Raw genomic sequence first — 71630 nt, 5'->3', positions numbered from 1 at the left:
GTTCTTTATATATTTTGGATGTTAACCCCTTGTGAGATATATTGTTTACAAATATATTCTCCCATATTGTTAGAATGCCTTTTTGTACTACTGATGGTGTCCTTTGCTGTACAAAAGCTTTTTAGTTTGATGTAGTCCCATTTGTTCATTTTTTATTTTGTTTCCCTTGCCTGAGGAGATGCATTCAGGAAAAAGTTGCTCAAGTTTATATTCAAGAGATTTTTGGCTATGTTTTCTTCTAAGAGTTTTATGGTTTCATGACTTACATTCAAGTCATTTAGAGTTTACTTTTGTGTATGGGTTAAAACAATAATCGAGTTTCATTCTCTTGCATGTAGCTGTGCAGTTTTGCCAACACCAATTGTTGAAGAGGCTGTCATTTCCCCATTGTATATTGATGGCTTCTTTATCATTAATTAATTGACCATACATGGTTGGGTTAATATCTGGACTCTCTATTCTGTTCCATTCATCTATGGGTCTGGTCTTGTGCCAGTACCAAATTATCTTGATTACTGTGGCTTTGTAGTAGAGCTTGAAGTTGGGAAGCAAGATCCCCCTGCTTTATTTTTCCTTCTCAGGATTGCTTTGGCTATTCAGGATCTTTTGTGGTTCCATATGAATTTTAAAACTATTTGTTCTAGTCCGTTGAAGAATGCTGTTGGTATTTTGATAGGAATCGCATTGAATCTGTAGATTGCTTTAGGGAGGTTGGCCATTTTGACAATATTCATTCTTCCTACCCATGAGCATGGGATGTGTTTCCATTTATTGGTATCTTCTTTAATCTCTCTCATGAGTGTCTTGTAGTATTCAGGGTATAGGTCTTTCACTTCCTTGGTTAGGTTTATTCCTAGGTATTTTATTCTTTTTGATGCAACTGTGAATGGAATTGTTTTCCTGATTTCTCTCTCTGCTAGTTCATTGTTAGTGTATAGGAATGCAACAGATTTCTGTGTATTAATTTTGTATCCTGCAACCTTGCTGAATTCAGATATTAGATCTCCTAGTTTTGGAGTGGATTATTTAGGGTTTTTTTCTGTACAATATCATGTCATCTGCATACAGTGACAGTTTGACTTCTTCCTTACCAATCTGGATGCCTTTTATTTCTTTGTGTTGTCTAATTGCTGTGGCTAGGACCTCCAGTAATATGTTCAATAGAAGTGGGGAGAGTGGGCATCCTTGTCTTGTTCCTGATCTTCAGTGAAAAGATTTCAGCTTCTCACTGTTAAGTATGATGTTGGCTGTCGGTTTGTCATATATGGCCTTTATTATGTTCAGGTACTTGCCCTCCGTACGCATTTTGTTGAGAGTTTTTATCATGAATGGATGTTGAATTTTGTCAAATGCTTTTTCAGCATCTATGGAGATGATCATATGGTTTTTGTCCTTCTTTTTGTTGATGTGGAGTATGATGTTGATGGATTTTCGAATGTTGTATCATCCTTGCTTCCCTGGACTAAATCCTACTTGATTATGATCAATGATCTTTTTGATGTATTTTTGAATTCGGTTTGCTAATATTTTGTTGAGTATTTTGTATCTATGTTTACCAGGGATATGGGTCTGCAATTTTCCTTTTTTGTGATGTCTTTGCCTGGCTTTAGTATTAGAGTGATGCTGGCCTCATGGAATGAGTTTGGAAGTATTCCCTCCTTTTCTACTTTTTGTAAAACTTTAAGGGCATTAGGTCTACCCACAGCTGCCTATTTTAAATCTGCTGTTTGAGAACCTAAGATGTAGTCACTTTAACTTGATACAGAGTCTAAATCATGTTCTTGTCACCCCTGAGAGTTTGCACTGTGGAAAGAGCCAGACACTACACTGGGGCAGATGTGCTGGAATCATGGCTATCGAGAGAGAGCTGGGTGACCTTGGCCAAGCCCCACAGCCTTCCCCTTTTGGATTCACAGGCTTGTTGTGGAGGTTAATAACTACATGCAAATGCCTGGAGATCAGAGGCCACTCAGCACAATCAATAATTTTGAACCCCGTCACTTACTTCCTGTGAAGTCCATTGACCTCAGCTCTAAGAAAGATTAGATTCCTCTCTTGGAGGGCTTCTCTGAGTGGCTACTAAATGCAATTGTCAACAGCCTCCCCATCCCAGCAGGGCAGCTGGAGCCTCTCTCAACTCTTTCCAGTTTAGCACCAACAGACAGCTGAAACGTGCTGTGAAATGTTGGCTAGCAGGGCCTGTATTGATTTTGCTCCTGAAGCCTTTCGAGTGGCCACTGCTCCTATGATCTCCCTATAGTGCCCAGTTACAAAACCTGGTGACTTTCCTGAACAGCTGCTGGAGACTCCTGTCTTTCTGGAAAGACACCCAGACCCTTGGGCCACTAGGGTCAGCCTGGTGTTTACCTGGAACCCCCGAGGTCCAGAGCTCAGCACCTTTCACCAGGTTATTTAACTACACAGTTAATGGCTAAGGGACAGGTTAAGGATGTGTGCCTCGCCTCTGCCTTCCTTTCCACCATCAGTTAATATCGATGGTGCCCGGCTACACGCAGGTGGGGAACAGACCCTGCACAGTGCTCGCCAGACTGCACTGCTTGCTGCATAGGTCAGTGGCAGTCGACAGGAAGACAACCTAAGCTGACCTAGCATCTTCTTGCCAGCTTTAAACCAGGTTGATTCTTCTGGTCTAGTGCACCATTTAACCTTGTGGTAGCTGAACTGGTTGCTGGTCCTGGTGGCTCTGTGAGGGATCAGGAGGGCAGGAGGTTCCGGAGAGAAACCCAGACCCCTGGTCACTAGGGTCAGCTTTGTGTTTACCTTGGAACACTAAGGTCTCAGAGCTCAGAACTAAACACACGGAGTGAGGCAAGACACATGGCCCAACTGTACCCACAGGAGTCTCAGCCTGTTCCCGCCCCTACTCACCGCTAACCAGGGTGTAGCCAGAATTCAGGGTCAAGTCCCACTCCAGCAGGACGGGAGAAATGAGCAGATTAGAAAGTGAAGGTAGGATCCCCAGTCTAAGTGATGGTGACTGAGACTGGATAGGCCTTTTCTGGCTAACTTAACTAAGTGCAGGATGCTGGCACTAGCAGACGCTGGAGGTGGGGCAGGATGGCCCGAGAGGCCGGGGTTGGCTGGGACCAGAGGAGGGGGCCTGTGACTTCAGCTCTGGGGAAGAGAGAGATGAGGGGGGTAATGACCCAAGTAGGGCTGCTGGTTTCCAGCTAGTCCTTAAAACCAACCACAGCTCAGAGCTGGCGCTGGTCTCAGGTTAGAATCTCCTTAACCACATCCTGGGGGGGTGAGGCTGCGGGAGCAAACTGAGATCTCCAGAGGGGCTGAGTCTGTGTAATTGGGAAATAAGACATGTATCTATTGTTTTCATAACACAACAGGTGGAAATTAAATCTCAGTCTAATCTTCTGTTTGGTGGGATATTGTTTAAAAAGTATGGCGAAACTTGATATAGACTTAGTTTCTCCAAGTTCTCTCTGGTTTCTGATAGGTACCCAGATGGTGCTGCATAGCTTACATTGTAAAATGCTTTCTCAAAACACATTCAGGGCTCTTAGCATGTTTTAGTATCTCAGCAACCCTGTGAGGTGGGCAGTCTGTCCTGGGCTTCTCCTCATCCCGATGTTCCAGTTAGAGTCCAAAGGCACAAAAAGACCAATATCCAGCTCAATCAGACACACAGGAGGAATTCTCTCTTACTGGTGGGAGGGTCAGCCTTTTTTTTCTGTTCAGGTACTGAGCTGATGACGAGGCCCAGCCATGCTGGGGAGGGCAATCGGCCTTACTCAGTCAACCAACCCAAATGTCAATCCCCTCTAAAAAGACCATAACAGACACACCCGGATGTTTAACCAAACATCAGGGCACCATATGGCCCAGTCAAGTTGACATGTAAACTAATTGTCACAGCACCTCATGGGCTGGCGGTGGGCAACTGAATGCTCCACCATTCCCATCAGTCAAAAATCCAGGCCTAATCCTTGCTCTTTCTCTGAGCACACAGAGCCATCACCCCCCACACTCCCCACCATCCATTCAGTTACTAAGATGTGTCAGTTCCTTCTGTCCTCTCTCCAACTCTAATGCCACCACCCTGGCCCAGGCCACCCTCATCTCTCGCCTGTGACAATGGGGAACACTGGTTCCCATCCTCATGCTTCTAAGACTAACACCTGTGGCCTCTTTATTTACCCTCCCCTTGGGTGACAAGTGTCCACATTTCCACTGGGTGGAGTTAAACAAGGAAAAGACCATAGTAAGTGCTGGGGATTCAGCCTCTCCTTTCCTTCCTCACCTTGGCCCAGAGACAGTAGTGATTCTGCAGAAGAGCCCCCAGCTGCACTCAGGTGGGCTGCCTCAGGGCCAGACTGGAAGGAGCAGTTGGGCAGGGAGTGCCAGGAAACCCATCTGGCTCTCAGACCAAGGCACATTCTCCAGCAGCTTCATCAAGAATGAAGGTGCTGTCTGACCACCAGGACGCCTCCTGTATCTGTTTCTCAAAATGTTTCAAAACAAGGATGGAAGACAAAAGGGCATTATGCTTTGCCCCCCTAAATCCCAACAGCCTAGAGAACTGCTCTAGACTTCTAACAAGGTTTTGATTTCCATTTTCTCTGTTGTGGCCAAAGTGATTCTTTTGATGTGCAAATCCAGTCATTCTCCACCCCCTGCACAAACCTGTGCTGTGGCATCCTGCTGTGTCAGAGCAAAGTCCAACTCTTTGACAGGGTCCCCAGGACCATCCTGCTTGGCTGCAGACTCACCTCCCTGTTGGGCGGTCATGGAATTGTGCCTCTGAGATCTGCTGCCACAGGGAGCAGAGCTGACTGACAGCCTCAGCTTCCATCCTTCTGGACCCTTCAGTGCATTCACTCCAAGGCTGCATGCCCCCAAGCTGCTCCTCGCCAAGGACTGGATTTAGCAGGGTTTTACGTCAAACCCACTCATCCCTGTGGGAGAGTCCTCCGAGGGACAACTTTGACTCAGGGACTCCCCACTGGCCTGGCTGAAACTTTCCTAAAGTGTACTGCAGTCTGAAATTATTCCCCCAAATCCTCCTTCCTTCCCCAGATTCTTTTATGGGTCAGACCCACATCATGGTTAGAAGTACCCCCGACCCACATCTCCTGTTACTCCATTTTTATCCTCTCAGGAATTTTCTCCCAATAAGTCCTTGCATGTCTGATGCCTTCTTGGATTCTGCTGCTCAGAGGACCCAAACTGACACACTTACCATATTGCATAACTTGCTGTAATGCTCTGCTCTCCCACCCTGGCCTGTGCACGTGCTGTTGCCTCTATCTGAAGGGTCTTCTCTTCTCTCCCTACACTTTCCTTGGCCAACTTCTATTAATCCTTCAGAATTCAGCGTAGAGCTCACTTCATTCATCAGAGACATTTATCAGTGGCTCACTGTGGCCCAGGCATCATTTTACACACCGGGGATATGTAAGGAATCAAGAATGGATAAGCCAAGCCCCTGATCTCATCAAGCTCACTTTATAGTAGGTAAACGGTCAATAATCATATTTTCCAAAACAGGTGCATAGTAGAATCCATAGTGGTATAAATACTATAAAGAAAATAAAGCAAGATGAGGTATAGGATAATGAAGGGGGTGGGTAGGGGGTGGGAGTTATTTTAGACAAGAAGATCCATGGAGGTTCCTTGGGAGGAGGTGACATTTGAGCAGAGTCCTGAATAATACAAGGGAGTGAGTCATACAGATATCTGGGGTAAGACTTTTCCAGGCAAGGAGAAAGGATTTTGGACAGCAAGAGGGGGGCTGTGGGGGCTAAGAGCCCCAGTTCTGTATGTGCTCCTGCAGCACTCCCTGCATGCCTAGAGATCACTGTACTAGTTCATGGGTACTTGTTAACCTGTCTGCCTCCCCTCCAGACAGTAAGTCTGAGGCAGGGACCCCCTTGCTGGATGAATAGGTCGGCACTCTGTCCTTTGAGTCTGGCATGCACTGGCACTCAATAAGGACTGACAGCCAATGCATAATTGTGGGAACAGCTATCAGTTAACCGAGCACTTTCAGTGGGCCTGGCTCTGTGCTAAATGTTTTACTGGTATTATCTCACTTAATATTCCTAAGAATGAAGTAGGCAGCATCACCATCCCCTTGTATGGGGCCACAATGGGCCCCATCATGCTTTCTCAGCAGGCATGAGGAAACTGAGGCACAGAGATACGTGGTAAGTTTAAGCCACTTGCCATGACTGGTAAGTGAAATATAAGTTTCACATACAGCTAAAAACATATAAAAAGTATACAGAAAGGGGTTAGGTTTTGAACACAGCCAAGATGAGTGCTTAACCATTGTACCCAATGGTGTCTCTCATTTCTAACATGAGGCAGTACCAGAAAAGCCCAGCCAGGCACTCGGCTCTGCGGCAGGGAGCACCTTCACTCCATGTTATTCCCAAGGCTAGGTTCTCACCAGAGGTTCCTAGAACAGCAAGGGCAGGAGGCACTTCCAGAAGAGCCACCCATCCCTTGCACACCAGGAGCCCGAGCTGGAGAGCTGCGGTGACTTCGGGGCTGTCTTGCTGTTTGCTCTTTGGTGCTCCCTAGCCAAGTTTAAACTTGACAGTGAGGATTGCAGAAATCATTTGGCCAGAGTCCTGGCACAGCACCACTGAGCAAACATGTTGCTGTGAAGACAGTTAGGTCAAGAGAGGATGTGGTTCACGGCCCGGCAATGCCCACACCTGGCTGGAGCCCTGCCGTGGTCACTCTGGTGTACTGGCCACACTGGCAAGCCCTGGCAGCACGTACCCGCCCCTTGCCTCGGCATTGCCGCTCTACTGGCTGTGGTGCCTGCACGCTGGCGCCCTGCCACTTGGCAGTTCCCCCGATGCCCTTGGTGGTGCTGGGCACCAGGCTGTGGCCCTTAGGCCTAGAGTCGTTGCAGCGGGGCAGCTGTAACCAACCCCATCATTTTACAGAAGTGGAAACTGATGAGAGATGCTGGGACTTGCCCAAGGCCTGAAAGCTAGTTGGTGGCAGAGCCTGAGCAAGACATCCCATCCACGGTCTCTTCCTCCTTGTCTGACTGTTGCTGCCTCCCTGGCTCCCTTCTCTGTGCTGCTTCCCTCTCAAGACTTGGGAGCCATTCCCCCATTCTCGCCTGGAGTCCCCGCACCAGCCCCACTCTCCATGGCTCCTGCCCATCTGCAGCAGTGACTGTCCCTCAGCCTACACTCTTGAGCTTTTCCACCCCATTCTCCATCCTGAAGCTACAGTGACCTTCCCCAGAACTGAGTCAGGCTGTGCCACTGCCCTACCAAGTGCCTTTGAAAATTCTGTTACCCCACGGATGGAGCCTTAACGTGGCCTCGGGTCCTCTCCACCCCAGTCCTGACCCCCTGACCAGGTCCGTTGCAGTGCATCCCTTATGCTCACCTGGCATTTCAGCCACACAGTGCACCTGACTCAAAGCTGCTGAGAGAAGCAAACACCAACTGTGCACAGCACCTGGGGTATAGTGAGAGCTCGGCAAACATTAGCCACCCTGAGGGCTGGGCTCTTCCTACCAGGCTGGCTTCTAGAGGCCACCTGTGCTGGCTAGTGGGTGATTTCTGCTCTGCTCTCCAAACCAGGAGACATGCCCTTAGTTATGACTGCAGCCAGGTTCTCAGTGCCCCAGATCCAGGTGATGCACCTCACTGCCTGCTATTTCTCAGATAATTTTTCAGAGAAAAAAAGTTGACGTAGTGAATATGCAACGGTCACGCAATTTATTATTATTTCTCATTCCCTGAAGTCAGGCAAGTCACTGACCCATTGGGTGCCTACGGCCATAGCTGCTGTTTCCAAATCAGGACTGGGGAAGGATACCGGGAACACTCACCCTGGGGCGCACTGGAGATAGTTGGCTGTAGGTGCTTTTACCACACGTAGGTACTTTTGGTTTGACAGGCAAAAGCACAAGGGGCCTGGCTTCATGAAAGCATTGTGTTATACCCCCAGGGGAGCAGAGAACAGTCCCACAGCTGCAGGGGATGGCCCATGAGTGTCCATGAGGAAGGCAGATTCTAACGTGTACCAAGAACCTGGTGGCTGCTGGTTCCTTAGGTCTTCTTCCCCCAGGTCCAGCCAGTCAGCCTTCCTTCCACCCATCCATGCATGCAGCCATTCATGCAGAGTACATTCATTTTCTTCTCTTCCTTTTTCATTGCCAAATAAGACGTTGTAGAAGAATATTCAATATGAACTGAGTGTTTATGTCCCCTCAAACCTTGTATGTTGAAGCTCCTGATCCCCATGGTGACGGTATTTGGAGGGGGAGCCTTGGGGATATGCTTAGGTTTAGACAGGTCATGAGGGTGGAGCCCCCGTGGTGGGATTAGTGCCCAAATAAGAAGAAGGTACAATGGCATGGTGGCCGTCTGCAAACCAGGAGGAGGGCCCTCACCAGACATGGATTCTTCTGGTACCTTGATTTTGGACTTACCAGTCTCCAGAACTGTGAGAAACAAATATTTGTTGTTTAAGCCCCCCAGCCAGTGATATTTTGTAATAGTGGCCCAAACTGACTAAGGCAGAGAACAAGGAAAATCATAAGAGCACTCTAACCCTCCAGACTCCCTGAGACCATTCCTCCCTCTTCTTTCCCCTCTTTCTTATACCAGGAGGATGTATAGGGAGTTGCTAAGTTACGAATAAGGTAAACTCAGTCCTTTTCCCCCTTTTTTGTAGTTAGTTTTTAGCTTATGAAGTATTTCAAACATATGGAGAACCACGGAGAATATTGTAACAGTCCCCCAAGTGCCCATCGCCTGCTCCGAGGAACAGTGACCTTTGCCGTGTTTGCTTTGAGGTTTTTTTTTTAAGGAAACACATGTCAACAATCCAGACCCCTTCACCCCTCCTGTAATAGCTCTCCCCAGCTAGTGTGCAGTGTCTGGGCAGTTTGGGACTTTTACTATCTAGGCATAGCCCCATAAGCCATACGTAGTATTGTTCTGTGTAGTTTTGTATTTTATATACATGATATCATATTGTATACATCCTTTTGCAACTTGCTTTTTAATTTTATTGGATCTTTAAAAATTGTGTGTGTAATAGATGCTGGTTGTAACAAGTCAAGCAACACGGAGGTGGATAAAAGAAAAGTTCATCATCTCCATCTGCCCCCTCCAATCCCAATGCCCAAGGTAACTACTGTTAGCAAGTGACAGACATCTTTCTGCTCCTCTCCTTCTGCTTGCACAAACACACAGAGGGGCTCCAGTGCTGAGGGAAGAGCCAGCGAAGGGTCAGGACAGGCCAGGGCAGCAGGGGTGGCCACTTGAACAGAGCAGATGTTGCCTCTCCGGTGCTGTAGTGTGAGAGGAAGGGCAGTCAGAGGCTGTGGGGGCAGGTATGCAACTTCCCTGGCCGTTAGCCCACAGCCTGCTGGTTTCACCACCCACACCCCTCTCATGACAGCCCTGTGGTCTCAGTGGTGTCTAGGGTCAGTTGATGAGCAGCGTCCTTTCTGTTAAGTGTCCTCGAGCTGGGACATGGGAAGGAGCTACCACTGGGCAATGGGTGACCTGGCAAGCTGCATAGCCTCTATAGTGAGAGGACCATAGGCATCTGCAGTCCTTTCTGACTGACGACTGTCACCCAGATTATTCTGGGTGAGAGCTGGCATGATGTTGAGGCTGAACTGTTGGAGAAGCCATTGGGGGGAGGCCAGGCTGGTTTTTGCTGTGACTGAGAAAGAGTTCACAGATGATATGTATTTTCTGACCCCTCCAGGAACCTGGAATGAGAACAAAGAATGCCAAGAAAACTTCCAAGTTTTTATAAGTGAATGAATAGGACCAGACATGTTATGCTCAGAGTTGGACTGGAATGTGTTTTTCCTTGCCAAAAAAAGAGCCAATAATTAGAGCTTAAGGTCTTTTTTGTTTTTTGTTTTTCCAAAAATGAGTTTCATGTCTTTGCAGAGCAGTAAAAGAACCTTAATGTGAGACCTGGTGGAACTCCGTTGTGAAGGCCTGCTCTATTTTCCATTCTTGAGTCTGCAATAGCTTGAAATATAAACCTTGCTGGGGCTTAGAAATCAAGATTTGAGTCTGACTCTAAGACCCTCCAGTTGTTAAATTCTATCCTTCTATGTTTTTTGTTTTTCCCTTTTGTTCACTCAGCAAATTTTTTTGAGTGCCCACTATGTGTCAGTCATTGTACTAAGAGCTGAGGATATCAATGAGAAATCAGACAATACCCCACCCACGTGGAGTTCAGAACTCCTTATAAACAATCTCAAAACACAGAGACTTGCTCTCCTCATTAATATTCCAATAATTCATTCACTCATCTTTTGAAGTGAGTTGATTCCCACAATACCCTCCTGCCAATGATGGGATATGTGTTCCTAGCGTCACTTTCCAAACAAACAGACCAAGAACTAATGAACATGAGAGGGGAGCATTGGCATGCATGGTGCAGCCTCTGGAGAAGCATAAACAGAGATGGGAAGGCCCGGATCTCACTTCATGGAGACCCCCTTGGGCTCTGCTCTCAGGCTGGGAAAGCAGCCAGTGTGCACACCTTCTGATTTGATACCAGGAAAGAACCTCAGTTTCCAGACCTGACTTAAGAAGCAGGTGAATGAGTTCTGCAGACCAGCCTGGGTTGAGATAGGCATGGATTCCTGACTCCCAACCCTGCTCCATTTCTCCAAACCATTCAGAGCCCTATTTGGAATCCCAAAAGCTGGAAATGGCTCTTCATTCTTTTTTTCTCCTTTTCCCTGCCTGGTGTTGGCTCTAATGCTGACCAGCAGCCCCATCCAGGTGGGGCACCTACACCTCAGGCCCCACAGAAGGCCCTGTGGCCATCCATCGGTGCCCTACAGTAGCCAAGCCAGGACTCCCTAAATTGCCCAGTGGGGCCTTCCAGGGCACTGAGTAACATACCTGTGACTCTGGTTCCCCCAGATCCAGGCCCACAGCCGAGTTCTCCCCGTGGTTTTCAGTAGCAGTAAAAGGGCTTTCAGCCTTGCCGCAGAATGCAGGGGCTTTTCTCTCTCTTCCTCGCAGGGCCACGAAGTCCCTTTCAGGCCACCCTTCTCTCCCAGCACAGTCAGGCTATTGAAGTCATCCCATCTTGATAGGCAGGTCGCTGGATGAGAAGGTGGCGTCCAGCAAACTCCTCGGACAGCCACAAGTTGGCAGCACCAGAATGAAGGATTATTTGAATCTAATCTGTTCCTAAAAAAATGCTGGAGATTTTGGGTGAGCAAGTGTCTGTATGTGATATAATGACCTCTAGGAAATACATTGTTTTGACCATTCAGATGGCTAAAATTTATTTGTCAGATATGTTTGGTCTTCATCCACAGTTCCACTTCAGAGGCATAAAGGTGAAATGGGTGTCTTATTATGTTATTGGAGAGTCTTTTGGACCCCCACCCAAGGGCAGGGCTGGTGGGCGGGGGACTAATTAGACAGTGGGAACCCTCAGCTTCAAGCCCCCCAACTCAAGAGGTACTGTAGGTTGAACCAGCCAATTAGTCAATCAGGACTATGCAATGAAGCCCTCACAAAACCCAGAAGAGCATTGTGCTCTTTGTGTATCTGCTTCTCTGTGAGAGAGATGGGCTTTCCATGCTTAGCGAACAAGAACCGTTCATGCGCCAAGAGCCAGGCCCCAAGCTCCAGGATAGAAGCTCCTTTATTTAGGAACTTGCCCTATGTACCTCTTTATCTGGTTGTTGACATGTATCCTTAACAGAATATTTTATTAAATGGTATCTTTTATGAATTCTATGAGCCACTCCAGCAAAATAACCAGACCTAAGGGGGAGGTTATTGGAACCTCCAAACTAGCCTGTCCGTCAGTGGCACAGGTGACATCCTGGGCTTTGCGACTGGTGTCTGGAGTGGAGACTGAGGGGCAGTCTTTCAGGACTGGGCCTTTAGCCTGGGAAATCAGGTGCTGGTGATGCTGTCAGAATTGAGTTCTCAAGATACCCTGTTGGTGTTCAAGAATTGCTCGGTTTCATATGTGGGAAACCTCCCACTATGACACACACATACAAACTGAGTCTGGGAATCCGAAAAGACTATTTCACTAATAAAAATGGGGAAAACAATCATGCTTTCCCAGCTTAAGCAAAAACCCCAACCAATATCCTCTCAATCACTGAAACATAAACACTTACAAACAATTCACCAAGGAGCTCTAAATATTACAAATCAATGGCTCCAAAGTGTGGTCCTGGACTGGCAAGCATCACCATCACATGGGAACTAAAAAATGCCAGTTCTCAGACCCCATCCTAAACCTACTGAATCAGAAACTCTGGGTCCAGCAGTCTGAGTTTTAGCAGGAACTCCAGGGGATCCTGATGTACGCTAAGGTCTTGTAACCACTGATACCAAGTATTTAACAATTATCTAATTATTTAACATTTAATGAATTCATTAGTAGGTATCCTTGGGGGGGTGTTAAAAATTTTTGTATTATTTAAAATTTTTTTAAATTAATTTTATTTTGAGGTATAATTGACATTCAGTAGTATATTAGTTTCAGGTGTACCAATTTGTATACATTGCAAAATTACTCACACAATAAGTCTAGTTACCATTTTGTCATGATACAAAGTTATTACAATATTATTGGCTATACTCCCCAGGCTGTACATTATACCCCATGATTCATTTTTATAACTGCAGGTTTGTACTTCTTGATCCTCTTCACCCATTTCATCCTTCACCCCAACAACCCTTCCCTCTTTCAACCACCAATCTGTTCTCTGTATCTCTGAGTCTGGGTTTGGTTTGGTGGTTTGTCTGTTTTGCATTTTAGATTATAAATATAAGTGAAATCAAGCAGTATTTGTCTTTCTGTGTCTGACTTACTTCATTTAGCATGATACTTCACAGTCCGTCCATGTTGTTGCAAATGGCAAGATTTCATTCTATTTTACAGCTGAGTAGTATTCCACTGTATATGTATGTATGTGTGTGTGTGTATATATATATATATATACACACACACACATACAAAACATGATATATATATGTGTGTGTGTATGTATATAACTACATACAAAACATATGCTATATATTACACACACACACACACACACACACACATCTCACATCTTCTTATCCATTGATCCATTGATGAACACTTAGGTCATTTCCATTATCTTGGCTATTGTAAATAATGCTGCAATGAACATAGAGGTGCATGTATCCTTTCAAATTCGTGTTTTTGTTTTCTTCAGATACCCAGTGGTGGAACTGCTGGATCATATGGTAGTTATATTTTTAATTTTTTGAGGAATCTCCATACTGTTTTCCCTGGTGTCCATACCAATTTGTAATCCTACTAACAGTGACAAGGGTTTCTTTTTCTCCATGTTCTTGCCAACAATTTATTTCTTCTCTTTTTGATAATGGCCACTCTGACAGGTGTGAGGTGATATCTCATTGTGGTTTTGATTTGCATTTTCTGATGATTAATGATGTGGAGCATATTAGCATATGCTTTGGCCATCTGTATGTCTTCTTTGTAAAAATGTGTATTCAGATTCCCTGCCCAAATAATTTTGATCAGATTGTTTGTGTTTTTGTTACTGAGTCGTATGAGTTCTTTATATGTTTTTGGATATTAGCCCCTTATCAGATATATGATTTGCAAATATCTTCTCCCAGTCAGTAGGTTGACTTTCATTTTGTTGATGGCTTCCTTTGCTGTGCAGAAACTTTTTAGTTAGATTTAGTCTCACTTGTTTATTTTTGCTTTTGTTTCCCTTGCCTTTGGAGTCAGAGCCAAAACATCACTACGACTGATGTCAGAGAGCTCACCACCTGTGTGTCTGTCCAGGGGTTTTACGGTGTTAGGTCTTACATTCAAGTCTTCAATCCATTCTGAGTGAATTTTTATATGCTGTAAGATAGCAGTGCAGTTTCATTCTTTTGCACATAGCTGTCTAATTTTCATTAGTGGGTACCTTTGTATGCAAGACATAATAATACTGATTGGATTATTGGATATGAGTTATATTTTCCTTCTGCATCACAACAATGTAATATAAGTAAACAATGAAATTATTGGTTAAAGATCCAAAATGAGTGCATGGAATGTACAGAAACAAATTGCATATATGGTAGACAGGATATCTCATGTCCTTGCCTTTTGCAATATACTTTATTCCTTCTCAACTTTTCTTCTTCTAAATTATGGGATTTTTTGGCCTCTTAGTATCAGCTACTTAAGTCACAGCCTTTTCCACTGTCTTCCACATGCTTCTGCCAGGAGAGTGGAGGTATGTGTGTAGTATGCCCTCCATCTGCGATTGCAAAATCCTCAACATTCTTGTTGGAAAACCAACAATTCTATAATGGAATAATTTTTGATTCACATAATGAATTTTGAGTAAAAATTGCCAAGTCTTTATAGTAAACATTTGGAGAGCGTTCAGATGGTGACTGGTATCTATGGGTAGAGCCAATGGGTCTCCCTCTCTGAGGAAACCTTCTCCATTGGACAGATGGGCACTGGCCTTGCACAGTGGGCTCATGGCTCAGGAGCTACTCTCACTCCCTGGCAGGATTACAGACACTCCCAACCCATTTATTCACAAAGTTCTCCTGGAGCTGTGCTACCCTGGCCTCGTGTCAGAAGCAAACCTCACAAGTGCTCCCTCCCACAGGTCCCCAGGGAACGATGGGGTGAGCATTTTATCTTTCATCTTCATTTGGGCACTTAAACAAAGAACCGGTAGCAGAAAGAAGTTAATTCACGAATCATTACAGAGGTCTGTAGTGTCTGAGTGGGGAGGACAGAAATGATTAGGACTTGGAATGCTGACCTCTGAGAGCTTACAATTTAGAGCAGTTGTAATAGAAATTCTGAAAACTCAAGTCTTTTGTCTCCTGGGGAAGCCTGTATTCATCATGTAATGCCTTTTGTTTATTAGGTGTTAAAACAAATAACAACACAATTTAATACTTTTTCATTATAAATAATCATTATAAAGAATGTATTGCATTCTTTGTTCAAAAAATCTCTTGTGCTCCCGGCTTCCATACAAAGCTGTACAGTGAGGGTTGCTCACCCTGAAACTGCTGTTGCCAGGCGGCCTCTGGGGGTGAGACCCTCTGGGGGGTCTTCCCATTCCAGGTCTGTGGTCTGTGATCTGGGTGATGCCTTCCTATTCTTTCTGTGGCAGGAAAACTATGAGATGCCATGCAAATGAGTGGCTCTGGCAGCTTCTCCTGATGAAGAAATTAATGTTGTCTGGTGTTGAAGGTGCATTGAGGAATAAGTGGTACCCACATTTTCAACTGCCCCCCACCTCATGCCTATGTCCTGAGGTAGGAGCTTCTCTTGCCTCACAGGACAATTAATTGACCTTTGTTTTCTAAAGCTCAGACTCAGGTCACAGAGGAGTGAGGTGAGACTGAAGATTAAAGGGTGGATGTGCCCAGAGGGGAGACAAGGACTCTGGAGACAGAACACTGGGAGGAAGGAGCACCACAGTAGTGAGGCCTGCAGGCACCCCCTACAGAGCCTGGGGGCCTCAAGACCTGTGGAGAGGTTTCTTGTGAGCCCCCTTGGTCATGAATGATTTCACTGAACCTGCTCACGGCGACACGTGGTAGGCCCAGCTTGGCAGCTATGTCCTGCAGCAAAGGGAGCAAGTGCCTTGCTGGCCCTTCCCTGGGACCAGGGATCAGGTTCTCCCAGCTTCTTGGCATGATGTAAACTCCAGGATCATCATCTGATCCCATGGTCACATGTAACGGCCATATTGGACTTCTTATCAGTTTGTAGGTGGGAGCTCACAGTTGGATGGATTAATTTGATTTTTTTTAAAAAGAACATTATTTCACAAACCTGAATCTTGTGAAACAAATTTATACCTATTAGACTTGAGCATGGATAAATATAACCCTGAAACTTTCTGGCATCTCAGAGCCATTGCAGGAAGGGCCACAGGAAAGGGGCCTGTGGAGGGTCAGAGAGCAAAGCTCTCTGAGGAAGTGAAGACACTCTCTCCTTGGCCAAAAACTCACAAACAGGAAGAGAGCAGGAAAAAAGCCAAATGCAAAGGACTCCCTTGACCACTGGAAAGCCTGCTAGTGCTGGTGGGGTCTGTGGGACTCAGATAAAGGGGAGCAAGCAGACAGGGCTGTGGACTAAGACTTAATGAGCACGTGTTGGTCAACACAGAGTATCTACTGTGTTCCCCTCAAGGCTAGAGCCTGAAAACACTCCACTTCTTCAGCCATTGTGAGGTAACAGGCTCTCCCAAGAAGGATAATTTGGTTGTATAGGAGGAGAGGAGGTGACCCTGACTCATCTACTAACCACGTAATTCCTTTGTTGTATATTCTTTCATCTTCATCTAACTGAATATTACTGTGTGCCTAGAACTTGAGGGAGGAACATTATCTGCCTTGGCATGATGGATACTGCTGAATGTTAGACACTGAGGTACATGCTCAGCCACTCCTCTCTCAGAAACAGCCATGTTTGTACCACCCCTTGACCAACACTGCTTGACCAGGGGAGGGCACCCATCCCGGGATGTGCCCATCACCTCTCCCTTCTTGGGAATATGGAACTGGGAGCAAGAGACTGACTTATTCTCAATTTGGGAGTAAAACGTGTCAAGTAAACTTGGGAGACATGGAGAGAGGAAGTCAGTGGGCATATTCCATTCTGTGGGCCAGAGAGACAAATAAAGCAAGCTGTAGAGAGAATGAGAATGAGGGCGAAGTAGAACCACAGAGAAAACAGAGACAAAGAAGAGTCCCAATGGCCTTCGAGTTCCCAATTCTAGTCCTCCCTGAGACCTGGCATCATTGCCCAGGGATTCTGAGATACACCCCTGCCTTCTTCCAAACCTAATATCTGAATTCAGCAAAGTTGCAGGATACAAAATTAATATGCAGAAATCTGTGGCATTCCTATACACTAATAATGAACTAGCAGAGAGACAAATCAGGAAAACAGTTCCATTCACAGTTGCATCAAAAAGAATAAAATACCTAGGAATAAACCTAATTAAGGAAGTGAAAGATCTATACTCTGAAAACTACAAGACACTCATGAGGGAAATTAAAGAAGATACCAATAAATGGCAACACATCCCATGCTCACGGATAGGAAGAATTAATATTGTCAAAATGGCCATCCTGCCTAAAGCAATCTACAGATTCAATGCAATTCCTATCAAAATACCAACAGCATTCTTCAACAAACTAGAGAAAACCATCCTAAAATTCATATGGAACCACAAAAGACCCCAAATAGCCAAAGCAATCCTGAGAAGGAAGAATAAAGTGGGGGGATTATGCTCCCCACTTCAAGCTCTACTACAAAGACACAGTAATCAAGACAATTTGGTACTGGCACAAGAACAGACCCATAGACCAATGGAACAGACTAGAGAGCCCTGACATAAACCCAACCATATATGGTCAATTAGTGTATGATAAAGGAGCCAGGGACATACAATGGGGAAATGACAGCCTCTTCAACAGCTGGTGTTGGCAAAACTGGACAGCTACGTGCAAGAGAATGAAACTAGATTATTGTTTAACCCCATACACAAAAGTAAACTCAAAATGGATCAAAGACCTGAATGTAAGTCACGAAACCATAAAACTCGTAGAAGACAAGATAGACAAAAATCTCCTGAATATAAGCATGATCAACTTCTTCCTGAACACATCTCCTTGAGCAAGGGAAACAAAAGCAAAAATGAACTCATTGGGACTACATCAAACTAAAAAGTTTCTGTACAGCAAAGGACACCATCAACAGAACAGAAAGGCATCCTACAGTATGGGAGAATATATTTGTAAATGACATATCCGACAAGGGGTTAACATCCAAAATATATAAAGAACTCACATGCCTCAACACCCAAAAACAAATAACCTGATTAGCAAATGGGCAGAGGATATGAAGAGACAATTCTCCAAAGAAAAAATTCAGATGGCCAACAGACACATGAAAAGATGCTCCGCATCACTAATCATCAGGGAAATGCAAATTAAAACCACCATGAGATATCACCTCACATCAGTAAGGATGGCCAGCATCGAAAAGACTAAGAACAACAAATGCTGGCGAGGATGTGGAGAAAGTGGAACCCCCTTACACTGCTGGTGGGAATGTAAGCTAGTTCAGCCATTGTGGAAAGCAATATGGAAGTTCCTCAAAAAATTAAAAATAGGAATACCATTTGACCTGGGAATCCCACTCCTTGGAATTTACCCAAAGAATACAACTTCTCAGATTCAAAAAGACATGTGCACCCCTGTGTTTATCGCAGCACTTTTTACAATAGTCAAGATATGGAAGCAACCTAAGTGTCCATCAGTAGATGAATGGATAAAGAAGAGGTGATACATATACACAATGAAATACTATTCAGCCATAAGAAACAAATCCTACCATTTGCAACAACATGGATGGAGCTGGAGAATATTATGTTCAGTGAAATAAGCCAGGCGGAGAAAGACAAATGCCAAATGATTTCCCTCATTTGTGGAGTATAACAATGAAGCAAAACTGAAGGAACAAAATAGCAGCAGGCTTGCAGACTCCAAGAAGGGACTAGTGGTTACCAAAGGGGAGGGGTGTGGAAGGGTGGGTGGGGAGTGAGGGAGAAGGGGATTGTGGGGTAGTATGTTTAGTACACACGGTGTGGGGGATCATGGGAAAAACAGCATAGTACAGAGAAGACAAACAGTGAATCTGTGGCATCTTACTACACTGATGACAGTGACTGCATTGGGGTATGGGTGGGGACTTGATAATATGAGTAAATGTAGTAGCCACATGGTTTTTTCATGTGAAACCTTCATAAGAGTGTATAAAGTGCTAAACAAAAAAAACAAAAAAAACAAAAACAACATGGGCTGTTATTTGGTAAAAGTTCACTGACAATTGCTTTGATTTAATATCTTGTTGCTAAACATTACAAATAGCCTCACACCTAGATCTACATCCAAATGATGCCCATTTTACATAACGTCTCCCCACATGGAGTTTAGTGACAATTCCTTAATTTTGTTATTTTTAGAATCATGCTAAAATACACATTTGTCTATGTCCAGGGATTTCAAAGCAATATACAAAAATAATATTTAAATATCCCCAGGGATTTTAGAAGTATAGTATCCCTTGCCTTCTGAACATAATTTTGTAGATAATATTTCCATGACATGTGACTGTTGATTTTATATGTTGACTTGGTTGGGCCACAGTGCCCAGATATGTAGTCAAAAATTATTCTGAATGTTCCTGTGAGAATATCGTTAGATGAGATTAACATTGAAATCTGTGGGCTTTAAGTAAAGCAGATCGCCTTCCGAATTGTGGCTAGGCTTCCTCCAGTCAGCTGACAGCCTGAACAGAACAACTGATTGATCTTCCTTGAACAAGAGGGAATTCTGTCAGTAGATGGTCGTAAAGCCTAAACTACAACCCAGGCTTTTTCCTGGGTCTCTGGCCTTATAGGCTTCAGACTTAAACTGCAGATTTTGGATTTGCTAGTCTCCATAATCTCATGAGCTCATTCCCTAAAATAAATCTGTCTATATATACACACACATGTCCTGTTGGCTCTGTTCCTCCGGGGAACCCGGGCTAACACCCCATGTTCTACATGCATTGTTCAGGTTTATCTTTTCATTTTGCTCTTTTTCTTCATAGTTAAATACAAAGCCAACTGCCATAAATAAAACAAATATCCAAATCGAGGTTAACTATTCCTAGGAATTAGCATGACTAACAATTTCCACCTTTGCCCTAACTGAATCCAGTTTGAGCTCTTCTTCCTTATCACCAGACTAAGCATTTTCACTTTTCTATTTTATGTTTGCTTAATAAAATAACCACTGCAAATATAATAAAATATTTAAATAATTGTTCTCAAACCGCCACACTGATGTTTTTGTCAGCTGGTGCATGAGGTCTGAAACTGGCATATAACCCTCCGTTTGGGAATGTCAGTGAGAACGTGAAAAGGAAGTTTAGGTTTTCTTGAAGCCCAACCATTAAAGTTAAGAATAAGCTATGTTTTGTGACAGTGAAGTATGATAAGTACACAGCTAACTCTAAAGTCAAATTTGTCAAGTGACTGAAAGGGAGGCAAGGAAGGACAGGGAGAGGCTGGAACAGGTCAGATCACATCTGCTTTTAGTGGGGATGGTAATAGGGATGGCATTTGCTCTGGGCCTCTCAGAGGATGGGGACAATTTTGACACAGAGATTACTGAGATTTTAGGAAGTCAGAGAAATAATACCCCTTTTTTCTTCCCTGAGTGTTGAACTATTTGAAATGCAGACACAGGAGCCTGGCAGGTGGAAATTAAAATATCACTCCTATTATTGATAAAGCTGTTAAGATACCGTGACTAAGGTATCTTAGTCCAAGAGGGTTTATAATGGCTATACCTCTGAATTAGACACACACCCCAGTCTGGGGCTCAGTTGGGTGAATGCTTTGTATGTACTTCACAGCAGAGATGTCAACCAGAATGCAGGCCTATCCCAAAAGTGGAAGGCACCGGGCCCAGCGTAACCAGATCTTTCTCTCAGAGCACCTCCCAGATGTCACTACTGGAGGAAGACTGAGGGAGGGGAAGGAGAAATAAACTAAACAGTTACCCATGAGACGGAACCTGTGCCAGCTAGGATATAATGTTTATGGGTTTTTTTCCCCAATGACCTTGTATTATTTACCTAACAGGCATTCTTTTTACAGTTAAAAATGAAGTCATTCAGAATTGAGTGCAGAAAAGGAGAATTAATTTCATCCAGGACTGGGTGACTGTGGCAGGGAGAATACCAAAATAATGAAGCCCATACTAAAAAGGTTCAGATTAACAAGTGTATATTATTGTTTTTAGAAGTTACCTAGGCAGTGTACAAAGTGTTACTATTTATTCATTTGGAATTTGGAAATGAAAATTTGTAGCCCTAAATAGGACACATTAGGTTTGGTGCTGAGATATACAAATATATTTCTAAGTTAAATTAAATTTTTAATATAAGAGAGGGTGTGATTTAAAGAAATCTTGAATTAAGTTTTGGGTTTCTTAATGCAAATTTTATCTCATTTGAAATATAAGTAATTTCCATGACTTAGGCTAGAATTTCCTAAACTGTGCTGTCAAGAAATTTAAGATGCTTTCTATGAAAATAGTTGATGTGGGTGCTATTTTTTTTTACCAAAATATCTTTCTAGAAAAATATGTATGTAAAAAAGTCAAGTAAACAAATACTGCCATTTTAATTATGTAATAATTTGCCTTGAGCAGAAATAGCTAGAGCAATCCCTGGACCACATTTACTTTGTGCTTAGAGGCAGGGGCAGCATTCACCCACTGTAAGATCCTGGCAGAAGACCCTGAAATTGCCTACACAACACCCACTCTACCTGCCTTCATCACCAGTGCAGCCCTGGGTTTGTTCTGGGTGCCCAAGGCCCAGTCATAAGACTTGATTTTTCTTAGCTCCGTCATAGCTAGTAGCGGCCGCATAACAGAGTTTGGGTCAGTGAGATGTAAGGGGATGTCTACAAACTGGGCTTCCAGAAAGACATTTTTCTGGTGAAAGGGAAAGACTCAGCTGCTTTGTGCTCTTTGCCATTTGTCCTTGTCCTCCTTTCTCCTGCCTGAGACACAGGCTTGAGATCTGGAGCTGTAGCAGCCAATTTACGACCACAGGACGAAAGTCACATGCTAAGGATGGTGATCCAAGGCACCAGATGAAACTGGGGTCCTTGATGACATCACAGAGTCACTGCACCAGTTCTGGTCTGCTCACCTCCAGATTTCTTGTTATAGTGGAAAAAAACCGTTTAGTTAAACCATTGTTGTCAGGTTCCTGTTGCACATAGCCAAACACAATCCTGCTGTACACCCAAGTACGTCATCTATTGATTGATTATCATAAATGTCACATAACTTGTCTCATAATTTCAGCATATGTTCATGATATTAAGCAATGTTTGTTCACTATTAAGCACTTAATACAAAAGTAATGTGTTTAACTTAGATCTATGGCCAAAATAAGATAGCTTTAAAAATGCAAAGAAGGGTCTTGGGGAATCTAAATGGTATCTGAACCAAATGTAAACATAGAATACTTTAAAGTGAAGATGAGCAATCTGAGCTTTAACTTTCTAAAACAAAAACTGTGTATGTGTTGCCCAAGATGAAGCAATGAGCAGTATTTGCACAGCCTAATTTACGGGGGTACAAATACCACACAGCATATAGCTCACATCCTTTCCCCTGTGGCTCCAATGTATCTGGGCAAGGTGGGACTTTTCATGACACACTGCGCTGAAAGCATAGTGCTGCTACCTGGTACACCTCTTAGCCACAACAAGGCTGTCTCCAGTAGAGAGATGGGTGACTTTTAAAAGACACAAGATATTTAAAACAGGATATATATATATATATATATATATATATATATATATATATATATATATATCTAAAGGATACAAAAGACATTTAAAAAATTAAACACAAATATATAAAAGACACAACACATATACAAATTATTTTTAAAGTTTTAAAAGAACATGAAAAAAGTAAAAGATGTTTTGCTTTAATTTTTTTATTTTAAGGGAATTCCTCATGAGACCCTTCACCCCGGGTTTTTAATACCAACTTGCGTTAAAGCAGATACACGTCTGCTGGCATTCTGTAAGCACATTTTCATTTTTATAGAATTCTATGGTCATGGTTAAGTAAATCTGGGAAACTGCCCTAAACTGATAAGATCTCTAGTCTAACCTAAAAAATGTTTAAAAATTCTAGTCCAGGAATAGGAGTTGGTGTGGTCTAGGAAATCCAGGTTACCATTTATAAGGAGCACCTGCTACTTAACACTTTGATTCAACTTTCTATTTTATTTTTTTAATTCACAAAATCAATTTATGAAAGCATATCATAATTGCTGAGAGAAATTCTAGCAATGCAGAAATACACAAAGCCTTTCCCCGCTGGACTGTAAGCTCTGCAAGGGCAAGCCTGCCCATTTTATCTACCTCAGTCTCTCCAACCCTATCCCGTGCACAATGGGGGGTCAGAGTGGCAGCACCCCCTTTCCATGGTTAACAGGTAAAGGTATTGCTCTGGAGAAGTCTTCAGAGTTAAAAAAATAAACTTTTAATTTTATAATAGTTTTATATCTACAGAAAAATTATGAAGATAATACACATTTCTTATATACCCACACCCACTTTGCCCTATTTTTCACATCTTACTTTAGTATGGTACATTTGCCACAATTAGTGAGCCAATACTGATATTTTGTTCAGATATTGTTAGTTTTTTCCTAATGTCCTTTTCTGTTCAGGATCCCGTCCAGGATAATGTGCCACATTTAGTCCTCATGTCTCTTTCTGTTCCTCTCGGCTGTGACACTTCCTCACGCTTTGCTTGTTTTTGGTGACCTTGGCAGTTTTGAGGAGTGCTGGCCGTGTGTTTGGTAGGATGCCCTCTTTTGGGATTTGTCTGATGTTCTTCTCATGATTAGACAGGGGTTATGGGGTTTGTGGAGGAAAGCCACAGAAGTGCTACCTAATCACATCGTATTAAGGGTGTATATTATCAGTATGACTTAGCACTGCTGCTACTGACCTTGGCTCCTGGGCAGATTTAACCATTCCTCATATGCTGTGAATGGAATCCCTCTGCCTTTCACATTAAGATGGGGATCCGGTTCTAGTTTATAATACCAGGTGTCCCCAGTTAGCACGGACTTTGGCAGCCTAAACATGGAGATGATTCAAAAGAGAGGTTTGTGACCTTCGCACTGGCCCTGGGTATGGGAAGAGGGTGCAGGGTGACCTGCCCACTCCAGCAGAATGCCAAACCACCAGGGGAGACATGCCAAGGGCCACAGTCAGCTGCCAAGCAGGGCCAAGTGCCCAGTCCTCTTCCTGTCTGGGAGTGACGACCTGTCATGGTACAGCTTGGATTTTTCAAACCCTCTCTTCTGCAAATGGCTTCCTGAGAGCGGTGACTCAGTTCCCAGCAGCCTCAGAAGCAGCAAGAGTCCAGGAAAGTCAGGCCAGACTACAAGAGGAAGAAAAAAAAGAGAACAAGAAATTAGATGCCACAAGTTATCCAGAGAATGTCTAGACTGCCCCTCTGCACTGCAAGGTTTTGCTGGACTCCTCCTTGCAATATTCAAACAAGAATTAAATTCTTTTTCCTCAGATGGAATTAGGATTTGGGGTGTCATTTTGTCCTCCCTCTTTATTCTGACACTTTACCTAGTTCAAGTAACAGAAATAAACCACACAAAATAAAAATAACACTGTTACATAGTAGTTGTTTTAGTTGACATATGTTAGGCATTTTACACTATTTCAGGAACTGTGGCAGTTGTCTAATGGGCATAGCTCATTCAGTTCTCAGCAAGATGATGAGATTCTTACTGCCATCTTCTAGAAGATAAAATGAGGCACAGAAAGGATACGTTATGTGCCCAAGATCATGTAACTAAGAAGTAGCAGGGAAGGATACAAACCTCACGCCATATGCTTTCCCATTTGGCAAACCACGACTGTGTACCGCCACACAGCTCAAGAAGCTGCCACGCAACAGAGCTCCTCCTCAGCAAACCACCACTCTATGCTGCCGTGCCGTCCTGCAGACCACCACACCACACGGCCCTGTCCAGGAAGTCCCTGCACTGCACAGTCATGCCTACACGCTCCCGGCAGCTTGCACGGTGCTGGGCACAGCAGAAGGAGTAAAACAGAGTCCTGGCTTAAAGCTCTCACACTGGCTCACTTACCCCAGAAGCAAGGGGAATCCAGCAGCTCCCGCAAGCCCATGAGCAGCTCAGTAGTGCTGGGAGAGTTGGCTGTCTAAAGGAGACCTCAAGTCAAGATAAAGAACTTCGGTGTGCGGTGACTTTGAGACAGAGGTAAGTGGCATGGGAACATGACCATGACCCCAAGTAACTAACAATACTCAAAATGTTGAATAATTAGTTCAGTACCAACCCATCAGAAAAGACTACCCATCCCGATGGAGGAGAGGCTAGTCAGCACCGTGGCAGCCATGAGCAGCTAGGAGGGGCTGGACACTGGCCCTGAGATAATCCCCAGGGATGGAGCAGCTAGTGCCCACGGGGCCCCCCAAGCTCACCTCAGTGCTCCTCCATGCCACGGTGAGGAACACCAGAGGAGGAGGGGAGGAAGGATGGTTGGGTTTTCAGCATTATGGGGTGTCACTGTGTGTAGAAAAGAACACTAGATGTTACTCATGTTTTTCATTAATATTGTACTAGTTTATAAATTTATACAATGATTTTTTTCTAAAACCTCTGGATCAACATACAGACTTTATTTATAAATTTAGTAATTTTGTGTTAAAATGAGAAACATTCACTGTCTCCTTTATTCTCAATAAACTTATGCATTTGACAAATTAATATTTTCCTATATAACACATTTACACATTCGATAATTAAGTTCCTCTAGAGATTTCAAACCACAGTCCCAAGTATAATATAGCTGTTTCTCCCAAGAATTTCAAACACCAAAGAGCAGACTTACAATCTAAAAAGTAAAATCTTCCTCATTATTCAAGTGACTTTTCTAAACCAAAGCAGATTTACAAATTTAATAAATAAACCAGATTAACTTAATAACTTAAAGCATCATAAAGAACAAACCATACACAAATAGCACAAAATTTTTAAAACTTGCTATTGTATTTATTTAAGCACAATTTACACTAAGGTATCAATGCTGTTGATTCATTTTGTCATCCTGGAGTTACAAATTATTTGTGTAGCCAAGAGGAATAGAATTGCCATCTTAGATTTGTTATATGTATCAACTCTGGTATTGGAGGTCCCACTCATCCCTTGAACTTCTCATTTTCTCTGTCTGTGCTCACCTCCTGGTCGTCTCATCGACTCCTATGGCTTTAAACACTATCTATGTGCTGATGACTCTCTCTTGTATATCTCCAGCTCTAGTGAGCATTAAAGTTGCTCACCCATACTTCTGATTCTTCTTTTTCTAGGAACACAGAAGAAAGTGCACTTCCTCACCTCCTTGAGGTTACCTGTGGCCATAAGACTTAACTTTGACCAAGGAAATGTGAATGCAAGTTATGGGACATTTAAGGCAGAAGCATTTCATTGCTGATATGAGTCTCTCCAGCTCTTTTCTTCTTCTTGTCACAGCAATAATCCAGGTAGTGGAGCCTCTATTAGTTTGACTTCCAGAGTGAAAATGATATGGAGCACAGCTCTATGCATAAAAAATCCACTTTTGTTCTGTTAATCCAGGGAAATTTTACAATTGTTTGTTACTGCAGCCTAGCCTTGCCCATCCTGACTAATATTTATCTGTCTGCACTTTCTCCTGAACTCCAGACACACATCTTGACTCAGTAGCTCCACTGGGATATCATTTCAAAACCTAACAAGTCCACAACTAAATTTCTTATGTTCCCCCCTAAAAACCCTCTTGCAGTCAACCTCCCTACCTCAATTTGATGTCAGTTCCATCCTTTTATTTGTTTAGGCCAGAAACCAGAGTCATCCTTGTCTATCTTCTTCTCACATCCTATGTATAATCCATTAGCAAATACTTGGCCCTATATTCAATATACATTCAGAACTGAACCATTTCTCACCATGTCCTGGGCTACCACCCTGACTTAAGTCACCCTCATCTCTCACTTGTATGATTATAATAACCTCCCAACAGGTCTTGCTGCTTCTAACCTAGTATCTACTTATAGTCTTATTCTTAATATGCGTATCATTTTAAACCAGCCAAATCGTACCCCAGGCCCTGCAACAGCTCTCCACTTTCACTTGGATACAAGGCCCTGAAGGATGTGGTTCTCTCAACACCTCTCTGAGCACAGCTCCCATTACTCTGCCCTTTATTAATTCCATGCAACCATGGTGGCCTCCTTACTATTCCTTAAACACAACACTATTCATTTCCAAGTTAGGGCTCCTGCTGTGGCTCTTCTCTACGCCTGGAATATTCTTTCCCAGACATCCACTGGTTAACCTCCTCATCTCCAAGTTTTTGCTCAAATCTTACTTTCACAACGAGGTCTCCAAATTTAATACTACACACTGCTCTCCCCTGAATCTCCTAATCCATTTTACCCTGTTCTACTTTTTCTTTTTTGCTTAGCTACCATCTACTTCTTTATTAAGCATATTGCATACTGAACTCTCTTAGCTAAAATTGAGCATCATGAGGACAGATATTTTTGTGTTGTTATTTTTATTCACTGTTGCATCTCAGGTGCCTATAATAGTGCACGTACTAAGCACATAATAAATATTTATTGAAATAATTGGTTGAATTACTGAATACATGAATTACAATTTAGGGCTGGAATGCAGGACCAGCGTTCTCTTTCCAGGATGATCTGGTCCCAAGCAAGTATTTGTTGGGCGAAGCTGAACACTTACTTCTTGGGTCTTCCTGGTGGTACCTGGTGCACCACTTGCAATCTGACTGTGGTGTACATACAGTTGCACTAGCATGAAGAGCATTTTCTTCAAACTCTCATAATTGCTTTTTCTTGAATATACTATAGTTTCTTCTGCTGCTTATCATTACATACTCATGTTTTGCCAAGAAATGTTTTTCCTCCCCATGTTCAAGTTATCACAATCTGGCCAATGGGAGTCCCAGAAATCTCTTCAAGCACTTCCCCACCTCCTCCCATTTCTCTGCCCCAAACAGAGTCATAGCATGAGCTACTCTCCAAGAAGCCCTGCTTCCTTCTGGTAGAAAATACTAGAGACCAAAATCTGGTTGCTCTAGGTATCCATACCAGATTGTTCTGAGGAGCATGAGTGGAGGCAGCATCTCTGTCAGACCACTTTACTTACAGATGGATGTGGTTTATCTTTAAAAAATTTCATTAGTAAGGATCCGGTCAGGAAAAGAGAAATCACACTAGGAATTTCCACCAGAAGAGATATAATGCAGGTAATCGATTACAAAGGTGTTGACTAGTTGGGGGGTGGAGGTGGGGCAAAAAAGGAATACTTTGTAAACCAGAGATTAATAATCCAGCAGCTAACACTGGGCTGGGGAGCAAAAAGGAACAGGTGGTGTGACTAGAAACCAGGATGTCAGAGGAGGACTGGCAGAACCGATGCCAGACCTTGCCATCCACAGGCACATGCTCAGTCCGCCCTGAATGGCGCAGCTCGTAGGAGCTCTGGCTGCTAAGGAAGATGTGGCCTGGCTGACAATGGGCCTTCTGAAGGGCTTTGCAAGGCTGGTGGTGGGGACTTGAGAAAGAAGCCAGAAGCTGGAGTGAGAACCGTCTGTAGCTGCTGGCAGTCTCCTCAAAGGAGGTAGGAGCAGGAAAGAAACCCTTTCTTCCATCCTCCCACTCCTCCCAGTGCCTCCAGCACCACAGGAAGCCGCTGGCAAAGGAATGTGGGGATGTGGCTCAGTCCCACATTAGAGTGAAGGGTGGGCCTGGAGTGGAGCGACAGTAAGTAGATTCAGAACAAAGTCATGAGGTCATTAGGACTCCCCAATTAAACTGTTTTTTTAAAGAAAAAACATCTTGTTCTGCTATGAAATATTTCCTGAGTTACCAGTTTCTCCATATGTCATGTTTCTTATCAATTATAATATAAAATCAATATATACGTATACACATTCACATGAAACCATGTGTTAAAATATCAGTATAACATTAATGGGCACTATTACATATTGATATCCATTTCTATTTTATTCAGAGTCTTACCCGAGCTAGAATTCCCTTCCCTTGCTCTTTGTTTGTTTTTATTATGGTAAAATATACATAAAACCCTCTTAACCATTTTTAAGTCCACAGTTCAGTAGTGTTAAGCATATTCATATAATTGGGCAATGGATCTCCAGAACTCTTTCTATCTTGCAAAACTGAAATTCTGTACCTATGAAACAATAACTCAATCCCCTCTGCCCCCAGCCCCTGACGACCACCATTCTACTTTACGTCTCTCCAAATTTGCTTACTCTAGGTACCTTGTGCAAGTTGAGTCATTCAGTATTTGTTCTTTTGTGACCAGCTTATTTCACTTAACGTAATGTCCTCAGGGTTCACCCATGCTGTATGTATCATGTGTCAGAATTTCCCTCCTTTTTAAGGCTTTTTAATATCCATTCATCTGTCAGTGGACACTTGAGTTGCTTCTACCTTTTTGGCTATTGTGAATGACACTCCTATGATCATGGGTGTATATTTCCCTCTCTTTTATACTACTTCTATAGATTATTGACTCTCATGCTATAGGAGGTTCTTAACCATGTGAAATGTAGCACCTTCTTTCAAATAATATAGGCTACATACCACCTAATTTCAGGAATATCATTATAATAAAATAATGTATGTTTTATTGTGACCTGGGAATGATCACACATTGAATATAATGAAGTAATCAAATGTTTGCACATAGCACATGGTGGCCACAACCATAAATGTAGACTTTTGCACATAGCACATGGTGGCCACAGCCATAAATGTAGACTGTCTCAGGAACATTGTTTTGATGATTCAAATACCACAAATAGTGTTTATTGGTGGAATGATTTCCTAATTGGGGTAAAAAACACAGTAAAGTTTGAAACACAGCAACCTTTTTTCAATATCCACAGCAATTGTAATCTTAGAAACACCATGCATATTTATTTGGGGCAAAATTATTTGATGTTTCTGTGTAAAACATAATTCAGTTCTTGTCTCAGATAATTTTTAATAGATTATTCCCATTGTGTAAATCTTAGAGGACATGAAAAATTCCTGAAGGACAAGGGGTGATTTGTTGTTCAGAATGGTCCAGGGATTTGCAGGCCATCCAGAACCTTTGGCCTATGCCTGCTAAATAACGGCACACCCTCCATCATGAGGACAACCAAGAAATGCCCCTAGACATTTCCCAAATGCCCCCTAGGAAGCAGTACCACCCATATTAAGAACTGCAGTTCTAAAGGTAAGTAGAGTCTCCACATCTCTACTAGTTGTCTTACCACAATAATGCCGTGTAGCTGTGGCCACCAGAAGAAAAAGACCTCACAGCCTTATTAGTCTAACTGGCCAAGTAGAGTGCTCTGAAATCCATTGCCAGGTTTGCACCAAGGCCATACTGCCCACACATTGCTCCCAGTCAATGGGTGAGTGTAGTAGGAATGCTAAGCAGACCTATTCCCAGGAGGCTGGTAACTCCTCTGACAGCTGACTTTGGCTTGAGGTTCCCCATAGCTTTGCTGAGCTTTCTTAGGCTGCATGGCAGTCTAGGACTTTTCTATCAAACTTCCTTGCCTCTTCCCTTCACCTGGGTCAGACTTGCATTGCCTCTGACAACTCTCCTGGTTTGCAGCTCCTTCCTTATTTCCCTCACAGAGGTATTTCCTGAATCAAATTCTTGTATGTTTTATCCATCTTGGAATCTGCTTCTTAGAGGACTTGGCCTAGCACAGTAACAAAGAACCACAAAACCTCCATGACACACAACCATAGTGTTTATGACTCACATGTCTTGGGGTGCTGACTAGACCATTCTGCTGAACTTGTCTGGGCATACTCCCACATCTGGGGCCAACTGTCTGGTAGTTGACCTAAGGTGACCTCTGCTGTGATGATGACTGGAGACTCGGCTGCACTCCACATGTCTCTCATCCTTTAGCTGGCTAATCCAGGCATGTTTTGATGGCAGTGGCACCCATTTTGCCCCTTCCACACAAAAGTAGAGAAGTTCAGACATTATTTTTAAAATAAATTTGAATGAGTTCAAAGTTTATCCTCCTAATAATATCACTTATTCTCAGGCCAACATTCTTTCTTAAGGAGGAGAAAATCTGTTGTGTTATAAATTGGTAGCCAGGAATTACATCTAAGAGGCACAAGAGAAAAGCCTAACATATAAGCCTATTTCAAACCTCTGCTAGCCTTGGGTCAGCTATACCTGTTGGTTAAGGAAAATCATATCACTGAGCCCAGGTTGAGTTGGAGGATCCTGAGAAGTAACATGACAAAGGGTCAGGATACAGGGGGATGTTGAGAATGGGACTATCTTCATAATTTACCACAATGTCCACACATTTGTTATAAGTGAAGCACCACTCTTTCTCAATTTTTAAAAAAAAACTGTAAACTCTCTTAAAATTTTCTATAATTACACCATTGTAGAGTCAGTAATTCATAGAGAGGAAGTCTGAAATGCTGAGACTCTTGAGTTATCCACATGAGGCTATTTAAACTGGAAAAGACTTCCTACATTCACTGTCAAATTAAAGCCATTTTATCCTCTCCACAATGACCCAATGCTGTGAGTGCCCATGACAAAGAATAGATCAGTTACTGATAGCAAATAACCTTACTGTCTCTATCTCTATCTATCCATCTATATCTGTATCTGTATCTATATAATGATTTAAACAATTTTCAAATTCCTTCCACACAAAAGTAGAGAAACTTGGACATTATTTTAAAATCAAATTTGAATGAATTCAAACTTATTGATCTGATAATATCACTTGCAGGATAACATTCTAAAGTAGGAGGAAAATCTGTTGTATTATAGGTTGGCAGCCAGGAATTACATCTAAGCATAGGTCTATCCATGGCTGTGGGCACTGGGTATAAGCATAATTTGTCATGTGTGTCAGAGTGGAAAATGAGTGGGGAACCACAGTTTTAGCCCATAATAACCTCTCACTGCTCCAAGCTTCTGTAATTCATGCCTTTCTACAAAGTTGCTCAATGTGTTGTGCAACAAATTCAAGGATGGAGCTTCCTCCGACCCCATCCTATATTCTCTCTTGTGAACAAAAATAATGTTTTGTAATTCTGAAAAAATTTTAGCCACGGAAAAGTCTCAAGAACAAAACAGTGAACACCCATATACTCCTCACCTGGTTTTATTAGCTATTAACTTTTGCCTCACCCACTGCATTGCCCTCTTTATATTTACACACATTTCCTCTTTGCCAAGTCATCCACGAGTGGTGTGCAGAAAGTGACCCTTTGCCCCCAAATACTTCTCCATCCTCTCCTAAGAATAAGGCCACTGTCCTGTTATCCAGAACACTATTGCCACACCAAAGAAACTCATCATGAAGTTCAACACACAGTCCACATGAAATTTCCCTATTGGTCTCAGAATTGTGCCTTAGTTTTCTTTTAATCCAGATTCCATTGCATTTGGTTGTTACATGACATTAATCTATAAACTGGAAGAATAAAAAATATATAAATGATTGGGTCCTATCCTAGAGCTACAGAAACATTTCCAGGGTTGGAGCCTGAAATCTATCATTTCAAACTCTTTCTAGGTGACTCTGATGGGACTCAAGTTTTGAGACCACTTGTAAAGTTAATTGGCTTTTCAGGGGTCCATGGCTATTTCTCAGACTTCAGTGAATTCTAACGCCAGGCATAATAAATTCTTGGGAGAACTGTAACTCATTCTAATTGACATGCATTTCTTCTCTACCCAATCCCTCTCCCTCTAATGCCACTTTTTCTTATCTTAAAAATACTCAGTAAAAAAAGGACTTGATTGACAGGCCTTGAAAGTCTACCTCTAGACCTTAACTTGGACTTCTCTTTAATTCTAAACTCATTAATTCACTGTCTTTGTAAATACTTTTTGATTGGGTCATCAAGTTGAGGCATAGGGGCACAGGCAGGTGCAGAAGATAGGAAGATTGGCTTGTTGAAATGCAGCTTTTAGGCCATCCTCTAGGCTCAAGAATATGCATTTTAATCTGCTCCCCAAGTATTTCATGCTCCCCTTTTTTTGTATTTCACTCTATTGGCCTTGCACAGTGATTTATCTTAGTAAACAACTCAGTAATCATCTGATTTGTGTTGCTGAATTAACTCCTTACCCGTAGAACCCTTGACCACAAAACACAGACATCAACTTAATTTACATTCCTATCTTTGAACTCACCTCTTTTGATTCCTCTATTTCACCAGTCTGTTAACATAGCTTTAGCTATTCTCTAAAAACTTACAGACACCTTATTTCTGTTTCATCCTGCCTGTTACTCCCACTCTGACCAAATTCCCTTTTACTATGACTCACATTGCTTATCTGAGTCTGTGCCTGACCTTTTGGTTTGAGGGGCATCTTTAATGCCCCTTTTTTCTTTTTGGTGGGTAGAAATGATACTGACAGGAGTCTAGAGGAGGGATTGCAAATTACACCATCACTAATGCTTTGATTCCAGTATGCCACTGAATACTAAGTTGTTCACCATGAAAGAAAAACTTATTTTGGATTTGTGCTAAGTCATCTGATCTATTTCAAAGGCAAATATTCTTTTTTAAAAATCACATTGCATTTTCTACAAAGCTGTGTTTTGCTGACATGGAAAGAGTTAAACTATAGTTTAACCTTTTTAATATAATTGTTAGTTGTTAGTTAAACTATCTGGTATGTCTTGGTAAGGTAAAGAAGTACTCTAGAATCCAAATTTGCTTGTGATGAAAAATACAATTTTCCCTTTTCAGTTCATTCATGGCAGAAAATAATTCCTGCCATATAATTCCAATGATGCACTAGCAATTCTAGTGAAAGAATATGGAAAATATTGAACTATCATCAATGTAAAGTTAGAACTGAGATAGCCTCTTTACTGGCAAAAGCCAGCATGTGTGTACAATACAAACTATTCACGAATACATAAGTATATTGGGAGTGAGAGTCGCTTTGACAGGGTAGGGAAACCATGATAGTCATCCCTTCATAAGTAAAAACTCCATAGCATTGCTTTAATCAGGAAAACTGATTCTTCTTCATGATGGATGATGCAGTCACGGGTTTAAGAGCATGACTAAATGATGCCAAAGGAAATGTCTAACTGTTTTGCTTTGCTATTCTGCCCTTTAGAGGTACATTCTTTGCTCTTCTGCCCTTTAGAGGTAGAGTCTAGTTCTCCATCCTTTTGAATTAGGGTTGGCCTTAGTGACTTGCTTGGCCAACAGAATGTGAAGGGAGCGATGTACTAGAACTTCTGAGGCTCACTCAGAAGAAGTCTTGCAGCTTCTACCTAGATTTCTTAGAACACTCACTCTGAGGGAAGTCAACCGTTATATAAGAAGTTTGACTACACTGAGACTGCCATGCTGTGAGAATGCCCAGCTAACCACACAGATAGATACCCAGCTAGCCCCAGCTATTCTAGCTGCACTAGCCCAGGCACCGCTGGTGTGAATGCAAGAGTCATCGAGGACATTCTAGCCTCATTAGATGCAATGTGGGAAAGAACCAAGGTTCCCAGAGGACAGCCAAAACCTTGGCCTTGGGCATATGGCCCAGGTAGATCTTCCCAGCCATCTCCAGCCAGTAGGCCAACCCAACTGAGGCTCCAGTCATCATGGAGTAGAGGTGAGACTCCCTGCTGTGTCCTGTCTGAATTCTGGCCTACCAAATCATGAGCATAAGAAGATGGATATTATTTCATGCCACTACACTCTGGGGTGGTTTGTTATGTAAAAACAGGTAACTGGAACAGATGTTGAAGAGAGGATTTGTATTATTCAGCTATTGCCACAGAAATACAGCACTTACAATGCCCAGACTCAGTGGGTTTAACAACAGTGCTTATTATTCTCACTCATGGGTCTGTGGGTTGCCTGGGGTACTCTTCTTTAGGAGGTGGGGCAGCTGGGCTTGCTCAGGGCTACCAGCTAGATTCAGGCACACTCCTTTTTGTTCTGATGCCAGGCAGAAGAGGCAACATCTACTTGAAGCATGCTGAGTTGCATGCAGGCAGGAGTCCCTGCACGACTCTGCAAAAATATTTTGATGTCTTTGCTTGCTTCACATCAACTTATTCCACTGGCCCAGTTGGTCCCATGGTCAAGCACAAAGTCAAAAGGTTGAGGAAGTACACTCAGTCCAAGTGAGAGGAAGGAGAAAGGAAATACTTGCTGAACAATACTCTAACCTGCGGAAACATACAAGCCCCCGATGATGGTGGTGGTGATGGTGAGTGGTACCGGACTAGATGCCTTTTAAGTATTTGGTAGTTATACATCTACAACCCAGAGAGTTGCTATGTCAGTGTTATGGGGGAAGGTCTCTAAATAAGAGGAATCAGACTTGTGTTGTGTGTACTTAGTACTTATAAGCAGGAGACATGTAAAATTATGAAAAGACAAAAGAAATGTAATTGAAGAGCAAAAGGAGAAGGATTAGGGAAAGGAAGAAGGGAAGAAAAAGAAGGCAGAAAGTGTAACCCTTTCCAACTGTTGGGGAGGCCAGGAGTGGACACCATTTTTTGGTTTGCCTCATACGTAGGCAGAGCAGCTATTGAACAGCCAGTCCCTGGAAGAAGGCCCAAGAGACGAGCTCCTCCTCAGGGAGAGGTGTTGCTAGTTCAATGACAGAGGCATTAGGACTGACAGAAGGCACCCCAAACACTGCTCTCCCACTCAGCACCACATTTATGTCCAGTGCAGGGAGTTCTCCAGTCTCAACTGAGGGTTAGCAATTAACACAGTTTTGGGGTACATGGGAAGAGCACAAAGCTATGGGCAGCAAGCAGAACTGGAGCAAAGTGGATCAAGAAAGGCTTTGGGAGAGAAGTGATATCTAAACTGGGTCCGGATGGAAAAGCAAGAAAATGTGGAAGCAGCACACAGTCCTGTCTTTGTAACATTTATAGACAGCACAAGCCTGGAGAGTGAGCTCAGGCCAGATCGCGGTAGGTCTTGAAGGCCAGGATAAAGAGCCTAATCTTAATTCAGTTGGGAGCCACTGAAAGCTTTCGAACAAGAAGTGATATGAAGTTGTCCTCCAGTATCATTCTTTCCTGCTTCCTTAGTAACAGAGGCCCTGATTTTTAACTGGGTATATGCTTGTGCAAAATAAAGATTACCTTTTTTTTAGCTAAGTGAGGTCATGTGACTAAATTCTGAAATATAAAGGATATAGTGTGTGCAGCTTTTAAGAAGTGTTCTTAAAGGGATGGACGGCATTCTTCTTCTTTTTTTTTTTTTTAAAAAATCCCCTGCTGGATGAAAGCTGAACCTAATCCTAACATGTGTATTATTCATTAGGATGATTGGCCTGGGGCAAGACGAAATATAGGATGGCTGGAACAGGAGGAGCATTGGAAGTGGTAAGACTAGGAGAACACTTTGATAGTCAAGATAGGAAGTGAGGAAGTAAGAACTGAGCCCATATGGTAGCAGTGGGAATGGAGAGGAGGGGTGGATGTGATAAATATTGTGAAAGCAGTGTCTGTGGGTTGTGGCAATTGATCAGATGAGAGGAGACACTGGAGAAGGAAGAATCAAAGGTCACTGAGGTTTCAAGCAGAGCTTGCTGGGCAGTCAGTGACGTTGGTAACAGAAACAGGGCAGTCAGAAGGATGAGCAAGCTGGAGGAATGCAACCATGAGTTCAGTTTTGGACATGTTGAGTTGGATGCCTGCAGAATATCCAGGTGGAGATGAACATCAAGCAACTGGAAATCAATTTCTAGAGCATGATTTGAGAGTTCTTCCCATAAAAGTGGTAGTCAAAACAAAAGGAACTGCTGGTTAGCAAAACAGAAAGAGTGAGTCTGTAGAAATTCCTCTCTTTTTAGTGCACACAGAGAAATAAACTGCATTCTCCAAAATCAGATAAAAATATTTATAGCTCTTCACCTGACACAAACCCTGCTTCCTCCCTCAAAAAAACCTTCAAGGTCCAAACAATGGGTGGCTGGTGGGCTTCAAGAGGCAAAATCCTCACTGTCTCAAGCTTTGGACAGCTCTTTAAATTTCCTTGGGAAGGCATTTTGATTTACACAAATATGGTATGACTTCTTACGATGACTCCTTTTCAGTACTCCCTGTTTGTAAATTGCCTTCCTCCTTCATCCAGGTTAGCCACATGTAAGAAGACTTTCCCTTTAACAGGTCTTAAAAGAACGATTCCTTTCAAAAGCAGAATGAGAAAATATAAAAAATTTAGTAAATGTACCAGAGCAAAACGACTCTGCAGAGGTTTCTCTTTCATGGCCATGACCAGAGCAGATATCAAATAAAAGTTGAAATAAAAAGGAAATGAATCAAATGTGAGCATGAAAGAACCATCTGTGTAGGGGGGCTAAACCGCTGTTCGCACTTTTTTCGCGCGATGCCTGGAGGCCAGGGAATGGAAGAGGTCAAAAATCCAGTGGTTGTGTGTTTCAGCCGAGTTATGTGGTAAAAACACAGCCTGCGGTGCTGGAGAGAGAGATCTGTTTCTTCTAGAAGAGTTTTGCATCTTCAAACCACATACTGCAGACAGCTGCCGGGCAATCCAGGGCCTATCCAAGCCACGCGCCTCCGAACGCGCTAATGCGCGCAAGTGGCCCGACCGGACGCTGGATTTCGGGCCCTAGCTGATCCCGTGTCACTTACAGGCGAGACTTTGTCAGTCCTAATGAGCGGGTGGTAAGGCTTTTCTAGTTCATTCATCCAGCTAGCTATCCTTTGGGGACCAGGGCCTACGCTGGGGACCCCGGCATTCTTTACAGCTGTCAACCCCACGGGACTCTTGGAGGAGAGGATTTGATGGAGAACTAAGCGGCGAAAGGACAGCTGGGGGCCCTCTCACCGCGCGCGGCCCCTATGCGAGAAGCCGGTGCGCTCGCGCGCCCACGACGAGCCGAGTGCGCATGAAAGCTGCAACTCTGGAGGGAATCCCTCTCCTCCCCCAGCCCACAGAACAAGGAACGCGACCGCATTCCACGTTCTCCCTGGCCCTCGGACACCGAGGGCCCAGACCCCGGCCGGCCCGAGCGGTCTGGGCAGGTGCCAACGAGCCCGGGCCGTCCCTCAGGCTGTGCCACCCCGCGGGCGCTGGGAGCCGGCACCCGTTAGGTGGGCCTGGAGGCAGCGGCGGACGTGGGGATCGGTTGACTCAGCCCGCGTCCCGGCGGCCTCGGGCAGCGTCTCCCGCCCGACCTCCCCTCCCCCGGCGCCCGCGGTCAGAGCGAGGGGTGCGCGCGAGGGCCCCTGGCACTGATTGGCTGGAGCCGCGGAGGGCGGGGCGCCGGGTGCGAACGCAGGGGCTTCTGGTCCCTCCCAGCTCTGGCAGTTCTTCGCATCCGAATCCTCCCACGCGGCTAGCGCGTTGCATCATCCGCGGCCCGGCGGTAGTGGGAAGGCTGGGCGCGGCGCTATCCCCTCAGCCCCGGGCTCCAGCTGGTCGCTCGCGCCTCTGCTGGCCGGCTCCGCACCTGCTTCCTGCTCCCAGCCCGGGAACCCCCCAGCGGGCCGGCTCCCAGAACCCGCGGGGTATAACTGGCAGACCTCGCCCCTCTGCGTGATCCGTTCACTGAGAGCCCTGTCTTTCCCCCGAGCCCAAGTCCCCCGCTTCCTCCAGCTGGGAGCCGCAGACAGCGCCATGGAGAAGAGCAGCGAGACCGATGGCTACCTAGACAGCGTCCGAGCGGGGCCTGCGGCGGGGCCTGGCGCGTCTGGGACGGCTGCGGGACGCGCACGGCGTTGCACCGGCTTCTTGCGGCGACACGCGCTGGTGCTGCTCACGGTGTCTGGGGTGCTGGCCGGCGCCGGCCTGGGCGCGGCGCTGCGCGGGCTCGGGCTAAACCGCACGCAGGTCACCTACTTGGCCTTCCCGGGCGAGATGCTACTCCGCATGCTGCGCATGATCATCCTACCGCTGGTGGTCTGCAGCCTGGTGTCGGGCGCCGCCTCCCTCGATGCCAGCTCTCTTGGGCGCCTGGGCGGCATCGCCATCGCCTACTTCGGCCTCACCACGCTAGGCGCCTCTGCGCTTGCCGTCGCTTTGGCATTCATCATCAAGCCTGGGTCTGGCGCACAGACCCTTCAGTCCAGCGACCTGGGGCTGGAGGATTTGGGGCCCGCTCCGGTTCCCAAAGAGACAGTGGACTCTTTCCTCGACCTGGCCAGGTAACTCTTCCCCACCTCACCTGAGTGCACAGTGGGAGGCGCCAGCTCTCTAATGCACTCCAGTACTTAACGCAAGCAAGCTCTCATATACTTCTTAATTGGCTGCTGGATGGCCTTTAACATTTAAAAAATATCAAAATAACGTCTCAGTTCTTTGAATGCTGACCGCACCTTTGTAAACATCAGCGGGGTGCACTGGACAATCTCAAGGAGCAGGGCTGCATCCTTAAGCAAGAACCAGCCCTCCCCTTAGGTGGGACTGTTAGGGAAGAGGCAGCTGTCTCACCTTAGATTTGGCTGCTCTCCCCGGGAAAAACGTTCCAACGCCCCAACCTCTTCACCCCTTTTCTCCCACAGTGCCTGAAAGCTTCTGGCAGCATTGAGTAAAGGCTGCCTGTTGAGCCATCCTCGCCTATACCTGGTGGCCTTCCCTGTTTTCAGCTCTTTGCTTGGGAGGAAACTGGCAATTTTTTTTGAAGGGTTCTCAGTGGACCTATGGATCCCAAGGCTGGAGTTGACTGTGTGGAGCCCATTGCCCAGAAATACACCTTTCCTGGGGGATTGGGACAGGTTGCTGCCTGCTCCGTAGTAGGGACCACTGTAGAGTATTGTAAGTTTCAAGAGGCCTTGTTTGTGGGAAGGTATAAGGTTTAGAGAGGGAAAGAAAAGTATCTTCATTTAGTTTTGTCTGCATTTTGTGATCCTTAGAAGTTGCATTTTATTCACCTGAGGCATAGTGTAGTTTCTGTGGATTATCCAAAGCCTCAGCCTGCTTGGTTTCTCCATTAGCTCAGAGTTCACAGATGTAAAAATGCAGCCTGGAGGCATTTACTGACCTGGCTAGGTTCAGCTTAGTGAGGAGCTCCCCTGGCTCCCCCTCTAAGTTTTCGATAATTCTGGATTTGGAGCCTTGGAGGTATGCTTTGTCTTGAGTCACTGAGGCAAAGTTCCTCATTGCTGAAGCTGTGAGAAACAGCAAACTCTGGGCGAAGTGATTTGACTTTCTACTGTTTGAATTTCTTCCACTGGAAAATGTGATGACCGTCTGCCACTTAAGAGACTATTTACTTTAAACTGTAACAACAGCAAAAGTCCAAGGCACTTGCAGTTAGGGGAAAAAAATGATGAGGGGGACCAAAAAGTTCTTACCAAAAAGGCAGGGGAACATGGCTTATTTAGACTTTGATGAGATCACAGCCTTAGAGATCCTTAAAGCTTGGGAACTCATAGGTGGGCACTGAAAACAAAGTATGCCGAGAGTGAGAGGGCCTTTGACTTACTGCTGACTTCAGCATGTCAGTCAGGTATCCTGGAGGGAAGCTGGTTATGGGGTTGAAGGGTTCTTTTTTGTAGGGATCAGTGGCCCAGGGAAGGGAGTGTGGATTCCCAGCTCTGACCTGCTGGTGGTACCCCCTCAGGGGAGGCTCAGGAGATAGGAAATGGCCAAACAATGGGGCAGGCTGTGAGGGGGCCTTATCATATTACCACCAACCCCAGATGGGACATCTTACTTCTTGATCATGGTTTTCTGGCTTTAGATCCAAGCCCCTTATGCGCCTGCTTCTGAAGTGAATGGCGACCCGGCATCATGGCTCAGCTGTCAGTGTAGGTGTGACCTGCCAGTGACTTGAGCTGCAGGTAGAGGGAAGGACTGAGAGAACCTGTGTCTGGCTTGTTGGCAATGGGTAGTTTCATAATGCTTCCAACAGCAACCTCATTTAGTCCAGTAACTCAAGGATAAAGGTGGGCAGGTGAGATGGTCCTATTTTCTGAGAAACTGAGATAGAGATTAAGTGATTTGCTCAAGGTCACTGAGTGGTTTATCAAAAGAGGGATTAGAAGAATTTTGGATCTTGTCCCCACAGGGCTGTCTTTCTCCCAGTCTCCCCTCCCTGAGTCAATGTGCTGTAGTCATGATACTATGCTGCTTGTTTAGTCTGACTGTCTCAGAAATGTTTGCCCTGGGCCGAGGGAAGGGCGTGATGGGGTCAGGGCAGATGCCCACTTCCTCTAAGCAGAGGAGTGGAGCCCCTTCCCTGAAGGAAAGTGTATATGAAGCTGTGCCCATTTGGCTTTCACACCAAGCAGCTTCTAAGAGGAAACTGAGTCCTGAGCCATGTAGAAATGCTTCTTGGGTCCAGGGAGTCTCTGGGTAAACATTTCAAAACTGTTTCCTTCAAAGAAGCCTTACCAGTGTCAGTTCTGTGTGACTCCGGGCATGTTCTTTGGCAAAGGCAGGGTGCAGGCCTTTCTGCCTGTGTGCACATGGATGAAATGCGACCCCACCACTCAACACCTCAGTTATCCTGCAGGCCCTACCTGGTAACGCCCCAGAACCTAAACATCTATAAGGAGTAGGAAAGGTCTCTGCTAATTTAGTGCAGTGCCTCAGAACTCCCATGGGCTCTCTGCCATGATTTCTGATTTATTTTTTCAAGATGGAACTACAAATCAGAAAGAAGTGAAGCTAATAGATATTTATTATACCTTTTAGAAAATTCAGAATGTCCCTGCTGAGTGGTTTGATTTCCCAACAAACAAAGGATTGGAAGTAAGAAAGTGGACTGGGGAGTGGGTATGAGGCCCTGACTCTAGAAGCAAGCCCTTTGAGAGTTGAGAAGTGATTGTGGACAGCAGCTGGCAGGGGGGACGTTCACAGAATCCCAGCTGGCCTGGAGCTCTGTGCCTGGAGACCCAGAGCCATATAGGATGCTCAGATTCATGTGTGAGCCGGGTGATTCAGCTGTGACTTTCATCCCAAATTAAATGGTCTGGGCACCAAAGAGACAGAAACAGGTTATCAGAAACCCAGTCACTGTGGAACTTCTTGGTCCCTAAGAATGCTTACTATTGCTGCATCCTCAAGCGTGTCCCTACTTCGTGTCTTGGCTTCCTCATCTTCATAATGGGGATCATGATAGCCCCTACCTCACAAAACTGTTTTGAGGAATAAATGATAAGAGCTGTAAAGCTCTTAGGACAGGGCTGGCCCAATATATGCTTACTCTTGTTATAAATGGAGCGCTATTACAGAGCGGTTAGGTTTTTCCAGTTCTTGTGCACTTATAGAGATGGCCCTCCCTTCATAGTCTGAAATAAATGAGAGTGTTTGGGGAGAAAAGGAGTGTTTGGGGAGCTCAAGATGACTTGGAGCCCATGTAGTCTTTAATCATATCAGGAACCATGTGGAGCCTGGAGAAAAAGTGCACATTGTGTTTGGGACTAATAGAATCAACACTGTGGCAAGCTGGGAAAGTGGAGAAAAGTCAAAACTAATAGAAGAGCCTTCCATTCTGAAATGGGACAGAAATAATCTCATATCCTCCCCTACATACCATGTTTTCCCCCTGCATTATGTGCTGTGGTCTCCAAAGTTGACCTCAGTTTTCTTCATCTACGAATGGAAAGGATTGAGGCAGCTGGTCTCTAACATTCGTCCAGATGATGAAATTTATAGTTTCCAAATGGAAAACCAGAGGCTTATCTGCAAAGGAGGCGGGTAGGGACAGCTGCTGGCCCAGGGCTATGTATGCAGTGGCAGAAGAGTCAATGGCCTTGGGTCACTCTGTCTTCTGCAGAAGCATAGCAGGGTCCTGCCACATTCCTGGGAGACATAATTAAGATTTTACCTGTTGCATGTTTTTCTTAACGCTCATTTTCTCAGCAGTAAACTGTAGCATGAGCCTTTCCCTTCACAGAGGGAGGCGTGTGGGACTTAGTTTTCTTCCCAGGAACTTGTGTGAATATGATGAATATGCCTCTCAAACTGCAAAGGACACATTTCTTTAATAGGTGCAAAGAAACCTATTGGAGACTGAGGTCTAATAGTAGCCCCTAGGTCGAAGCCAAGGGAGTGAATAGTGAGTAATTTCTTTTATGATCTCGGCAAGTTGCTTGTCCTATGCCTCTCTCCCTCTCTTCTATAGGCAAGATGAAGATTCTTAGCAAATCTGACAGGATCCAAATTAATGGAGGTTTCTCAGCCTAACTAGTCACTAAAGGGAAAAAAATGACAGCTTGTAATTTTTAAAAAAGTGTAGGGTGTGTGTGTGTTCAATGTGACACCGTTCCTTCTACCAGCCAGGAGAATACCTGAATGGCTCAGAGCCCGAAAAGAGCATAAACCCATAGAGGGAGCGTGGGAAGTGACTGAGAGCAGATGCTGAAGTCAACCACCTGGGTTTGAATCCAGCTCTACCACTTACTAGCTGTTCGGAGAAGTCACTTAGCCTTTCTGTGCCTTGGTTTCCTTACCTGTAATGTGAGGTTTATAATAGTATACATCTAAACTTGTTAGGAGGATTAAATGAGTTAATATTTATCTTGCTAATATTCCAGTGTGTCCCAGCTTTTCAGGGACAGCTGATGGCTACTTGATAGAGAAAATTAGTGCTGTTCATAGCCTTATTTCCTAAAAAGTCCCCCACCCAGGGACCCAGCATTAACCTTTCTGAATAGAATCTAAAACTGGACATGGGCCTTAAAAAGAGGGTGGATTACTCCCTCAACCCCCATTGTCACCCTAGGAGTGCCCACCACCCCCAGCCCTTCCTCTGCTCTTAGCCTTGTAGGGGGTACCAAGATCTGAAGGGACATGTCCCTGTTGCCTGACTCTGTAACAATAAACATGAGGAATAATAAATGTTTATCAGGCATACATACTGTGCCGTATCCTGTTCTGAAGAGTCTTTGAAATTTTCATAAATTCAGTAAAGAATTTTTGAACTTAAATAAAAGGAAGCACATGTGGAACAAAAAATATACCTAAGCTAAAGTAGTTTGTTTTGCATTCTTCTCAGATAGAGCAAGGAAATGCATAGCACCCTGACAATAGGGTCAGAAGAACAAACAATATCAAATGTGTAAAGGAGGAACATTTTTGAAGTTTCTCATCGTGTGAGCTGCAAGAGTCTGTACGACACCACTAGCACTTCATCCTTTGCTAGTTCAGCCTCAGCTCATACCAGTTTTTTGTTTAAGTAATGTACCCAAAGATTCTGACAGCACTGGGAAGGCTTGTCCATTCATTCTCTCCCAGTTTGGTCTGATTTGGACCTCTGGATTTACTAGTAATGACTCGGCATTTTTGCAGATGTTTCTGATTTATACCCACTAAAAGAAGTTCATTTTCAAATTACGGTATCCACACTTATATATCCCCACCCCTGTGTACACAGCCTGAAACGCAAGTTCCACAAAACAACATTTTAAATGTGATACATGCTGAGACTTTCTATTCTGCCTAGTGTATTACATCTTTTATAAAATGCTGGTGTAAGCCAATAAATTGATTTCATGGCCTACTAATGGTTGAGAATTTTTGGTCTGATATATATCTGGTGTTATGTAATTCAAATATATTTCTCAGGATCAAATAACAGAAAAAGGAAATATTTAGGAAATTTGAATAAGACGAAGAGCTCAGTGGTTAGAAGCACCCTAATACCCAGTGAAATGGAGTGCTGTGCGGAGGTAAGCATGAGAAGACCATTTAGACCTTTTGGCTTCCGGATGCTGGGTGTCAGAACTCTGAATCTGCACTGTCCAGTGTGATGGGCACTTGCCACCGATGGCTACTTCAATTTAGTTAAATTTAAATAAAATGAAAATTTCGGGTTCTCGTAGCCCTAGCCATTTTCAAGTGCTCAAAAGCCACATGACTACCATATCTACCCTATTGGACAGCACAAATACAGAAAGTTCTCTTGGACAGTGCTGATCTGGATGGAGCATGAATGGGAAATGAATCAACTTAATGTCCCTGGGCCTTGGTGTCTCCATGTGGTAAGTGAGGGAGTCTAATCACCTCTAAGATCTCTTCCAGCTCAAATGTCCCTCATTCTGAAAACCCACAAAGTTGCCATGTGATTGTGAGGAGCTGGGAAAAGTGCCTGAAAAGAGAGCCCTTGGGGGCAAAACTGCTTGCTTGACAAGCAGCTGATCCCTGAATTCAGGAGAGCTCAGCACTAAGAAAATGCCCAGGTTCGTGGCAACATCTGTGTTTAAAAAGCAAAGGCAAAGGGGCTAGGAAGTGTGCAGAGACAGCAAAGTCAGAGGAGCCGACTATACGACTCTGTAAAGCTGCAGTAATCAAGACGGTGTGGTAGTGGTAGAAGAACAGACAGGTCAGTGGGGCAGGATAGGGAGCCCAGAAGTAGCCCCTATAAATACAGTCAACTAATCTTTGACAAGAGTGTGGCACAAAAATCATCTTTTCAGCAAATGGTGCTGGAACAGCTTGGATGACCACTTGCAGAACATGAATCTAGATACAAACCTTGTGCCATCCACAAAAATTAACTCAAAATGGGGCTCAGACCTAAGTGTAAAATGTAAAGCCATAAAACCTCTGTATGATAATGTGACCCTGGGTATGGTGATGACTTTTTAGATACCACACCAAAGGCACGACCGTGAAGAGCGCTGAGGAAGTTGTGCTTTACTTGCACAGCCTAAACTCCTTGCCCCTTGGTGCAGGGGTCGGGACTGCTCCTGCTCCTGGTCTGTGGCAACCAGAGGGATTGGGTAAAGGAGAAGGATTTTGTGAGTGTGTGAGTTTCAGCTCACTGCCCCCAGTGTGATTCCTTCCCATGCATTAATATCTGAGAGCTGAGCTATATAATCTAAAGAAAGTTGAGACATCCCATTGAATGTATGTTTGGGGGTATTATAATGTTGCTATAACCTACAGGTCCTTTCGGCAGACATCTATTTTCATTTCTCTTAGATAAATATCTCAGAGTAGAATTGCTGGGTCATATGTCAAATGTATGTTTAATTTTATAAGAAACTGCCAGAACACACTGTATTCTTCTTAAGAACTTGATTTTTTTATAGGAGTTGCCGTTTTGCCTCTAGCATTGTGTATACCCCTCTCTGCACACTGGATTTTTGTAGACTGTCTACAACAGCTTGGTGTATCAGTGGCTGTTGGTCTGCAAGTTCTAGGTCAGGGTCAGGGTCCATTTTGGGTGAGAAAGCTCTGGGTTATTGCTCATGCTGAAGAGACCAGGCAGGCCAGATAGAAGGGTTCAACCAATGTGTGTTCTTTGGAAGAGAGTGGTTCAAGGCCGTGGGAAAGGCTAGGCTATGTCTGTATCAGCTGAGGAATGGTTCTTGCAGGGGAAGTTGTTCCGTGTGAGAACTTGGAGAGCGCAGCTCTTCCTTTAACTTCCCTGCCCTCTTAGGGAGAGAATCCTGTGGCCAGCTCAGTTTGGGAACAACTGAGAGTTGTCATGTGGTGGATGCTAAAAGGAATCCTTCCTTAAGGGCCTGTTTCTGTGTCTAACTAGAATGCCAAATGGAAATGAGATGCCAAACCTATCTCACAAGATGGAAATATGTAAGGAAGGTGCTTTGTAATGGAAATGATAGGCATATGTAATTTGCTATTCATTTATACACAAAAGAATAGCCAATACAAATTGCTGGTCTGTTTGTACCTTTTTTTTTTAAGTAAATGTGCTGTGATAGGAATCAAATTTCTGATTGCCATTTTGCAATGGTGAATTCAACTGAAGATAACATTGTTCTGCTTAAATGCAGGTGTGTACTTGCTGATAATCTCTAAGTATATGAAACACAATTAAGTTTTCATAGACAAGGTAGTTTGGGAAATGCCATGTTATAGTCTAGATAGATGCCAACTATGCTGTGGAAGGACCCTAAGGATTCTAATGAAGTTGTTCTGCATCCCATTCATCCTGTTAGTTATATATTGCTTTATAACAAATTTATCACCGATTTAGCAACTTAAAATCACACACATTTATTGTATCACAGTATGTGTATGGTCAGGAATCCTGAAACAGTTTAGCTGGTTCTCACTTCAGAGCCATATGCAAGGCTGCAGGCAAGGTGGTAGCCATGGCTGGAGTCTCATCTGAAGGCTCCACAGGGAAGGATTCACTTCTGAGTTCCCATGGTTATTGGCAGAATTTAGTTCTTTGAAGTTTAGATTGGGAGCCTCAGTTCCTAGTTGGCAGTCAGACAGAGGCCACCCTCAGTTTCTTACCATGTGGGCCTTTCCAGCATGGCAGCTTTTCTCCTTAGACATGCAAGCCCAGAAGGCACTAAAGAGTCTTCTAGCAAGATGGAAGCCCCAATTCTATGTAACTAAATCCCGAAAGAGACAGCTCAAAACCTTTGCTGTGTTCTGTTGGCTAGAAGCAAGTGATAGGCGTCACCCACACTCAAGCAGGGAGGATTACACAAAGGTGTGACTACCAGAAGGCCGTCTGAGACTCTTGCCACACTGGGTTACAGTCAGAACTGCCAACCTCTGAAACCAAATGCATTGCAAATAGTTGCCTAGAGATTCTGGTGCTAGGTAAACAGTTCATCCATGTAAGTAAGAATTAGTGCATAAATTAGGCACAAATTGTAAAGGATAATCCAGAGTCATTCTTCTAGGGTTATTCTTATAGGAAGTGAGTAGAGCAAATAGACGTCACTGGGATTTTATCAAGTGATATCAAGACCAGTGTCCTGCACAGGGCCTGACCCAAAGGGGGCCCTCAATAAAAATTGTCTACCTGAATAGATAATGGTTTCAAAATCTAGCTTAACTTGATCAACTCCATCTTCTTCCTTTGATAACAAATGTTTTATGATATTCTTCATCTTGAAATGAAATCCATAAATAGAATTTACTTACATAATTGCAAAACATCAATATGACTTAAAAAGACAGAGTAATTTATAATAAAAATAATGCATTTCAGTATGTAAGTGCTCTACAACAGATTGGTTATTTGCTTGCCTCTGAATTTAGATTCACCATAATGAGACAGTTATACATTCAGACTGATACTTGATACTGGTGTGTGTGATTAAGGACCCAGATCCTAAAATCTGCCATTGGTGAGGTGATTTTCCAGAAAGATGAACAAATAGTTCTTGGAAACATTCTGAACAAAACAAAACAAAAAAAATCATTGTCCCACATTTTACATAGTAATTGCATTCCTAGAAAATTCAGTGTATGTTCAAATGGTGCAAAAAATACCTTGTTTTGAATTTAGTTGAGGAGCAGATAATTATTAATACTTTTTTGTGGTTGGACAGAATTTGTTTATTAAATTGCTGCTGCAAGAGAACACACAGCAGAGGAGCTGTGGGACAGCTCATCAAATGAGGGAAAAAACAGGGTCACTGCAGAATATGGGAAAGGGTTAAGTTAGGTAATTTTCTATTTATTTATTTAATTTTTTTATTAAGGTATCATTGATATACACTCTTACGAAGGTTTCACATAAAAAACAATCGGTTACTACATTCTCCCATATTATGAAGTCCCCCCATACCCCACTGCAGTCACTGTCCATCAGTGTAGTAAGATGCCACAGTCACTACCTGTCCTCTCAGTGCTACACTGTCTTTCCCATGATCCCCTCCACACCATGTGTACTAATCGTAATACCCCTCAATCCCCTTCTCCCTCCCTCCCCACCCACCCTCCCCCACCCCTCCCCTTTGGTAACGGCTAATCCCTTCTTGGAGTCTGTGATTCCGCCTCTGTTTTGTTCCTTCAGTTTTGCTTCGTTGTTATACTCCACAAATGAGGGAAATCATTTGGTACTTGTCTTTCTCTGCCTGGCTTATTTCACTAAGCATAATGCCCACTAGCTCCATCCATGTTGTTGCAAATGGTAGGATTTGTTTCTTTCTTATGGCTGAATAGTATTCCATTATGTGTATGTACCACATCTTCTTTATCCATTCATCTACTGATGGACAATTAGGTTGGAGGAGCAGGTAAATAAGGTTTTCCTCTACAGGTATGTCATACAACACTGGAAGCGTGAGGGCTTTGAGACCATTTATTGTTCAGGACTTGACACACTTAGCAGAATGAATGGCCAGGCCCTGGCACATGCCCCTATACACACTCCCCCCTTTTCAGGAATGCCCCCAGTTACTGTGAAAAGAAAAACACTCCAGTGGAGCTCACTAGCAGACAGCACCACTCCCACTGAAAACCACTGCAGTCGGGCTTGGCCTCTAGGGGAAGGGAAGGCGAAGCAGCTATTCTGGTTTGGAGGGACACAGGGAAGCCTGAATACCAAGGAGTACCGTGATGGAGATGAGGATAAAAATCGGTGCCCTCAAAGTATCTCTTGCAGCCCAGCTGCTGAGGCATAGATGGGTGCTTGGATTAAGGACAGGCACAGTCTCTGCTGCGGGTAGAGAGGGAATATTGTTTTAAGAGGCAGGAAGGGGCATCTTAAAGCAGACACTTTGAACACTGAATTTTAAGATTACTAACAAAATGCTCTCTTTCTCAACAGAAACCTGTTTCCCTCCAATCTTGTGGTTGCGGCTTTCCGTACGGTAGGGCTTGATGCTTTGCTAAAAAATATGGAACTTAGTTGTGGGTACAGGGAGGATGTATAATTTACTGCTGTAGGGTTAGGCAAGATGAAACAGGGAGGGACAGTGTTGTTGACAAAACTTGGTAACATTGGTGAACATTTTCGTAGATGAGCCCTGGACTAAAACTAAACAAAACCAAAACATTTTTCTAAAATATGCTACTGGTTCCAGCATCTTTTCACATCACCTGAGAAGTACCCGCAAGTCACATTTTGGCGATCTCTCAAATATTTCAGAATTTAAAAAAAAATACATTGCTGGTTTTTTTCTGATTATAAAGGAAATATATGCTCATTGCAAAAAAATTAAATGTAAGATACAAAAACTGGAAGAAAATAGAAATCACATTGGTGTACAGCCTTCAGGTGTGTTTTTTCTATGTGTGCTCACGTTTTAAAAACAATTACAGTATGTATATTGTTAGTATTGCACAAACTACAGATATTGTTCTGTAATCTCTTTTTTAAGGCAGTATATTGTGAACTCATTTGATTAAATATCTTACGTAATGTCATTGGCTATATTCCACTGCATGAGTCCCATAACTTTATCAGTCCCTTGTTCATAGATGTTCAGATTGTTTCTAGTTCTTTCCTAATTTTGGCAAGGCTGTGAGTAATGTACCAGGGGCCATCCTTTACACAGAGATGGAATACAAAGGTCTAGATTAGATGGACTATCTGATTACCTATTTCAACTAAAAACTTTTCTGTTTGTACTTATGGCCTCTGTCTTTTTAAAAACAATCTACATAGAAGCATAGCTGTGCTTTATATATATAACATGGCATAGGAGAAAACAAAAGGTTTACAGTGCTTTCAGTGCCTGTCACAGAAGGTGTGAGTGGGTTTTGTTCCCTCACCCCCTTGATCACAGGACAGCTGAACACCTCTGCCCATCTGAAAGCTTGATAAATCAAAGCCAGGAGAGACCAGGGAAGGCACAGAGCAGGCCTCTCTGTACCATCTGATGGGCTCCTCTGGACAGTTCAGAAGTCTGGTGTCCTTAAAGGGGTCAGGAAGTGAGTTTCATAACAGATTCCACTCAGTAGTACATACTGCCGCAGGAAGACTCCGTGTAGCTGTATGTGGAGTCAACTGCGGGACCAAAATTTCTTGAGCCATTTCTCTTCTGTTAAGTGAGTATCCAGAAGAGTCAGCCAGAAAACTCCATCCTGCCTCACTGCCTTTTCTTTGGGGAGTGGAGGCTCAAGGCAGATTAGAAACAGATGCTGAAAAGCCGTCAAGCTCAAAGAAGCTCTGGAACAAAGTGGAACATAAATGAATGAATGAAAATAAAATGATACATTGAAAAGTGACTTTGGCATTATGGAATCAATACCAAGTTTCCCCAAATAATACAAACTGTCAGCTGTTTGAAATACCAAATTGTCAGCATGAAATTGTTCCAACCTCCTCTTCCAAACCTTTGTCCAAAGGACCTGAGGAACCTCTCCCTGTTTCCTCAGGTCCCTAGATAACTCTTGGAATACTTGCTGCCTTGGTCTTAAGTACCTTTTGTACAGTTTTCAGAGGCCCTTGTCAGGCCACCCTAGTGAGGAACACCCAGAGCACTCGGAGTGAATAGTGACGGAGTAGCAAGAGGCCCAGCACTCCTCTGGGCCGGTCTCCACCTGTGAACTGACAGTGGGTTTTTCTTCCTCTTGTTCACAGTATGCAACTGATTATAAAGAGTTGACCCACAACACAAGCTCTGGAAATGTAACCCATGAAAAGGTAAAGTTCTTTATAAGATCACTTGTGATAAATATGTGTGAAGCAAATAGTGCTACTTAATTGAAGGAATATACGTGATATGTACGCTCTTCTCAGCAGGGCTGAAAACTTTGGGGTTGAAACGGACTGTTTAAAGCACATAGTTTAGGCAAGCACATGGGGTAGGCTTACACATTTGGTTATTTGCCAACGTGGCCAAAGGCCAGCATCTGTAATATTAGAATCTTAGCAGATCCATTTTATGAAGTTGAAACTAACATCCCCCTTTTCCAAAAATTACTCTATAACACTCCTTCCGCTGTCCTGAAATATAATTAATTAATAGGTGACTTAACCTACTCCTACTCATACTTGTCTTAGGGGCTTCACTCACTCTAGCCATCATTCATTCATGTATATATTTTTGAGCAGCTATTGTTTGTCAAATGCTGGACTAGGTCCCCAGCCTTCAGGACAGAGCTGGAAGGGATGAGGGACCTCAAGGATTATCCCACCTAGCCACAGAGCTGTCAGTAGAAGGAGGAGGTATTTTTCCCTTCCTCCACTCCCACACATATACCTTCCAGGACTGAGGTGTTCTGTGTACTAACCTCTCTTTGCTTGAAGAAAAAGTTCTACTTAAAAAAAAGAATTGAAGGCTACTATTTTAGTCAAGTTCACTTCATCTTGCAGATGAAGAACCTGAAGCTCATAGAAGTTTTTTAATATCAGGGTTGGGACTAGAACTCAGATCAAACTGACATTTTCCATTTCAGAATTTCATAATGTGTTTTGATGGAATAAAATGGTTGTCTAATATATATGCTCATAGTAATGAGAGTCAGCATTACTGGAAAACATGAAGAATATAGTATATCTATACATTTTGAGTTAATGATTTAGGACAAATATCCTGAAAATATCCATGTTGACCCTGAAAATCTTTTGTGAAAATTGTTAGCTAGGAGGCCACTGTAACAGCCTAACAACAAAGAATTTGTTGACATTTGAGAAGCAAAGTTACAGTCATTGACTCTTGATCTGAGGGAACTTTTTTACCAACCGGCTCTTCTTTTAAAGGCAGCTCTTTGAGGTGACTGTCCAGCCTCTACTTGAATACGTCCAGTGACAGCAAGCTCATTACTTTTTTGCTTCAACCTCTGCCAATTTTGAACAGCTTTAAGAGTTAACAACTAGGTGGAATTTTTGTTTGTTTACTCTCTGTATCTTCAGATTCCATTATTCCTTGAGTTTCCTACCCCTTGATTTGTAAAATTGCTGAAGATTCAAGAAAATATAAGTCTTTTTTCATTTGGGGCATAGTTTCGGTCTGGTGGAGACAAAGCGGTGCATCTTTAATTCTCATTCATCTGTTGTAAACTTAGATCCACTGTCCCCTCTGATCCTGCAGATCCCCATTGGCACTGAGATCGAAGGGATGAACATTTTAGGATTGGTCCTTTTTGCCCTGGTGCTAGGAGTGGCCCTAAAGAAACTTGGCTCTGAAGGAGAAGAACTCATCCGTTTCTTCAATTCCTTCAATGAAGCAACAATGGTGCTGGTGTCCTGGATTATGTGGTGAGTCTCCCCCTCACTTCTCCTGCCATCCAGAAAAGAACCCGGCTCTGCTGTTCCAGGTCACTCCTGCAGGGTCACCTGGCTCAGTTCCCTATATGGTTGATGTGCCTGGGCTAGTCTTGGTATAGGGAGTGATGGAGAGGGAGACTGTTTCTCTTCTTGCCCAGGACCTCAGAGTGAGGTATGTGCCATGGTTACCAGTCACTTCCTCATCACCCTTTAGCGACCCCTTATGGTTTTATCACTGCTGATTTATTTATGAGTTCCTACCATCATCCCATATGGGATGCACATGTCATCTTATGGGGCAATGAATTCCATAAATTTGCTATCAGCTGCATAGAATAAGGTTCATTTACCTTAAAACGATAGCTTTTAAGCTTCAAAGGGGCTGCTTTAGTACTTCACAACATGTAAGAGAAATCCATCTTCACCCCATGCATATAATGGTCTTTTCTTACATGAATGTTTCTTTATGTAATACCAGTGAAAGGGTAATTGTTTAATAAAAACCATTAGATCGATTTCTGGCTATAAAGTAAAAATTTGACCAGATGCCTCAAAGTAATGTCTCAGAAATCATACCAATTCCATTTGTAATTTTTACCCAAGCCAAACTTCTGTGGGTATTAGCTTCTGCCTGTTCGTTGCCAAGAAACTAGTTCATCCTTTTATTCATAAAGCGTTTTCCATATCGTCAACCCTTAAACATCCCAGGAGTTCATCTCAGATGGCACTGGGGTGGCCACTGGACTGATTTTAGGGAAGAAGTCTGGAATTTGGTAGGAAAGTTTGGAATTGAGTGGGAGGCTATGACCAGAGCCCCCATTAGTTGTGTTTTTCTTGCTCAACTAAATTTTCTGGCTCAACCAAAAATTCCAGAGTCTGACTCTGTCACTGCAAGCATGACCCTACATATGATTGTTGTTTTTCTGGGGAGAAAAATATTTTCAGAAAGGAAGAAGTGTTTTCCTCATACATCAAGTTCTTCTCCTGGCTTATTTTTTTAGTCTAAAATTCTCCCAAAGTTTGAATTAAAGGAAACTCTATGCAAGAAAATTATATTCATTTGTTAAGACATTTATTTTCATCCTGGAAACCAATCAGTGGTCCTTCCTTCAATCTGATAGTAATTATATAAGCAACTATTTGCTAAAGCAGACCGTGCAAAGTGTCTAACTACAGTGGGACACCTATGGCCCAGAAAGCACATCTCATACAGAATTGGGGTTTAAAGTGCCTTTGCTGGTTAAAGGATCTCAAGCAGTGTGGGAAGTATCTTCACTAGTAGCTCTTTCTGCTAATTACCTACTCTGATATCAAAGCACCTATTCACAGGAATAATTTCTCCATGGATTAAGTGCAAGGTCAGCAAACTTTGCAGGCCCTGCGGTCTCTATGGCAACTACCAACTCCGATGTTGTAGGACAAAAGCACCTTAGAAGATTTGTAAGCGAATGAGCGTAGCCATGCTCCTATAAAACTCATGCCGTCAACCCATGTGTTGTTACTCTATCCAGGGAGGAAAGAGGAAAAAAGGAGGGAGTCCCTCTGAAAGTATTAAAAAAAATAGAGGGGTAGGAAAGTCTTAAACAAAATACAAAAAGTAAAGGCCATAAAAATCTGTTTATTTGACGGTATCAAAAATACAAAAGGTTTGCATGCAAATGATACCTTGAACAAAGTAAAGACAAGACACTGAAAAGCATTGATATTTATTTCATATGGTGTGTATATGTATACACACACAGTCTCAAAACATTAGTATCAAAGGACTGGAGCCAGCTTACAAACTGTCTGCAGTGATGTTTATTTAGAGGTAATAAGTGTTCAAAACCTTTTATAGCCATTTCCTATTGCTGCAGTGTCCAAGCACACGATCATTTTTCTAATATTCTTAGTGTCTTTTGTAAGAACACTGGGCCATGACTGACTGGATAGAAAGAAACCAGCCTTTCATCAAAGACAGTTTGAGAAGCACTAATATAAAGAGTTCTGATTGCTGAAAATGAAAAAAGGCTGAATAAACTATTAGAAAATGGACAAAATATGTGAGCAAGCAATTCACAGGAGAGAAAACCTGAGTGACCAATAAACATTTTGAGGGTTGTCCAGCCTACTAGAGATCAGGGCAATGGAATGCTTGGTTTTATCAGGCATTGATAAGGGTGGGACTAGGGTGTCTGCACAGCAGCATGCTTAGACACTTGGGGTTGGAGGATTCTTTGGAGGCCACCCTGTGTGTTGTAACATGGTTGACGAATCCCTGGCCTCCACCCACTAGGTACCCGCATCACCTGCTCATCCCTGAAGTTTTGACAACCAAAAGCATGTCCAGATATTGCCAAATGTCCCCTAGGGGCAAAATCATTCCTCATGAGAGCCAGTGGTCCAGGAAAGGGATTTTTCTCATAGACAGCTGGTGGGAACGTGACTTGGAATAGCCATATTGGAGAACAGTTTGTCGGTATTCACTGAAATTTAAAATGTGACACACACACACCCTGCCTGTATCTCAGCAGCTCCACTTCTAGAGAACCCAGGCATGGGGGCACAAAGAGCCTCTTTGCAGCCTTGTTTGTACTGATGATAACCTGGGAGTAATGGAAGTGTCCATTAGCAGGGCAATGGCAAAATAATCTATAGTATTTTGGTTTGGAGGATGACATTGGAAAAGAATGAGGTATAGGTGGAAACAACCCAAATGTCCCCTGACAAATGAGTGGATAAACAAAATGTTTATATACAAACAGTGCAATATCATTCAGCCTTAAGAAGGAAAGAAATTCTGACCCATGAGACACATGGGTGAACCTCAAAGACGCCGTGCTAAGCGACAAAAGTCAGACACGAAAGAACAAATATTGTATGATTCCATTTATAAAAGAAACTTAGAATAGTCCAATCAAAGAGACAGAAACAGTGGTTACCAGGACAGGGGAAGAAGGGATAAAGGTTATTGTTTAATGAATACCAAGTTTCATAGTGTGGGAATGGAAGTGTTCTGGATGGATAGGGTGATGGTTGCATAACAATATGCATGCACTTAATGCCACTAAACCATACACTTGAAAGTGGTTAAAATGCATATTTTACCACAATGAAAAAAAACAGAATGAGGTTGATTTCCATGTATTGATAGGAAAAGATCTCAAAGACATTATGTGAGGTTTAAAATGTAAAGATTTAAATATGCAGCTATGTGTCCAGATGCATAGGAAGTAGGAGCGGTTATTTGAGGAAGGGTCTGCCCAGCTTGGGATGGTGCCTAAGGAGGATTTGGGCCTATCTACTGTATTTTAATTTTTTGAAAGGAGAATGTATTCATGTACTATTATGGGATTTAAAATTAACAATACTCCCTAGAATATCTCTGGAAAGAAAATGCAAGGAATCAATGGCATTGGCTATCTCCAGGAAAGGAAGCTGGGTGCTTGGTGGACAGAGGTAGAAGGGAGACTTCACACTGTTCCCCCTTCTGTACCCTTTGAAATTTGAACTATGTGACATTATTATCAATATAATTAAAATTGACCAAGAAAATCAGTGGCTATAAAATTCTTACTTGATTTATATTAAATTCAAAGCAACTGATACTTGTTTTTTGTAGCTCCCATAGTTCATTCCTTCCCTTCTCTCTTCCCATCCTAACATTAAAAAAATCTTCACGCTCCACAAGTGTTCCCAGAGGGTCATTGTTAATGACTTTTTCCCACGGAATCATGTTTTCCAAACCACAAAGAATTTAAGACTTCACAGAAGTCCCAACTTTGGCTCAAGTCTGTACCACAGCAATTCTGCAAAATAGGTATTAGTCTCTCATGTTTCTGAGTTCTCAGAATAGCCTGAGCAAAGGTGCAAGTCAAGCTCACAGTCCCAGAGGCTTGACCTTGACGAGTTCCTGGGCTTCCTGCTTGGGAGCCCGTGTGGTCGGTAGCATCCATCCTCAAGAACATCATATATCCAAGTGGAAAGAAGTCTGGGTTTTGATCCTGACTCCATCATCTTTGGTGATTTATCATGTTAATTTTATTCGGTTTCATGGCCTGTAAAATGGGCCCACCATTTCTATTCCTCAGGGTCATCCTAGGGAGAGCTGAAGACCGCCTAGTTAAAGTCCCCATGTTTTACATCAGGCAGGCCTGCGTCTCCCAGCCCCGTTGCCACTCCACTCTTACTAATAAGTAGTCTGTGCTCCTGCCTTAGGTATGTGCCCGTGGGCATCATGTTCCTGGTTGGGAGCAAGATTGTGGAAATGAAGGACATCATTGGGCTCGTGACCAGCCTTGGGAAATATATCTTCACGTCTATATTGGGCCATTTTATTCATGGAGGAATTGTTCTGCCACTTACTTATTTTGTTTTCACACGAAAAAACCCATTCAGGTTCCTTGTGGGCCTCCTCACACCATTTGCAACAGCATTTGCCACCTGCTCCAGGTAAGTGGGTTTTTGGTGCCTTGGCTGCTCTGGGACATTACTGTGGACCCTCGTGAGCCCAGTGGTAGATGCACAACCGATATCTGGACATAACTTTTTGTTTAATTTTTATGGATTTATAATTGTCTTTTAGTTTCCTGTTTGACTAATTTTTTTCATATAAATTAAAGTTTTTCATTCTTTAGGAATCATAGTTCTTCCTCATTTACTATTGTTTTCATTGAAATACAGCTGATACACAATATTATGTTGGTTTCAGATATGCAACCTAGTGATTCAGCTGTTCTGTACATTGCTAAATCCTCACCATGCTAAGTGTGGTTGCCATCTCTCAACATAAAAGATATTACAGTATTTTTCACTGTATTTCATATGCCTTGGACTTACTTTAATTCCTTCATGACTCCAAGTTGGTCTCTTCTGACCAGTATTTTTGTATTACCAGCCCCACTGCCTTTTGGAAGTGGATTTCTGGGATTGCCAGCATGAAGGATTGCCTCATTCCTTTCTCCATCTTGTGCCTTAGAAGTCAATCAGATTATTATTTAGTCCAATTGTAGATTCTCACCATCATTAGTGAAACCTTTGCCTTAGTAAAAGAAGGCAGCCACTTAACTCAGAAGGCATTGCAGGGGAGTTCCTAGAAGGACACCTGCCCAATTCTCACTCTGGATGTATGAATCAGAAAACAAGACCAAGGCCTCATGGTGGCAGACGTGTGCTCGGCTCTCTAGGAGTCCAGAGTACCGTGGGATCATCTGATTTAGCTCAGAAAACGGACCTTGTCATTATTGGACATCCTTCAAAAAAACATCGGGCTTTGCAAATGAACTGAAGAAAACTTGGAAAGGATAGCAGCACTCCATTTCATTCACACAGAGTTTTTGCCTCTCTGCTGTGTGTTTCCTCCCATCCCAAATGGCTGTTTGTATGACAAGGTTGTGGTGGTAAAAAGAATTAGGGAGGTAAGTTTCTCTGGCTTGGACAGAAACACACCTACTTCTCAGCTCTGCCAGCCACCCTCTGCAAAAGCCTACTGAGCCAGCTGGAGAGGGCAGGCCTTGTTCTTTCAAACTCTCATAGCCATTCCTGCTTCTTGGCTCAGAAGAAAAAAAAATAGTATACTTATGATTAGCACACACAATGTGTGGGGGAGCACGGGGAAGGCAGTATAGCACAGAGAAGACAAGTAGGGATTCTATAGCATCTTACTATGCTGATGGACAGTGACTGTAATGGGGAACGTGGTGGGGACTTAATAATGGGGGGAATCTAGTAACCACAATGTTGTTCATGTAAGTGTATATTAATGATACCAAAAAAAATTAAAATAAAAAAATAAATAATAGTATGCTGTTTACTGTTTAGGGAAAAACATTCAACAGAGGAGATGCACCTATAGAATAAGTAGTTCTTTGTTCTCTTGAGAACATTTTGCACTACAAGGCAATGTGTGGTTCTTGAGAAATTTGGCACAGGTACATCAAGGCAAATAACATAACCATATACATAAGGACTCAGATTTTGGATGCTTTGGTCGTTGACAGAACCCCATGTTGTGACAGAACTTTTGAAACAATTCTGATTTTTCTTTATTTCAAAGCGAGAACTCCAGAAACAAGGGTGGTGCTAACCGCTCTGTTCCCGAGTCTGAGTAATGTGTTAGCCTGACCTGGAAGAATGGCTCTCATGGGTGGTGGTTTTCCCATTTCTAGCTCAGCAACCCTTCCCTCTATGATTAAGTGCATTGAAGAAAACAATGGTGTAGACAAGAGGATCAGCAGGTTCATTCTCCCCATTGGGGCCACTGTGAACATGGACGGAGCAGCCATCTTCCAGTGCGTGGCTGCGGTGTTCATTGCCCAGCTCAACAACATCGAGCTGAGAGCAGGACAGATTTTCACGATTCTGTAAGTTCATTATTCTTTCCTTCATCCTTAAGCCTGGGTCGAAACTTAAGTTTTTTCTTGTGCTTTCCTGTGAAAAATCTCATGAATACCAATCTCAATATGACTCTGGTATCTATAAAATCTACAGATAGCTGTACTCAGGTGTTTATAAAATGAGGACAGGGTGAATTTACTTGATGAGAGTGAATCATCTTTAAGGGCTCAGCCAGCAGAACCTACGGTCGGGTGGGTTTCAGTTTCCAAGCTGGGGCTGCTGTGTTCTGCATTTCTTGGTGCCCACTCCATGCCCTGTGTGAACAGCTGCCCCTGCTGTGCCATCCCTTAGAGTGACAGCCACGGCGTCCAGTGTTGGGGCAGCAGGTGTACCAGCTGGAGGGGTCCTCACCATCGCCATTATCCTGGAGGCCATTGGGCTGCCCACGCGGGACCTCTCTCTAATCCTGGCTGTGGACTGGATTGTGTAAGTAGCAAGTCCTAAGGGCACTGAATAAAAGAAGGTCTGTATTGAGTTCCTTGGGAGTTTGGCACTCTGCTGGGTCTGGGGCATGCAGAGAAACTTAAAAGCTCCCTCCCTAATGAAGGAGCCCATAGTGCGCCAGCAAGACAAAATTTAGAGTAGGAAAAACTAAACAATATGAGAGTCAAAGGCCTATGAATGACTGTGAAATGTCATTACCGAGAACTTGCCTAGAGCATCCAGGGAAGTGGGGGTCCAAGGCCCAGACCTGGCTCCCAGTGCAGGTGCAGGGGGACACAAGGGTCTAAGGAGATTATTGGCAGCATAGAAGTCATGGCCATTAGAGCGGTGAGCCTCCAGGAATGATCATCCTTGGCCTGGAATGCCCAAGGGGTGATTTCTGCAAGCAGGGCGGAGAAGATGAACCCCGCTAACATGAGTGCCTTGGCTCGGGCTCAGGGGAGGAGGTGTGACCCAGACCCCTAGCACCAGGGCTCCTGGAAAGACACAGAACAGTGTCTGTGTGCTGATTCCTTGAGTTGAGTGATACCTTTTCTGGTATAAATAATACCTATTTTATAGGGAAGGTCAGCTGAGGTACTGATGTTGGACAGTAGAGCATATGAATAAGAAAATGAGTCCTGGAGCCCAACTACCTGTTTTAGATCCTACATCTGCCATTGACTAGTTGTGTGGTAAGAGCTGGTCTGTGCTTTTTCTGCTTAGCTGTGAAATGGGAATAATAGTAGAACCCACACTAGACGTGTGGTGGAGATTAAAGAGTCAGTACATGCCCAGCACACAGAACAGTTCTGGGCATGTGGTAAAGCATTCAGGAAACACTAGTGAAAAAAGACACCTGTGGCCACACTAGTCAGAGGCAGGCATGGGTAACCTAAACATTGGGCCTGGCTCTGGGCTAGTGGCTCTGCTGTCCATGGTGGTTGGAAACGGTGGGTTTCCACCTTTTTTTCAAGCCCTAGAAATTTAAAGGGGTTTCTCAGAATCCTTATGGCTCCTCAGAGCAATGCCAGTGAAAGGTGCAGTTCATCAGAGCGAATCAGTTCCTGAGCTGGTGAGTTGGACACAACCAGAGCAGAGCGTCCAAGGCCCCGACGCCTTCCTCACCCAGCTGCCTCCTCTGCATGGGGAAGGCAGGCATCTACAGGGCGCTTTGCCAGGACTAGGGGAGGAAATCGGGCACCCAGGCAGGCTGCCCAGTAGGGACCTGAAGTCACACGAGCCCTTCAGCCTGCGGCCTCTGTTTCCCCTGGCCCCCCTGCTTCTCCAGTGACCCCAGGCAAGTCCACATTTTTTCTCCTCTCTTCAAAATGGGCACAATATTTCCTCCTAGCTCCAGGGACAAATGGTTATTGGGCTAATCTATGGGAAGGTAAGCTTCTGGAAAAGACAGTGCTATTTTCTGTGAGATGCTGTTTGCCAACAGCCAGGGAATGCATCTGAGGATGATACTCAGTAGAGATATGGTGTCAAAATGGGAAAAGGAAGGGAAGCTCCCACAGTGTAATGGTGAGTGGGAGAAGATGCTGGGCACAAAATCCTATCTATACCGTCATCCCAGTTGTATGTAATGGTTATATGATGGGGTCCGTTCCACATAGAATACATGCATAGGAAAGTGCCTGGAAGGAAGCAGATCAAACATTAATTCTGATTTGCTCAGAGCTGTGGTGTAAGGGTGGGTGACTTGTTTGCTTCTCTTTCTTCCACGTTTTCTACCATGAGGGCCTATTACTTTCTTAAGAGTAAAAATACTTAAAGGAGGTTCATTTGGAGTCTGGCAAGGCCTGTGTCCTTTGCAGCATGCTCCCTGGGCAGCGGCGGGGCCCCTCAGAGTGGCGGTCCCTCTGCAGTGTGCAGCCAGCTGCCAGGCAGCATCGGCTGTGACACCTGTCCTTTCCTTTTCCCACCAGGGACCGCACCACCACCGTGGTGAATGTGGAAGGGGACGCCCTGGGTGCGGGCATCCTCCACTACTTGAATCAGAAGGCGGTGAAGAAGGGGGAGCAGGAGCTGAGCGAGGTGAAAGTGGAAGCCATCCCCAACTCCAAGTCAGTGGAGGAGACCTCGCCGCTGGTGACACACCAGAACCCCACTGGCCCTGTGGCCAGCACCACAGAACTGGAATCCAAGGAATCAGTCCTGTGAAGGTGCTGGACTTCGGGCTCACCTGCCAGCCGTGGTGTCCCACCCTGTCAGTCACCACCAGACCCTGGGCGCCGCCCTCAGCCTCCCAAGCAGCGCTTTGGCCCAGTCACCGGTGTGAGGGGTACTTTTCGGCACAGGTGTTGGGTTTCCCAGTGGGAACTGGTTACCAAGGACCAAAACACTGACATTTGGCTTGATCCACAGCCAAGTGCAACAACTGTGTGTGCACTGGGCTCTGTTTGGAAACATACCCTAGAGCTGCCAGGCTCAGGGGAGTAACAGGCTCACAGAGACCTGGTGGCTAAAGCTCGGAAAAATGCAGATGTTCTCGCTGCACCCTGTCCACTCTGCACTGGGTACCTTCTGGGCAACCCGGGGATTTTGCCATCATCTGTCACCTCGCCTCACCAGCCACAATAATTGGAAGAATTCCAAAATTCTTTGCCTTGACTAGAATTCGCTGACAGGGCTCACGAGGGGTGCAGAGGTTGTGCGGCAGGTAGGGGTGGCCAGCTTCTGAATCTGGTTGCCATGAGTTGGGGGTGTGGCACATGGTCGAGTCAGAAATACTCCAGAGGCTGTTGGCACTGCTGGGGTCCCTGTTCAGTGGCATTAGGGAGACAATTTGAGTTCTGAGGTCCAAGAAAGGAAGGGAAGTGCAGTCTGCAAGGGGTGGGGAAGTACCCTAATCAGGACAGGACGCACACACATACTATTGTCCCCATTCCCATCCCAGCCCTGGGAAGGTTTTCTGCTCCCATGACCTGGGCCTCTGATAACTCTGTAGCTTTATCCCCATCCATTCAGATTTGGCAACTGGCCAGAGAAGGGCCTCTTCCTCCAGGGAGGTGAGATGCGGCCGTGATATTCAGGACCCTTGTTAGGTTACTAGTCTATTATTTTAATTCAACAAACCCTCCCTAAAATGCTGCACTTCAGAAAATAATTTTTTAATTAAAAATCATGAACCCACCAATTGGGTTCCCAGGTCCCCAAATCCCCTGGCTTCCACTAATTTCCTTGGACTTGGTTCCCTTTCCTGCCAGTACATCAAAGTTTAAAATTACAAGCCAAATGTCCACGTTCCTCCAGATACCTGCTGACTTGGTCTGCATCCAGGTGAGGGGGCTTTATAAAGAAGACCCGTGTTGCCAGTGACCGGGCAGACCTAACGGCACACCACTGCTGCGGCTGTTGGCATGTGTCCGTGGTGTGACATGCAGCAAGTCCTGTGGCTTCACTTTACCCCATTTGTAAAATGGGGCTGATGTCACCTGCCTGTCACCTACCTCAGAGGGATGTGGCCAGGTGAACTGAGTGAATCCGTGAAAAGAACCATTTCACTTCTTGGATACCAAGTACTAACACCCCTACACTCTTTTTATTTTTCACTAAATGATACCTTTCTGGTGAAGACAGCTTTTTATGAGCAGGGCTTTGTTCTCTGTATGATTAGCAACTTTCATTTCACCACCTGTTCTCTTTGTAGTTATTGGATAGCTCAGATGCAGCCTCTTGCCAATGTCCTTCAAGTGCTCCTGGATTCATTACCTGCCTTGCACCGCATTTCTGGGCTCCTGACTTCCCTGTGACTCTCAGACCCAGGCACCGTTTCTGCTGCCCCACAGCAGGCCATTATTAACACTCCCAAAGTTTCAGCCTCCTTCATTCCCTTGTTTTCTCTGTTGCTATGTATGGTGTTGCTGTCACCCAGGCCCTGTCACAGGAGGGGAACATGCCATTACAATGTGTGTCACATGGTGATGAGAACGGCAGACAGGACAGACACAGTCAAGCTCTAACACTTTAAAATTCGGAGTGTGAGCCTAAGCAGGACAGCGGGGATGAGCCGTGGGGTGCAGAGCTGAACTACCAACTACCAGTGGGAAGGCCTAGTTCTTCCAACTCAAATCAGCTAAGCTACCTGCATTTCCTACGCAGCCAGGAGTGACCTGGAACTGTGCCGAGAGGTGCCTGGAAACCTTTCTCCTCTGGCTAGAGCTTCTTACTGGTATGGTACCCTTTGTTTTTAAAGGGGGAAACAGTCACACTGTTTGATTCCAAACTGCACATGAAGAGTCGTTATATTCCAGGCTTAAGAAGATCTTTCCTTCTTCCACATATATATGCATATACATGTATGTGTAGTGTATTATTTCAGCTCCAGTGCAAGCAAGTTTGAGCTGGACAGAGGCTAGCTGACTGCAGGTTGTGTGGGTTTCACACCCTGATTCTCCTGTTTCTAAAGGTGAATTTCACAAAACATGGAAATTAGAGCTGGACAGTGAGAGCCAATGACCTCACATCCTCTGACCTGACATGCAGTGAGGAGAGTGCTGCAGCCTGGAGAATGGTGCAACTGTGTAAAATCCTGATGTGATTACCCCACCTCTGCCCAGGGAGGGAGGAGATGCCGTTTTTCTTCTGTTTTTTAGTCCACAAGAGGAATCAGACCGCAAGTGACCCAGCTGGAGAAACTCCCACTGTCTCATTGTCTGTAGATGTCTCCTCCACTATTGTCTCCTAACGTGTAAATACTGTTCGTCTCTGTTTTGTGTGTGTGACATTTGCCTTAAAACATAGCAGTCCTCAAAAATGAATACAGTATTTCTATTAGGATCTGCGTGTGCCTTTATTCCTTTCTCGTGCTTTGAAATGGCATTTACTGAGGGAGCCCTTCTAGGGGATGGCCTGCCGAAGACTGAATTGATTTTTCTAGCTGCTTTTAGCCAGCAATGACCCCCTGAAGCAGGGTAGATCCGCTCAGATGGGCAAAGCTGCTGCAGAGCATCAGTAAGGTGGTTGCACTTGGTTGCTTCTGGGCTCCTCCTGCTCAACATTACCAGAGCTCTTGCAAAAAGGGAGTGGTTTTGCCACATCCTTCCATAAAATTAAGTCTTGTTAGAACAACTAGGTTGACAGACCTTAACTGAACAACATCTGTAAGCCAAGAGCCAAGTTGGAAGAATGCCCTCATCCATACAGTTACCTAGGAAGTCCCTGTATGAGACATTTTGCCATGCCTCCACCATCAGCACCCCCACACCTGCCTGGCCCATTCTTTTCAGTAATCTGGTTTTTTAGTGACACCACATTCCAGCACAATTAGGGGATTTAGAAGCCTGTCATAATAGGATTATCCTGCAAGCTCACACTGGAAGCCTTAGTCTCTAGACCCTGGGGCCTCAGGTCCCTGTTCTGACCTGGACATTTCCAGCTTTTCATGTCATACAGAAACTGGTTTAGTTTCTGAGCAAGGCCCAAAGGGTTAGAAGAGAGTTTGCACAGATCAAGGGCCTGATGGGGCCTGTTACTAGTGACAATTTAGATCCCCACCCTGGAGTGTGGCTGCTCTGGTTCTCTGTCATGGAAAGTGTTTGGAGGTTGCGATTAGTTCTCAGTGATTCAACTTTAATGCAGCCAAATCAAGAGGAGTAATTTCATAAGCTTCCCCTTCCCAGGTGCCTGTCACAAGGCACCCTTCCCAGGTGAAGAGGAGGTGTGTGGATGTTGGGTCACCTGAGGCTGCTCCAAGCACTCATGAGTGCATTCATGAATGGCATGAACAATGTAGGAAGTGGGTGTGTGCACTGTCTGGGTTCTAGGGCCAGAACTTGCTGTATGACCCTGGGCAGGATAACCTCACTGGGCCTCAGTCTCCTCATCTTTGAAATGGGGATAATTATACCAATGGCACAATCTATGGTGAAGAATAGGGGAATTAACATATGTAAGTGCTCAGAAAGGTGTGTGGCATCTGGAACATGCCCTGTCAGTGTTGACTCTCAAATCAGATATAGAATAGCAGGATATTCAAAATGTAATCACTGCCCACCTTCTCTACAGTTCATTCTCCACACATACACACCCAAAGGAGATACTGTACAATCTTAGTCATCAAATACAGGTCAATCATTTTAATCTATTGGCCCTCTAAGAAAGGATTTCTGGCTAATGGGTTACCCAGAATACTTAGCTAATTTGAAGAGCCTTTTCCCCAAGCATGTATAACTGATGAAGATCTATGTATCAGGACCATATGCTAAGTTAAAATGTAGTCTATGTCCAGACAATGGATTCTACTAACACTCTGCTGCCTGCACTGTGCGGTTGGTTCCACAGGCAGCCATTCACATTGCATCCTGGGTAAATGGTGCTCTCTGGAGTTGTGCAGTGCACAGCTCCTTCACGGTAATACAGAGCAGCCCTGAACTCTGGAAATGAGTTGTAGTTAAAAGATTTGATTCACACTCACTCACAGGGCAGAATATGTGAGTGGAACAAGGCTGTTCTACTGCAGAATATGTCTGCCCTGGGGACTCTCTTGTCCCCTCCTGGCATGAGCCAGGAGCTCTATTCTCTCACTTTATCTCTAAATAAAAGCCTGTACTTTGCTCTCCTACAAAAAAAAAAAAAGAATATGTCTTCCCTGTAAAAAACATTTTTTTCTTTTAAGTAAATGGAGGCTAATGAGTCTCTGAGGCAGTAGGATTGAGGTCAAGAGGGACCTCCCTAATCAACTTCACTGGTCAGATTCGGTTTCCTGGTTAGTGTGCCTGTCACAAGGCAACTGGTTTGTTGCGAGGCACTTTGTAGCATCGGTGTACCATTTATCTTGGTTGTCTGCAGAGCACCCTGGGCTGGTCAGCTGGATCGCTCACAGGCCTTCCTAACTTCCAGCCAAGCTCCTCTAAAAGAGCCAATCTCATGACAAAAAGGCAGCCCCAGGATCTTGTGAGTGGTGTCCATTACATTCAGTCCTTCCAGAAACACAAGTGCAACAATGGCCAGGACTGACAGAAGCCCACACGAACGAGTGCAGTGCTGTATGTTGTATGATTCCATTCATGCCAGCAAGGCTGTTGCACTGCTGATGGCCCACCCCAGGCAAATGTTCTGGGGTCGGACAGGGCAGGGCAGGAGTTTTCTCTTTTGTCGTATAAGAACCTACACAATAGCCTGGATTTTACCTCTTGTTCCAAAAATTTGCCAACTCCTGCTCTAAAGAAAATATTTTCCTACTCTCCTGACCCATTTGCCACTGATGTTCTTTGGTAGAAACTAAAAAACCTTGTGAATGCTGCCTTCAGGTTCAGCCCTGAAAAGAGGGCTCAGCCGTCCCAATTCCAGGACAGTGGATGGGGTCTGTGGGCCGGCTGTTGGGAGTCTTTACCAGCTGGAAGACAAAGCACCATCTAAGGGGAACTCCAAGGTGGCCCAGCAGTCCCTGCTGCCAGTTTCATGCCCTCGTCTGGCTCCCATTCACACCAAATCAGCCTGATCTGTGCAAGAGTCCAAACAGAAGCTAACCTCCAGCCACAAATGCTACTTCCTAGAAAAACCTGTGTGGTTACTTTGCCTCATATCCTAAGACACCCTCATAGAGAGAAGAAGCCACTTTCACAGGATAAATGGAGCAAAGTAGAAAACCCTTCCCAGTGGTTCTCAGCCTTGCAGGCTCATTAGAACCACCTGAGCTTAAAAACTGCCTGAGCTCCACCCACAGAAATTCTGCTTCAATTAGTCTAGGTTCAGGCTTCCCTATTTACATTTATTTAAAGTCCCAGGTGATTCCAATGTGTAGTCAAGGCTGCAAACCACTGGGCTAGTGTGATATTGTGATTTATAAGAAATATATATTTAGTCTTCGTCCACAGTTCCTGGCTCACAGCTTCCCAAACTCTTGGACTTTCCAGAGCTTTAAGAGTAATGGGAGCATCCTCGGTCATTAATATTTGGTCTCCTGTCCTCAGTTCCTGAAATAGCTTCAGAGCCATAAAGGTGAAATGGTTGTCTTATTATTCATAACCAGTTCCTTTGCACCACAACCAGGTTTATGTTAATGAGGTGACTTCTAGAAAGCAGCTAGGGTTGGGGGCTGGCTGCCCAGAGAACAAACCATCTGATTGGAGAGATGAAAGTTTCAGTCCCACCCCCTGGTTTCCGAATAGGGAAGACGGGGGCTGGTGGTTGACTTGATCGGCAATGGCCAGTGATTAAATCAATCTTGCCTACGTAATGAAGCCACCATAAAAGTACCAAAGGACGGGGTTTGGAGAGCTCCTGGCTTGGAGAGTACACAGATGTTTAGAGACAGTGGCACCTCAGAGAGGTAATGAAAGCTCCTCACCCTTCCCTCATACCTTGCTCTATGTATCTCTTCCATCTGGCTGCTCCTGAATTATATCCTTTCATAATAAGCCTGTAATCTAGTAAGTAAATGTTTTCCTGAGTTCTGTGAGCTGCTCTAGAAAATGAATCAAACCTGAGGAAGGGGTTGTGGGAAACTGATTTTCAGCCAATCGGTCCGAAGCACAGGTAACACCCTGGGCTTGCAATGGGCATCTGAGGTGGGGGCAGCCTTGTGGGACTGAGCCCTTAATCTGTGGGATCTGTTCTGTCTCTGGGTAGTGTCAGAATTGAGATGAATTGTCAGACACTCTGCTGATGTTGGAAAATTGCTTGGTGGTGTGAGGGAAAACCTGAGACACAATGGAATTTGGTGTTAGAATCAGAACTACCACTTTACATCCTTTTTTAGCACAGGCGCCCTCTCTCACTGTCTAGTTAGTGCTATTGACCTGAAACATCTCTAGTCAGTTTTTAGGGCTTATATTCAATTTTCCTGACATCTGCCCTTTTGTACAACAGAAGTATACTACATGTAGTATTCTATGCAAAGCTGATAGTGCCATTCACATGAGGAATTACAGTATTGAAGAATAGAGTTACCATAGATTTTTTTCCCAATAGCTACTCATTAGCTGGTAGATGGAATATTATATGCCTTGGCTGAAGAGAGTGCCCATGGGATGCTGTACTGGAAACTCTGGTCAATGAGCTCTTGTGTTTTTTTTCCACTTTGAGTCATGCAACTCAATGTATTTACTTCTCTGTGGTGTTTGTGGTGTTCTCATGGTTGTACCTGTCAAAAGACATCCAAGTGACAGTGCTGGAGATGCTTCAACAGTGCCAAGGAAGAGTGTGAGGCTGGATGTTGAAATGAAAACCTTCAAGGAATAGGATGAGGAAACAGGAAAAGATCAGCAGCCAGGTAGGGAGTGCTGGAAACCCCCTGACTGCTCAGCGTCAGAGCACGTGGGAGGAAGAGATCAATGCTCTCATCCGTAACTAGAAGAAAGTGTAATAGGAGACTGGTCACAGCTTCAGGGGATTTGAAAAAAATGGTATCACAACACATCTCCTTGAGCCCAGGCTGAACAGCTGTGATTTGGATAGAGTAATCTGTTGGAAGGATTCCAAGTTGCAGATGATAGAATCCACTCTAGTTATGAAAAGCAAAAAAGCACTTATTACAGGGTACTAGTAAGGAAAGTATAGAATTTCTGAGAAGGACAGGGAAACATATTGGTCACTAGAAGCTAGGAACAATGCAGCTAAGAGTTCTGAGTTCTAGAAGACCTGCCCTAACAGAAGTTCCATGGCTCCACTGCCCATCACCCCACACCTGGGACATTAGCAACCAGGCTATGCACACACACCCCTCCTCTGCACCCCCCTAGGCTACTGCATCCCAGTCTCCCAGTGTAGCTCTATCCTGTATTCCTCACTTCCACCTTCCCAGACTCACCTTCTCCTTCTGAGTATCACACAGACACCACCTCCTGGCAGAGCTTCAGGAAGTACAGGAAAGTGGCTTCTGGTTCTTCAGCTTTTGCAGCTCAGGAAGGGACACCCAAGGGAGTTTGAACGGGTCTTGAGGGGCCAGTGGGCAGGGCCTCCCTCTGCTCCCATCTACAGGACTTAAACCCCATTCCCGACAAGGTCTGGATTCCCCTCAGTGCCTGTCATGTGACAAATAACAGACTTTCACAAATGAATGAATACCTCAAACCCTCTCATAGTGCCACTGTCCACCAGCTGGCAGGTCTGTTTCTGTAGTGTCACTGTCTTTGTTCAGCAATATTTTTTTGACAGCTGTTTGAGCTTGCACTTGCCCTTGTACTTTTTTTAGTCTCTCAAATGAGTAGAAAACAGAGAAATGAGGGTAAAATGTGTGATAAGAAGCATAGGTCTTATAAATTTAATAAAAGTGAAAGATTATAAGATAACCAGTAGTACTCAGAGCAGTCAAGCTGTGATGTCAATGAGACCCTTATTGAGGAAAAAAGATCAAATACCTATCACATGTGAAGAACACATTAAAACTGCTAAAACTATATTACTGAAGAATATGTCCAGTGGACAAAGTATCATTAGGAAATTTATAGTCTTGTTTACCTTTCTGGGATTTGAAACCCTCTTGTAATATGGAAGGCTATTTTTAATATTCTAGCACATTCTTGCCTGGAGGCATTTTCCAGACTCCATTAATGCATGAAATCAGGTTTTTGTCTATAAAGAAAGAGAAGCCAGAGAACAGTTGTGCAGGGGAGAAGTGGGAGGAGCCATACATTCAATCCATTCATGTCCCACGCTTGCCAGTGCTCACTGCTTCGGCCCACCAGCTGCCAGCCCAGCTCCTCCTGAGGTACTAATGCTTTACCCAAGAAGGTAGCTTGCCCAGGCCCCAGTCCTCTGAACTTTCCTTCCACTTCTGATGGTCCTGGGTCCCCTGTATGGCTGGGAGTGAGGTGAAGGCACAGAAGAAGGTGCTGGCCCTTCTCACCATAGTGAGGAGGGCTTGGGAGGGGTAAAGGGGTGTAGGGTAAATGGGCTGCACAGAGCTGGGCGTTTGCCCTGTGTGAGCTTCCTCTTTACAACGAAATCTCTCATCCGGACGTCTTCTCACACTTACAAACCTACGTTCCCGTGCGTCTCTTCCATCTGAGTGACAGAGTGACTTCCAAAAGAGCTCAGAATTTTACTTTGCTGAGGAAGCCACTAGGATGCCCCGTAAGACCGCATTTTGTGAACAGCGAACTGCTGGTCCTCAGCTAAATTCACTTTTTTTTTTAATTTTAATTTTTTTAGGAGAAATGGTTTGAAACTTCTCCAAATAACAAAAGCTGTTTTAATTGTGTGGAGTGGATGGGCAGTAGAGTCATTATGGAGCTAGGGGGCCACCCTGTGGCTAAGTGTCAAAAAATGTGGCTTAAGGTTTTCTTCCCCCCATACATTTATGCAATTTAATCATTTCGCCCAAAGAGCACACAGGAACATCCAGACAAAATTTGCCAAATTTCTCCTCAGAATGTTGGATTGGCCTTCCAATTTGGCTGGAATATTTAGGCCAAAGTAAGTCCCAGGATCAGCCTCATTAGCATCACCCCATACTTAATAGAAATGAACATTTTTAGGCCTGCCCCAGACCTACTGAATCAGAAACTCTAGACCAGCCATCTGAGTTTTAACAAGCCCTCAGGTGATTCTGATACTGGGTGAAGTTGGGTAAAAGTGCGTCTCCTAGGGCTGGACTGGTCCAGCACAACAGCTCAAACTGTTATTGATGATAACTCTTGTAGAATTCATTCATTCAGCAACTTGCATTTCATTCATTCAACAAATATTTACTGTGTGCTTAAAGAGCAGCAAGCAAGCTTCTGTGACTGAGGCAGAGCCTCTGAGGGGGAGAGTAGAAGAAATGAGTCCGGAGGCACAGGCAGGGACCGGCTTGTGTAGACTGATGAGAGGTGGTGTGTCATGGGATCCACTGGGCACGGTGCTGAGCAGGGAAGAGATATGGTAAGACTGTCTTCTTATAAACCATTGCTCCAGCTTCAGATAGAGAACAGACAGTGGTGGAAGCCAAACAGATAAGAAGCTAAAACAAAGCTCAGGAGAGGAAGAGCAGTGACTTGGATTGGAGTGTAGCAGTGGAGGTGTGGAGATGGCTGGGTTCTGGATGGATTTTGATGGTAGAGCCAGCAAGACTTATGGATGGGTTGGATGTGAGATGAGATCTAGGGAATCTAGGATGACTCCGAAGTTCTGTGCCTGGGCACAACCATATTTAGTGAGAAATGATTAATGGCCTACTAAAGATATACAAAGATATATCTCATAGTTAAAGATCAAATGCTTTAGTAGAAAAGACCAATTAAATGAAGATTATGGGTTGTTTTTCCTTTCACACAATGTACCTAATTCTTTGTTTCAGTCAAAATATTTCATCTTTTATAAAA

The 71630-nt window shown here is 44.1% G+C and overlaps 1 protein-coding gene across 1 annotated transcript; it reads left to right on the top strand.

The window, feature by feature from the left end:
- The first annotated feature begins 38109 nt into the window (after positions 1–38109).
- On the top strand, positions 38110–61881 carry SLC1A4 (solute carrier family 1 member 4). Its single transcript, XM_036920751.2, has 8 exons — positions 38110–38902; positions 49192–49234; positions 50950–51012; positions 52403–52569; positions 56776–57009; positions 58725–58919; positions 59245–59379; positions 61311–61881. Exons 1-8 carry the CDS (start codon positions 38376–38378, stop codon positions 61543–61545), a joined length of 1599 nt encoding a protein of 532 aa, XP_036776646.2. The 5' UTR covers positions 38110–38375; the 3' UTR covers positions 61546–61881.
- Positions 61882–71630: the final 9749 nt, after the last annotated feature.

This window comes from Manis pentadactyla, chromosome 2 (assembly GCF_030020395.1).
Source record: "Manis pentadactyla isolate mManPen7 chromosome 2, mManPen7.hap1, whole genome shotgun sequence".
In the NCBI taxonomy this organism is placed as follows: Eukaryota; Metazoa; Chordata; class Mammalia; order Pholidota; family Manidae; genus Manis; species Manis pentadactyla.
This window is presented reverse-complemented; position numbering and strand designations above follow the sequence as displayed.

Coding starts and splice junctions, on each gene's coding strand:
- SLC1A4 (XM_036920751.2), top strand. CDS start 38,376: ATGGAGAAGAGCAGCGAGACCGATGGCTACCTAGACAGCGTCCGAGCG. Junction 49,235..50,949: donor TGGTTGCGGCTTTCCGTACG/GTAGGGCTTGAT, acceptor TCTTGTTCACAG/TATGCAACTGATTATAAAGA. Junction 57,010..58,724: donor GCATTTGCCACCTGCTCCAG/GTAAGTGGGTTT, acceptor TCCCATTTCTAG/CTCAGCAACCCTTCCCTCTA.